Source organism: Triticum dicoccoides, chromosome 7B, assembly GCF_002162155.2.
Source record: "Triticum dicoccoides isolate Atlit2015 ecotype Zavitan chromosome 7B, WEW_v2.0, whole genome shotgun sequence".
Lineage (NCBI taxonomy): Eukaryota > Viridiplantae > Streptophyta > Magnoliopsida > Poales > Poaceae > Triticum > Triticum dicoccoides.
Window position 1 is genome coordinate 228,901,874 of NC_041393.1, and position 72,089 is coordinate 228,973,962.

Below are 72,089 nucleotides of genomic sequence, written 5' to 3' on the forward strand. Positions count from 1 at the left end.
TCTTTGCTGCTTCATCTCTTCCGAGGACCTTCGTCGACCCCGCAAGTGTCTAACGGACATGAGAAAGACAAAGGGATCCACGGGCAGCCATTTAGAACTAAAATAAGTCTAGATATATCCATTTCTAGGACAAGTATTTCCGGACGGAGGGAGTATTAATTATACAAGCGAGCCAGATTGGCACCCCTTAGTTCATGTGAATGTAATGAAATCCATCATGTTTATATGAAGATCCAGCTTTTTTATACGAAATCCTTCATGCTTATATGAAATCAGTCCGTGTTTGCACAAATTTCATCTGGTTGGTTAGAGTTGTAAAAATGTATGCCGCTGGCGTTTGATGTCGTCCTCCGCGGAAGGAAGCGGGAGGAAATTTGCCGGCTGCCGTTGGAGATGCTCTTTATGCTGGAAATAATAGAGTGACATCCAATCCATTTGAGTTAATTGCCTGTATGATTGTCCCTCTATAAAAAGTTAATTGCATGTACAGTGTACACGTGACTTGCAGGGTGGCTACAGCTTCATACAGAAAGTTAAAAAGAAACAAGTCCATCCTTAATATTCTAAGTACTCTGTGGGTTCCACTATCAGTACAGTAGCGAAAGAAGTATATATTAAATAAGTAGAGTAATATATAATATACAAATCTAAAGTTAAAAGACAGAATTCGAACTCATGTCATCGCGTTGCGAGCATCCGGCGCTAACCATCCCAACACATTTTTGTTGTAGACCTTGCTGGAGATATATCTCCATGTCTACTCTTATATATACTCCATTTGTTCCTAAATATTTTTCTTTTTCAGATTTCAAATGGACTACCACATACGGATGTGTATGTAGATATATTTTAGAGTGTAGATTCACTCATTTTGCTACGTATGTCTTTTCAGGAAGGGGTCAAATTTGTCCTTGATTTATTTATGAGGTATCCAGATGGCACTGCACCGCCAAGAAAAGAGGGTAACATCAAAATTATGGACTACTTTTTTGAGTATGTAGGTAAGGTCCGGTCATAGTCACTTGTTGAAATCTCTAAAAAGACAAATACTCCCTCCGCCCGGAAATACTTGTCATCAAAATGGATAAAAGGAAATGTATCTAGATGTATTTTAGTTCTAGATACATCTATTTTTATCCATTTTGATGACAAGTATTTTCGGACTGAGGGAGTAGAAAACAGAGTAGGTGATGATGGTGTGCGTGCCATCCTGCAATATAGGCCGTCGGATTTATATCTAACAAATAGGAAAGAAACTATGGCAATTTTGCAAAAATATACCCACACGTCTCTCCATGTTCGCAAATAAGGCCTTCCCTCGTTCAGCCTTTTCTCTCACAAGATAAACTACTCATACAAATGCATCTTGATGTTCCGTGCAACGCACAGGAAGCTAGCTAATTTCTTTTAAAGTAGGTGTTGCGATAATTGGGTTGAAGTGATATGTTTTATGTCTGCCCCAAATGATTTCAGATTCACTAGTAGTAACAAAGAAAAGGTTGCCTTGTTAATTAACAGAAAACAGGGTGAAAACTATCACATGAGGCCGGTAAAAACAAGGCACACTGGGTTCAGCGTCATCGTCACTACAGTTGTGCGCACGCGAGAAGTCTACATATTGAGGGGGCTACCGAGCGAGGCACCGAGACACAAACGTTTGAGAGAGAAACCAATTGACAGATTATGATCAGATCGAGTTGTCACCCTTCTGCTGTCATTGTTGGGGCGGGGGGAGAGAAAGACGTATCGAGAGTGTGCGCGGTAGGCACAGATGCACAACTAGCGAGTGTGTGTGTGTGTGTTTGAAAGAGGAGTCAGTAGATTATTATCAAGATCGATGTGCCACCCTACTCCTTCAGTGCCAGGTAGTGTGTATGTGTGTGTGTGTGTTGTATGTTTGAGAGAGAATCCAGTCGATAGATTAGTATCAAGATCGAGGTGTCACCCTACTCCTTTGGTGCCGAGTAGTGTGTGTGTGTGTATGTTTGAGAGAGAAGCCAGTCGATAGATTAGTATCAAGATCGAGGTGTCACCCTACTCCTTCGGTGTTGGGAAGTGTGTGTGTGTGGGGGGGGGAGGGGGCAGTGACACTCACATATCTCTACTCGTATAAAAAAATAGAGTTGGTGATGATGGTGTTCCTGCCATCTTGCAATATAGGCCATCCGATTTATATCCGACGGACATGAAGGAAAATATGGCAATTTTGCAAAAAGATACCCACACCCTTCTCCACATTTGGAAATAAGGCATCCCTCGTTCATCCTTTTCCCCCACAAGATAAACTTCTCATACAAATGCATCTTGATGTTCCGTGCAACGCACATGGGCATCTTGCTAGTAGGGAGAAGGAGTTTGTGTGAAACATATCTAGCTATATTAAGGGATAGGTAGATAGCATATGTGTGAGAGATATTATTATACTTTGAGACATTAGTGACTGTGGGTGGGCGGAATTAAAGGGGTGGGGGTGTTAGACATAGAGAGCGCGTGTGTTTCTGTGTGAGAGACTTGTAGGACGGGGTAGAAAGACGAATTTAACCCTGACGAAGGGAGAGAAATACACGAAGTGCGCGTGTGTGATTCCGATGCCCACAAGGAAATGAGATATGTATGCGTGTGAGAGAGATTGCACAATTCATTCACGTATCACTATCTAGCGACCGTGGACATGCATCGCTTGAACATAAGTCAATATCTACTTCATATCGTGGCCAAAGGTACAATATCGATTCAACGCTATAAAGATTGGACACTCACATATCACATTTTTCTATTTAAATAAACCTTTTTTAGTTGTGCATGCCAAAGTTACAGTGATGTTTCTTCAAACAACCAATGTAGCTATCATGCACATGCACCATTGTTACTCTTGCATTCAAATTCATTAGTTTGGATGATTTAAGTTTCTATTTTGAAGTAATATATATGTAATATTCATATATGAATTCAACGGTTACACAATTTATGAAATGGAGGCTATGTAATCATATGAGGTAACACTTTTAAGTAGCTAACTACAATATCCATTTCTTTTTGTGCGCCTGTACACTAACACGTCAATGCATTATGTTTAAAGTAAATAACCAATGGCATTAAATTATCTATTTACACGAGAAATACATAGGCTGAGTGTTTGATCCCTTTTTTTGTGAACGCGCCACTACACCCGTACGATTGGCCGCGCCCGTGTGAACGTCCAAGTTATCGGCGCATCATCCCGAGTTATTGTCTTTTTTTCTGGGGTGGACTTCAAACCAGTTATTAACTGCTGACGCGTGCCCCGTGTACATAGTCTAGCATGACCTTCCCACTAGCACAGTCCAAAATTAGTTGAAACTGGATACGAACGATCCCGCGGGCGGCAAAATCTCCCGCCTCCTTCTAAAATTTCCGCCACCTTAGTCTTTAGCATGCGAAATCCCCCTTTTGTCCTTGGTGCACGGAGACCAACAGTTACAATACCACCCTCATCTACATGATAGGTCGGGGCTGCTTTGGTAACTTCCGGTTCTCCCCACTACGCGCCACCCCCATTTCCTCTCCCCTCCTCCCACAAAAACGACTAACTCCACAGCACCAGAGCATCTTACATCACGCCGTCCGTACTTCATCGCCCTTTCTCCCCTCCCCTCTCGAAACTCTAGACTGCTCATCCACCGGCGTACCATAGCCCATTCACTGCCAGCGGCGTCCACCTCGCCGGATCTGCTTCTGCGGCCGCATCTACCCCTCCCACCTCCCCTAGAAACAAGTAGACTGCTCATCCACCACTGTACCATAGCCCATTCAGTGTCGGCCTTGTCCAAGGCGCCGGATCTGCTTCGCCGGTACTCTCGTCAACCGCCGCGCATCTGCAGCGGCTCATTCGTACTCCCCACCGGAGACGCTTCCTCCACACCCCCCGGAGCCGCCCCACCGACGCCCCCGTCGACGGCCTCTGATCCTCTTCGCTGACACCTTCCTCAACCCTACCGAAGGCGCTTTGCCGACACCTTCCTCAACCCTACCAGACCCGCTTCGCTGACACCAGCATCAACCCTACCGGAGTAGCTTCGCCTATACCATTCTCAACCCTATCGGGGCCGCTTTGCCAACTCACAAGTCCACGGCCTCAGATCCGCTTCCTCGCACCCTCATCCAACCTACCGGATCAGCTTCTGACGCCCCGTCCACAGTCGCAGATCCGCATCATTGACACCACCCTTAACCCAACCACCAGAGCAGCTTCTGACGCCCCATCCACGGCCGCAGATCCGCATCGTCGACACCAACCTTAACCCAACCACCGGAGCAGCTTCTAACACCCCATCCACGGCCGCAGATCCGAGTCATCGATACCATCCTTAACCCAAGCACCGGAGCAGCTTCACCTACGCCCTCGTCCACGACCACAGATCCGCTTCGCCCACACCGTAGTCCACCCTACCGGAGCCGCTCCATAAACACCCTACTCGACGGTTCTAGATCTCCTTATCGGACCCCGACAGCCAGCGCAGCGTCATCACCCTCGATGTTTCTAACCTGATTCCCACCGTCTGGAGAGATGCCAAACACCCGCCACGACCTAGGTACTTGTCACCTTTAAACCCGTCCAGCATCACCTGCCCGATGTACTTCAAATATACTAACTCGTCGCTGTTACCTGTTATGAAGCTGGCAAAAACTACAAGGACGATGTTTCTTCTGGATCTAAAAGCTTAGCCAACCAAGATCCTGGACTGAGGCATTGCTATGATCTTGTAAGTGTGTCTCTCTCTCTCTCTTGTATTGTTCTGTGCCTGCCAGCGTGCTTTGCTAGGATTTTCGACCAGTAATCCCTTTGTGCAGACAATCATTTCTACTGTTGGCTGCTAAATTAGATATGTAGATGTCATACACGATACTACCTCGTACCTCCGTTCCTAAATATAAGTCTTTCTAGAGATTCCACTATAGGCTACATACGGAGCAAAATGAGTGAATCTACACTCAAAAATGCATCTATATACATCTGTATGTGGTCCATACTGGAATCTCTACAAAGAAATTTATTTAGGAATAGGGGCAGTACATTACACAAAATCATAGGTGGCATGTAGGAATTCCAGTGCACTACATTAGGCTCCCTTAGAGTGCCTGCCAGTCCAGCATACAGAGTCATGGCTAGTTTATGGTACGCACACAATCGTTAATTGGTGGTTTAAATATGAGCAAGGGATATGCAATGTAGTATCATGTAGAGATGTCTGAAATTAGCCGTGTCAACTTGCAGATAGGGTTACACAATGAAAAAGTACAAGATGTATGTGGCAATTTCATGGAACATCGCAAAAAAAGGAGAGGCAGTGGTGAGCCTATATAGTGTGCTTGTTGGGGAATGTAGTAATTTCAAAAAAAAATCTACGCACACGCAAGATCATGGTGATAATATAGCAACGAGAGGGGAGAGTATTCGTCCACGTACCCTCATAGACCGTAAGCGGAAGCGTTAGCACAACGCGGTTGATGTAGTCGTACGTCTTCACGATCCGACCGATCCAAGCACCGAACGTACGGGGCCTCCGAGTTCAGCACACGTTCAGCTCGATGACGATCTCTGGCCTCCAATCCAGCCGAGCTTCGGAGATGAGTTCTGTCAGCACGACGGTGTGGTGACGATGATGATGTTCTACCGGCGCAGGGTTTCGCCTAAACTCCGCGATGATATGACCGAGGTGGAATATGGTGGAGGGGGCACCGCACACGTCTAAGGAACGATCCGTAGATCAACTTGTGTGTCTATGGGGTGCCCCCCCGCCCCCGTATATAAAGGAGCCAGGGGGGAGGAGGCCGCCGGCCAAGGAGGGCGCGCCAAGGGGGGAGTCCTACTCCCACCGGGAGTAGGACTCCCTCTTTCCAAGTAGGAGTAGGAGAAGGGGGGAAAGAGGAGGAAGAGGAGAAGGAAAGGGGGGGGGGGGCGCCGCCCCCATTCCCTTGTCCTATTCGGACTAGGAAGGGGAGGGGCATGCGGCCCCCTCCTGCCTCCTTCCCTCTTCTCCCTCGAGGCCCATGTAGCCCCAATAACCCCCCGGGGGGTTCCGGTAACCTCCCGGTACTCCGGTAAAATGCCGATTTCACCCGGAACCATTCCGATGTCCAAACATAGGCTTCCAATATATCAATATTTATGTCTCGACCATTTCGAGACTCCTCGTCATGTCCGTGATCACATCCGGGACTCCGAACAAACTTCGGTACATCAAAACTTATAAACTCATAATAAAACTGTCATCGAAACGTTAAGCGTGCGGACCCTACGGGTTCGAGAACTATGTAGACATGACCTAGAACCATTCTCGGTCAATAACCAATAGCAGGACCTGGATGCCCATATTGGTTCCTACATATTCTACGAAGATCTTTGTCGGTCAAACCGCATAACGACATACGTTGTTCCCTTTGTCATCGGTATGTTACTTGCCCGAGATTTGATCGTCGGTATCCAATACTTAGTTCAATCTAGTTACTGGCAAGTCTATTTACTCGTTACGTAATACATCATTCCGTAACTAACTCATTAGCTACATTGCTTGCAAGGCTTATAGTGATGTGCATTACCGAGAGGGCCCAGAGATACCTCTCCGACAATCGGAGTGACAAAACCTAATCTCGAAATACGCCAACTCAACATGTACCTTCAGAGACACCTGTATTACTCCTTTATAATCACCCAGTTATGTTGTGACCTTTGGTAGTACCCAAAGTGTTCCTCCGGTAAACGGGAGTTGCATAATTCACATAGTTATAGGAACATGTATAAGTCATGAAGAAAGCAATAGCAGAATACTAAACGATCAAGTGCTAGGCTAACGGGATGGGTCATGTCAATCACATCATTCTTCTAATGATGTGATCGCACTAATCAAATGACAACACATGTCTATGGTTAGGAAACATAACCATCTTTGATTAATGAGCTAGTCAAGTAGAGGCATACTAGTGACTATAGTTTTGTCCATGTATTCACACATGTATCATGTTTCCGGTTAATACAATTCTAGCATGAATAATAAACATTTATCATGATATGAGGAAATAAATAATAACTTTATTATTGCCTCTAGGGCATATTTCCTTTAGTCTCCCACTTGCACTACAGTCAATAATCTAGATTACATAGTAATGATTCTAACACCCGTGGAGTCTTGGTGCTGATCATGTTTTGCTCATGAGAGAGGCTTAGTCAACGGGTCTGCAACATTCAGATCCGTATGTATCTTGCAAATCTCTATGTCTCCCACTTGGACTTGGTCCCGAATGGAATTGAAGCGTCTCTTGATGTGCTTGGTCCTCTTGTGAAATCTGGATTCCTTTGCCAAGGCAATTGCTCCAGTATTGTCACAGAAGATTTTCATTGGTCCCGATGCACTAGGTATGACACCTAGATCGGAAATGAACTCCTTCATCCAGACTCCTTCATTTGCTGCTTCAGAAGCAGCTATGTACTCCGCTTCACATGTAGATCCCGCCACGACGCTTTGTTTAGAACTGCACCAACTTACAGCTCCACCGTTTAATATAAACACGTATCCGGTTTGCGATTTAGAATCGTCCCGATCGGTGTCAAAGCTTGCATCGACGTAACCATTTACGACTAGCTCTTTGTCACCTCCATATACGAGAAACATATCCTTAGTCCTTTTCAGGTATTTCAGGATGTTCTTGACCGCTGTCCAGTGATCCACTCCTAGATTACTTTGGTACCTTCCTGCCAAGCTTATTGCTAAGCATACATCAGTTCTGGTACACAGCATTGCATACATGATAGAGTCTATGGCTGAAGCATAGGGAACATCTTTCATTTTCTCTCTATCTTCTGCTGTGGTCGGGCATTGAGTTTGACTCAACTTCACACCTTGTAGCACAGGCAAGAATCCTTTCTTTGCCTGATCCATTTTGAACTTTTTCAAAATTTTGTTAAGGTATGTGCTTTGTGAAAGTCCTATTAAGCGTCTTGATCTATCTCTATAGATCTTGATGCCCAATATGTAAGCAGCTTCACCGAGGTCTTTCATTGAAAAACTTTTATTAAAGTATCCCTTTATGCTATCCAGAAATTCTATATCATTTCCAATTAATAATATGTCATCTACATATAAAACTAGAAATGCTACAGAGCTCCCACTCACCTTTTTGTAAATACAGGCTTCTCCAAAAGTCTGTATAAAACCATATGCTTTGATCACACTATCAAAACATTTATTCCAACTCCGAGATGCTTGCACCAGTCCATAAATGGATCGCTGGAGCTTGCATACTTTGTTAGCACTTTTTGGATCAACAAAACCTTCTGGCTGCATCATATACAACTCTTCTTCTAGAAATCCATTCAAGAATGCAGTTTTGACATCCATTTGCCAAATTTCATAATCATGAAATGCAGCAATAGCTAACATGATTCGGACAGACTTAAGCACCGCTAGGTGAGAAAGTCTCATCGTAGTCAACCCCTTGAACTTGTCGAAAACCTTTCGCAACAAGTCGAGCTTTATAGACAGTTACATTACCATCAGTGTCAGTCTTCTTCTTAAAGATCCATTTATTCTCAATGGCTTGCCGATCATCGGGCAAGTCAACCAAAGTCCATACTTTGTTTTCATACATGGATCCCATCTCAGATTTCATGGCCTCTAGCCATTTTGCGGAATCTGGGCTCATCATCGCTTCCTCATAGTTCGTAGGTTCATCATGGTCAAGTAACATGACTTCCAGAATAGGATTACCATACCACTCTGGTGCGGATCTTACTCTGGTAGACCTACGAGGTTCAGTAGAAACTTGATCTGAAGTTTCATGATCAATATCATTAGCTTCCTCACTAATTGGTGTAGGTGTCACAGGAACCGATTTCTGTGATGAACTACTTTCCAATACGGGAGCTGGTATAAATACCTCATCAACTTCTACTTTCCTCCCACTCACTTCTTTCGAGAGAAACTCCTTCTCTAGAAAGGATCCGAATTTAGCAACGAAAATTTTGCCCTCAGATCTGTGATAGAAGCTGTACCCAATAGTCTCCTTTGGGTATCCTATGAAGACACATTTCTCCAATTTGGGTTCGAGCTTATCTGGTTGAAGTTTCTTCACATAAGCACCGCAGCCCCAAACTTTAAGAAACGACAACTTTGTTTTCTTGCCAAACCACAGTTCATAAGGCGTCATCTCAACGGATTTTGATGGTGCCCTATTTAACGTGAATGCGGCCGTCTCTAAAGCATAACCCCAAAACGATAGCGGTAAATCGGTAAGAGACATCATAGATCGCACCATATCAAGTAAAGTACGATTACGACGTTCGGACACACCATTTCGTTCTGGTGTTCCAGGTGGCGTGAGTTGCGAGACTATCCCGCATTGTTTCAAGTGTAGACCAAACTCGTAACTCAAATATTCTCCTCCACGATCAGATCGTAGAAACTTTATTTTCTTGTTACGATGATTTTCCACTTCACTCTGAAATTCTTTGAACTTTTCAAATGTTTCAGACTTGTGTTTCATTAAGTAGATATACCCATATCTGCTCAAATCATCTGTGAAGGTGAGAAAATAACGATATCCGCCACGAGCTTCAACATTCATTGGACCACATACATCTGTATGTATGATTTCCAACAAATCTGTTGCTCTCTCCATAGTACCGAAGAACGGCGTTTTAGTCATCTTGCCCATAAGGCACGGTTCGCAAGTACCAAGTGATTCATAATCAAGTGATTCCAAAAGCCCATCAGTATGGAGTTTCTTCGTGCGCTTTACACCGATATGACCCAAACGGCAGTGCCACAAATAAGTTGCACTATCATTATCAACTCTGCATCTTTTGGTTTCAACATTATGAATATGTGTATCACTACTATCGAGATTCAATAAAAATAGACCACTCTTCAAGGGTGCATGACCATAAAAGATATTACTCATATAAATAGAACAACCATTATTCTCTGATTTAAATGAATAACCGTCTCGCATCAAACAAGATCCAGATATAATGTTCATGCTCAACGCTGGCACCAAATAACAATTATTTAGGTCTAAAACTAATCCCGATGGTAGATGTAGAGGTAGCGTGCCGACCGCGATCACATCGACTTTGGAACCATTTCCCACGCGCATCGTCACCTCGTCCTTAGCCAATCTTCGCTTAATCCGTAGTCCCTGTTTCGAGTTGCAAATATTAGCAATGGAACCAGTATCAAATACCCAGGTGCTACTGCGAGCATTAGTAAGGTACACATCAATAACATGTATATCACATATACCTTTGTTCACTTTGCCATCCTTCTTATCCGCCAAATACTTGGGGCAGTTCCGCTTCCAGTGTCCAGTCTGCTTGCCGTAGAAGCACTCAGTTTCAGGCTTAGGTCCAGACTTGGGTTTCTTCTCTTGAGCAGCAACTTGCTTGTCGTTCTTTTTGAAGTTCCCCTTCTTCTTCCCTTTGCCCTTCTTCTTGAAACTGGTGGTCTTGTTGACCATCAACACTTGATGCTCCTTCTTGATTTCTACCTCCGCAGCTTTTAGCATTGCGAAGAGCTCGGGAATAGTCTTGTTCATCCCTTGCATATTATAGTTCATCACGAAGCTCTTGTAGCTTGGTGGCAGTGATTGGAGAATTCTGTCAATGACACTATCATCAGGAAGATTAACTCCCAGTTGAATCAAGTGATTATTATACCCAGACATTTTGAGTATGTGTTCACTGACAGAACTATTCTCCTCCATCTTGCAGCTATATAACTTATTGGAGACTTCATATCTCTCAATCCGGGCATTTGCTTGAAATATTAACTTCAACTCCTGGAACATCTCATATGCTCCATGATGTTCAAAACATCGTTGAAGACCCGGTTCCAAGCCGTAAAGCATGGCACACTGAACTATCGAGTAGTCATCAGCTTTGCTCTGCCAGACGTTCTTAACATCGTCAGTTGCATCAGCAGCAGGCCTGGCACCCAGCGGTGCTTCCAGGACGTAACTTTTCTATGCAGCAATGAGGATAATCCTCAGGTTACGGACCCAGTCCGTGTAATTGCTACCATCATCTTATAACTTTGCTTTCTCGAGGAACGCATTAAAATTCAACGGAACAACAGTAGGAGCCATCTATCTACAAACAAACATAGACAAGCAAAATACTATCAGGTACTAAGTTCATGATAAATTTAAGTTCAATTAATCATATTACTTAAGAACTCCCACTTAGACAGACATCTCTCTAGTCATCTAAGTGATCATGTGATCCAAATCAACTAAACCATGTCTGATCATCACGTGAGATGGAGTAGTTTCAATGGTGAACATCGCTATGTTGATCATATCTACTATATGATTCACGCTCGACCTTTCGGTCTCCATGTTCCGAGGCCATATCTGTATATGCTAGGCTCGTCAAGTATAACCTGAGTATTCCACGTGTGCAACTATTTTGCACCCGTTGTATTTGAACGTAGAGCCTATCACACCCGATCATCACGTGGTGTCTCAGCACGAAGAACTTTCGCAATGGTGCATACTCAGGGAGAACACTTCTAGATAATTAGTGAGAGATCATCTTAAAATGCTACCGTCAATCAAAGCAAGATAAGATGCATAAAGGATAAACATCACATGCAATCAATATAAGTGATATGATATGGCCATCATCATCTTGTGCTTGTGATCTCCATCTTCGAAGCACCGTCATGATCACCATCGTCACCGGCGTGACACCTTGATATCCATCATAGTATTGTTGCCGTTACACCATCTATTGCTTCTACGACTATCGCTACCGCTTAGTGATAAAGTAAAGCAATTACAGGGCGTTTGCATTTCATAAAATAAAGCGACAACCATATGGCTCCTGCCAGTTGCCGATAACTTCGGTTACAAAACATGATCATCTCATACAATAAAATATAGCATCACGTCTTGACCATATCACATCACAACATGCCCTGCAAAAACAAGTTAGACGTCCTCTACTTTGTGTTTGCAAATTTTACGTGGCTTCTACGGGCTTAGCAAGAACCGATCTTACCTACGCATCAAAAACCACAACGATAGTTCGTCAACTTGGTGCTGTTTTAACCTTCGCAAGGGCCGGGCGTAGCCACACTCGATTCAGCTAAAGTGAGAGAGACAGACACCCGCCAACCACCTTTAAGCACGAGTGCTCGTAACGGTGAAACCAGTCTCGCGTAAGCGTACGCGTAATGTCGGTCCAGGCCGCTTCATCTCACATTACCGCCGAACCAAAGTATGACATGCTGGTAAGCAGTATGACTTGTATCGCCCACAACTCACTTGTGTTCTACTCATGCATATAACATCAACGCATAAAACCTAGGCTCGGATGCCACTGTTGGGGAACGTAGTAATTTCAAAAAATTTCCTACGCACACGCAAGATCATGGTGATAATATAGCAACGAGAGGGGAGAGTATTCGTCCACGTACCCTCATAGACCGTAAGCGGAAGCGTTAGCACAACGCGGTTGATGTAGTCGTACGTCTTCACGATCCGACCGATCCAAGCACCGAACGTACGGGGCCTCCGAGTTCAGCACACGTTCAGCTCGATGATGCTCTCCGGCCTCCGATCCAGCCGAGCTCCGGAGATGAGTTCCGTCAGCACGACGGCGTGGTGACGATGATGATGTTCTACCGGCGCAGGGTTTCGCCTAAACTCCGCGACGATATGACCGAGGTGGAATATGGTGGAGGGGGGCACCGCACACGGCTAAGGAACGATCCGTAGATCAACTTGTGTGTCTATGGGGTGCCCCCCCGCCCCCGTATATAAAGGAGCCAGGGGGGAGGAGGCTGCCGGCCAAGGAGGGCACGCCAAGGGGGGAGTTCTACTCCCACCGGGAGTAGGACTCCCTCTTTCCAAGTAGGAGTAGGAGAAGGAGGGAAAGAGGAGGAAGAGGAGAAGGAAAGGGGGGGCACCGCCCCCTTCCCTTGTCCTATTCGGACTAGGAAGGGGAGGGGCGCGCGGCCCCCTCCTGCCTCCTTCTCTCTTCTCCCTCGACGCCCATGTAGGCCCAATAACCCCCGGGGGGGGGGGCGTCCGGTAACCTCCCGGTACTCCGGTAAAATGCCGATTTCACCCGGAACCATTCCGATGTCCAAACATAGGCTTCCAATATATCAATCTTTATGTCTCGACCATTTTGAGACTCCTCGTCATGTCCGTGATCACATCCGGGACTCCGAACAAACTTCGGTACATCAAAAATTATAAACTCATAATAAAACTATCATCAAAACGTTAAGCGTGCGGACCCTACGGGTTCGAGAACTATGTAGACATGACCTAGAACCATTCTCGGTCAATAACCAATAGCGGGACCTGGATGCCCATATTGGTTCCTACATATTCTACGAAGATCTTTATCGGTCAAACCGCATAACGACATATGTTGTTCCCTTTGTCATCGGTATGTTACTTGCCCGAGGTTTGATCGTCGGTATCCAATACTTAGTTCAATTTCGTTACTGGCAAGTCTCCTTACTCGTTACGTAATACATCATTCCATAACTAACTCATTAGCTACATTGCTTGCAAGGCTTATAGTGATGTGCATTACCGAGAGGGCCCAGAGATACCTCTCTGACAATCGGAGTGACAAAACCTAATCTCGAAATACGCCAACTCAACATGTACCTTTGGAGACACCTGTAGTACTCCTTTATAATCACCCAGTTACGTTGTGACGTTTGGTAGTACCCAAAGTGTTCCTCCGGTAAACGGGAGTTGCATAATTCTCATAGTTACAGGAACATGTATAAGTCATGAAGAAAGCAATAGCAGAATACTAAACGATCAAGTGCTAGGCTAACAGGATGGGTCATGTCAATCACATCATTCTTCTAATGATGTGATCCCACTAATCAAATGACAACACATGTCTATGGTTAGGAAACATAACCATCTTTGATTAATGAGCTAGTCAAGTAGAGGCATACTGGTGACTATAGTTTTGTCTATGTATTCACACATGTATCATGTTTCCGGTTAATACAATTATAGCATGAATAATAAACATTTATCATGATACGAGGAAATAAATAATAACTTCATTATTGCCTCTAGGGCATATTTCCTTTAATGCTATGGTACGTCACTCCTCCATTGCAATCATCGTGACATGTTATTTGTATGCCAGTTCTATTAGCCAAGTTTCTTAGGGACAGTTATTACGAGTTATCCTAAGAAAATAAGCACCTGTGAATATGAGCTCCATGTAATACGCCAACCAGTTCTTTTCATTGCGTTTTCAGCTTATCTTTGGTATTATCAGTGGAAAGTCTAGATTGCATTATATATATTTTTCATTTTGCTGCACATATGGAAATTAATTTGACTTGCAAACATCACAAATTGAACCCAGTGCAGTAATTAATATGATAGGAAAACAGACCGTCACTATTTTCTCGAAATGCAAATACAAAGATACCATCTACTTGGCACAATCTACTTTGGTCAATGTTTTCCATAGATATCCCATTGCCTAATTTAAACGAAGGACGCATGACCCACATTTAAATGAAGAACAATTATTTGTTGAAATTCGATGGTCCAAGTGGCTGGTTATTATCATATAGCAGCACCACCTGAAAGCATCATATAGCAGCAGCAGCAGCTCATAGCAACTCATCATACAACAGCAGCAGTCTGCAATTCATCATATACCAGCAGCAGCTCATAGCAATTCATCATGTAGCAGCAGCAGGAGCAGCTCATAGCAATTCATCATATAGCGGCAGCAGGAGCAGCTTGTAGCAACTCATCATATAGCAGCAGCAGCAGCAGCTCATAGCAACTCATCATACAGCAGCAGCAGTCTGCAATTCATCATATACCAGCAGCAGCTCATAACAATTCATCATATAGCAGCAACATGAGTACCTCATAGCAATTCATCATATAGCAGCAGCAGGAGCAGCTTGTAGCAACTCATCATATAGCAGCAGCAGCAGCAGCTCATAGCAATTCATCATATAGCAGCAGCAGCTCATAGCAACTCATCGTGCAGCAGCAGGAGCTCATAGCAATTCATCATATAGCAGCAGCAGGAGCAGCTCACAGCAATGCATCATATAGCAGCAGCAGAAGCAGCTCATAGCAATTCATTGTATAGTGGATCAGAATGAAAATTTGGCAAAAAATTAGAGGAGATCCTCACCTTGTTGGATGAGCTCATCCTTCAATAGCACCTCAAGGCCATGGCCTGGGAGGAGGGGAGGGGGAACAAGGTGCCTTCTGCCGCAGAGTGGCATCAGCCGTAGTTGTGCAGCGCCCGCTGGAGTAGTGCGTTGGACGAACCACAGTGGAGCAGCTACTGGAGACCATGAGAATGAGGGGCGGCGCCAGAGGGAGGAGCAGCCAGGGAGATTTGGCCCTACCCACCGGCCATGTAGCCTAGCTGGGCATAGCATTGTCGAGGACCAGGCCAGATGGGACCAGTGGCGACGGCTTGCTGGAGGAACCCTAGTGCTACAGGCAGGGGATCGAGGTAGAGGGAAAGGGGAGAGGAGATGCAAGCGGGCATGGCAATGAATGCTTGCGTGTTTGTTTTTACTTGAGGGTTAGGTGTGACACAGGCGTCAGAAATTGCATTTTGAGTGTAATATAGGCAGACAACAGAGTCATTTCACTATTCCCCTTCCCTTCAATTTTTAGTGAGGTTCTACCCGAAACACCCCCCTCCAAAGCGAAATTAGTTAAGCCCAAGCCCATAACTCAAAAATGACTTCTTTACATCTTTTATGGCTTATTTTGACAATATACCCTGAAAAGGCGGAATCAAACTGGCCCTTAACCTGCAATTCAATTGTGCGTGCAATGATGAATCACTCCTGCCTGCTATCTGTACATTTAGGCATCATCATACATGGCATAACCTAATACATGTGCATTCCATTGTAGAATCTGGAATATGCAATGTTTATGTTAGTTCATACGTTGCACATGATGTTTAAATGCCCCTTAAATCTGGTCAGTCAAGTGATGGTCTTTAAGCCTCCTTCTTTGCTTCTTTTCTTGATATGTAAGATTTGCTCACACATCCGTTCAATTGCTTGTTTGCATCAGCCAGCCATACTAGGACTGTTTGCTTTGATTACTTGCTGTTCTTGACCTAACACTCTAACAGAGCTTGTCAACGATTTAAACACTAAGGGCTGCTGTAGTGGGGCCTTGTCTAACTCATAGGTGAATAAAGGTTTGGCTGTACACTACAGTAGGCTCTCCAAGAGTACCTGGAGATCCAGTTCGAAGGTATGCCTAGTTTTTACGTAGTGCAGACATAGTAAATGCTCATTTCATTGTGTGCAAGTGCAAGAGATGCGGCATGTTTCATTATGTGGTGTTGTTTTGTTATAATCTCATCCTTTTGTGTTCACAGACTGGAAAGTATGCATATTTATCTTCCAAGGAGACGAGTAACTAGTTTGTGTCACCTTGCAGAGGGGGTGCAATGAAGATAAGATTGAGGATTTCCAAGTACAAGATGTTAGGAAGGAGCCTTGCAAGAGAAGTAGGAGCTGCGCTGAGCCTCTTCAACCTGCTAAGGTAAGTCACTGTATGCAACTCAATAGTTCAATTCCTTGTTTGTTTCAGGCATAGTTAATTTTCTCTTTTGAATTGCTTTATTTGTCCTCACTTAATGAGATGCCCAAATAATTATGCCTGATGTTCGGTACTTGTATCACTATTAGTTGACATAATTAAAGGCCTTGCCATTTAATTACTCTGCCGAAGTGTGCCTGAAGCTTTGAAGTCTATTAACCAACTATTATTGCATGAGGCTCACAATCTAGTTTATACTATGCTAATGATTGCATAGTTTTGCCTGTTGTAGTATGTTTGTATGAAACCCTCTGTTGTTCATTATGCACCCTAAGACTTTAATTGAGGTACAGAATGGCCAACTGCTTGCCTACTTATACGCAACGTGTTGTCTAAATTTGTAACTTGTCTGTGTTTTCGATTGGGCCCCAACATCATGCTCCTCTGGTGAGCTAAGAGGGATTTCTGTATGCAGGCTTCACAGACTATCTTTTTTATAATTTTTAAAATATCACCTGCTAATGCTTCATGGCGTGTAACATTTTTTTGTGAAGGTGACGTGTAACATTATTGTTAGTCATGTTTTGCCATGTAGTACAAAATAGTGTCTTGTTCGCTTCACCGTTGTAACTATATTTTTGCCCTAGTCATGTGTACTTACAGAAACATTTCAGGACAAAGTGACATCAACACATAAATCTGCGAGCAGTGCGGCATGGCCGTTACCGAATGATTATGGATTGGAATTGGAATGTGCTGATGTTCTCGAGCATCAACTAGAGGTGGCAAGAGAACGTGTACATGATTGTCAACGTATAATCAACAAGTTGAGATTGGACATGTAGGTATTAGATGCAGGAGTCAAAAAAAATGAAACAAGACACCGAGGTAACCATGAAGGAATTGGAGATTTTGCAGACTGAAATTTGTGCTATTTGAATCCGGCCAATCCTATTTTCTGAAGAGATTATAGTTCAAATGGAGTTAAGTTGATGCGCGTCCATGATGTATGAGTCGTATTTGCCTAGTGTATGTAATTTGCTGTTTGTGTATGCTTTATTATCACCTGTGCCATACCATAATGCCCAGTGGGTATAATCGGCTGTAATTTCTTTATTGTATAGTGTAGGATTATTCTACCTTTGTATGCCTTGATCTCTTTGTTGTATAGTGTATGCTTTTTAGAGGTGATAGTATTGAGTAGGATAATTCTTTGAATATGCTATATCGTTCAAACGGGGGCCAACTCGCCCGACCATGGGCCTTCTACGTCTCGTAGGATCCATGGGCCTTCTACGTCTCACAGGATCCATGGGCCTTCTACGTCTCGCAGTCTCCATGGGCCTTCTATGTCTCGCAGGATCCATGGGCCTTCTACGTCACGTAGGATCCATGGGCCGCCGACTCATTTATGGGTCTTGTACTGGCCTTTAATGGGCCGTAGACGGGCCTATAATGGAAATCCTACGTTTTATTGGCTGACCATAATGGGCTGTTAATAGGCCGTATTTCGTGATGCTATGAAAATGGCCCAACAGACTAATGGACCACAAACGGGCCGACTGTAACGACGGGCTGAATTTGGCCCACAAGCAGAAAATGACAGTAATGGGTCGTAAGTAACCGAATGCTGCAAATAAGCCCAAGAATAAATGGGCTCTGAGAAGGCCAAAAGATAGCATGGGTTGTAAACGACCCAACTGAATAATAGGCCCTTAATGGGTATAAAGTGATACACTGTTCATTACGGACCAGTTTCACCACGGACCGTTAATGGTCTAAAGTAATACACTGTTCATCACGGGCCAGTTTCACCACAGGCCGTTAATAGGCCAAGAGTTACATAGGGCCTCATATGGGCCGAAAGACGTCATGGGCCATACATGGGCCAGAAGTGAAAATGGGCTGGAATCATATTGGATGGCCCAGATGACGCTACTGGGCCTAATTCGGATAGGGCGTCACGGGCCTTGGGTTAGCGGGATGTAAATGGGCTATATGCGAACAGGTCGTTAACAGGCTTTCCATGGGCCGGCCCGTCACCTTTTGACCAAGTCAAACGGGCTGACCTTTTCACAGGAATGGGCCTCTATTGGGCCGTGCCACATGTCGACGTATCATAGGCGCCTTCTGTCCAATGAGTGGATGACATCTGTCCCAACAATGAGCCGACACGTGTTTCCTCCAGCCAATGATGATTTTACACGTGGAAAATCCCCATTGGTTGGGGCTGTTAACGGGTTATCGGATCCAAAACCCGACCCGATAGCTTAACGGCATTCCATTACGGTGGATGCCACGTGTCGGTCACCCTTGACAAAAGCACTTCTGTGACGCGCGATTTATCGTCATGGAAGTGGACACTTCCGTGATGATAATTTTGGTAATGCCATCGAACACTTCTACGATAGCACAGGTATGACTATCTCGATTCTGTCATAAATTTGTCATGGATGTACATGCATGAAAAAAACGCGACCTACTGTGACAAACACGTATCATCATGGAGGTGTATTTTTTTGTAGTGAGACCATCTTCATCCTACGCCTCCCACAGATTGATAAACCTTAGGTCATCCACTTGAGGGAAATTTGCTATTGTCCTACAAACCTCTGCACTTGGAGGCCCAACAACATCTACAAGAAGAAGGTTGTGTAGTAGATATCACTTACTGTGCCGCGTCCCGACCCGAGCGCTTCCCCAAATTTCGAATCCCGTGAAATCTGGGCTCCGGAAAGCAGTCGATCACATCGAAGATTTGCAAATCCAATCTGCTCATGTGATATGTTCCTTACTTCACTCGGAAGATCAAGAAGCCAAAATCGATCGAGGCGACTAATAAAGGGATAAAATACCTGATATACTTCCTGGCCCCTAAGATGTCTCTGGGACATTGCATCAGGTCGGAATCAACTTCAGCCCTTCTTCACTCGGTCCTCAATCCAATTGGGGGCTAATGACGATGACATGTTCCTAGGGTAGGGTCTTAGGCTTGACCTAGACGCCCTACCCAAGGATGCTATAGAAGAGTCCAAGGCCTATAAAGTTCAACAGAAGATACCGACTGAAATCCCCATGAAGCGTAATCCACTCGACAGAATATCTGACTCGGTTATTCCAATTCCACTCGACCGTACAAGAATCCACTTGGAGTACAGAAGGACTAGAGTCACCCGTGGATGGCAACGGTCAGGCATTCACTCTGTCGACATAAAGATCATTTAATACGGGCTTTACCAGTAAGGTTCAGGACTTAACTCTCATTGAACCCCTATGTAACTAAGGGCAGCAAGGGGTCGGCGCACTCTATATAAGCCACCCCTCCCCTCAGGCACAAGGGTTCGCACCCTCTATAACTCATACTCCAATCAACAGAGCTCCCACAGCACCGAGACGTAGGGCTTTTACCTCCTCCGAGAGGGGCTTGAACTTCTAAAACTTAGTGTACAACTTCACCGTAGTTAGGATTCTCCCCTCTCCTACGTACGCCCCATCTCTACTGTCAAATCCGTTCCCATGATAGTACATTGTTTTTTATGGCCATATCACCACATTGTTTTCTATGGCCTATCGCCTACTGGTTCATTGGGCTGCCGTGTTTCGCACTCCTCCAATGTGAGTAGTAGTATATACTAGTACTACATACTATCTCCGTCCTGGTTTATAGGTCACCTTTGTAGTTTGTGCCAAATTTTGACCAAAGATTTAGCTAACAAAATGTTAATGCATGTCAACAAAAATTATGTCGGTGGATTCGTATTTGAACATAGTTTTGAATGATATAATTTTTGGTAACTGCTACTGTCACACCCTAGCTAGCTCATGCATTAGAGTGTTGCATCATGTTCATTTCTGTCATCAGAAACTTGAAATGGGGATGACAGAACCCCCAGCCCCCTCTGAAACCAACTAGGGTTTACTAAAAATAATTTCAATGAACCTGAAATGCCCTTCTAAAATGTCCATCATTTTTGTCTTGGCTCAGAACCTCTGCCAAAAGTGGTGCACAATTTTCTAGGTCATCCTAAGGTCACTGAATTAAATCATAAGTATTTGAATTTGGACATTTAAATTCTATAAATATTTTAAAGTGTCCAAATAATCCTAAACTGAAATGTTCCATGTTGGTTTTAAACTAAACAATGGGCATGAGCAGTTTGGAGATTTTAAGTGCCTAGGTATTTTTAGAAAAGCCACAAAGTTACAGAAGAAATAGAAAACAGAAATAAAAAGAGAGAGAGAGAGAGGGAAACTTACCTGGCAGCCCAACACCAGGCCCACCTAGCCGGCCCAGCCCAGCAACCGCTCCAGCGAGCTGCTTGACTTGGCCAGGCAGGCTGGCAGGTGCTCGACACCGGCACCAGCGCGTGCCATGCAGCTGCCCGCCGCCCTGCTTCCTCCCCTCGCCGCTCTGCTGGCCTGGACGACCTCCACATCGCGCCCCGACCCCTCTGGACATGCCTATTCTCCCCCTGTCTCTCTCCCTCGCTCTTCACCGCCATGGCCGACGCTGCCGCTGCCGTTCCGCCGCCGTAACCGCAGCCATCGTCGTCACCGTGTGTCTACGAGCTCCGCCAGCCTCCTCTCCGTCGAGCAGGCCGAACCCCGAGCGCTCGCACACTCTGCACCGTCTCCACCAAGCTCGTCTTCAACCTCCTGCCGACCAGATCGCCCTCCGCGGCCCCGCTCGCTCCGGTTCATCCCCGACCTCGCCGTTCGCCCCGTCGCAACCACCGTGAGCTGGGCTACCTCCCTATCCTCTCCGCTCTCCTTCTCGTGCACCACAGCAAGCACACCGAGCTCACCCGCACGCATCGCCGCGGAGCTCGTCGCCGACGAGGCTCCGGCCACCCAACGGCCGCGCCACCCTGCCCACTAACCTCACCACGCTCCCAGGAGCTCAACGCACTAACTCACGTGCCTCGACGTGCTTCCTAGCGACGGGTTCAAGCTCACCCGAGCTCCGACCGCCGCCAAACACGTCACCGGCGCCGTTTCCGGCGACCCCGAGCCCAACCACCTGCACCACCCGCCGCGGCTCGCTCCCAGCTATCCATAGAGCCCAACGGTGCCCCGAATGGTGCCGTGTAGGTGAAACCCGCACCTGCACCGCCGTGTTTGGCCTCGCCGACGGCTAAACGCCGACGAGTTGACTCTGCTGACCCCCGTTTGACCATAGGTGGGCCCAGTTTGACCCTCCCCTGGGTCAGTGACAGGTGGGGCCTAGCCCTGTTAACTAATTAGGATTAGTATTAACTAATATTCAGTTAAACTAATTACACTGACACGCGGGACCCACTATCAGGTTTGACCTGGACTGTCCCGTTGACCACTGACGTCAACCTGACGTAATGCTGATGCAGTAAATTGTTTACTGGAATTATTTTCACACAGGAAATTCCAGAAAATACCAAAAACTTCAAAAAATCATAGAAATTAATCTATAGCTCCAAATGCAAAGTGTTATATATGAAAAATGATTAGAAAAATCCAATCTATCCATCTATACTGTTTTCACGCATGTTTAAGCAAGCTAACCTGATGTTTAGTGCATAACAAGTTAAAGCACTATTAAGGGCCATTTATGAGTTTGAAACTTGAATCTTTGGTTCAAAATGGTTCAAACCCATCTGGTCTAAGTTGCATTAGCCCAATACACTCATTTAGCCATGTCTGATGCATGCATCATATTGTTGCATCTTGTTTGGTGATGATTGTGTATCGGTGCTCTCTGCGGCAGGTTCTGCCCCCGAGGAGTACCGCGAATACCCTAATGAAGAACAATATCAGTGCACTGACCCATTAGGCAAGCAACCAACCATTTTATCATATCGATACAATCCCATGTTCTCGCTTCTGCTCTCTTTTACTGCATTAAGACAACGCGATTCAAACTGCTATGTGATGCGGTAGTTGAACCCATTTCCTCTGCATGACCTGTCATTGCCACAGTAACTAGATGAAACCCACTAGCATGTGTAGGAGTTGATTGAGCCATATGTATGTTTTGTTCCTACCTTGCTATGCATGCTATGCTTAGAGTCGAGTCAGGTCTGGTTCATCTGGGTGATGGGCTAGAGTGAAATGCTTATGTCGGAAATGAGGGTGAAGTGTGGAACACGATTTGGTAAAGGTATCGATGAGAGGCCATGTAGGAGTACATGGTGGGTTGTTTCATTGGAACCATCCTTAAGCACTGAGATCTGTATGTGTGATTTAAGAATCAGCTACTACCATGCATTGGTCCCGAAACCAATGGACCCTCTCGGCTTCTTATTCACCCTAGTCCTCTGTCCAGGAGTTGCAAGTAGTTTCTGGTGTTTGTAGCTTACTGGAGGCCGTGGGCAGCGCTGACCCGCGGGGTGGCCTGTGATGCGGTAGGTACGTGGCCGGGTATACCGGGCACCCGTTAGGTGTCTCGAAACCCTGTACACATCGTTCGGGGTCGTATGTGGAATCCTCAGCCAGACTCCCTGCGGATGGAACCTGGATAGGCGATAAACCTGGATTAGAGACTTAGGTGTTTAGGTAGGTCGTGACCGACACCCACGTTGGGCTTCCGCTTGAAGGTTGCTGAGTACATGTTGTGTAAACGGCGGTAAGTGGTGAAAGCGTGTATGAAGAAGTACACCCCTGCAGGGTTAACATCATCTATTCGAATAGCCGCGACCGCGGTAAAGGACTACTTGGTTGCCTATACAGTTCATAGACAAGTAAATGGATACTGCTAAAAGCCTCAAGATAAGCGTGAGTGCCGAGGATGGCTCTTCCGTAGGATGGCGGAGGTGGATCCTCGGTAGTGTATTCAAGCGGTGAGTAGTGGACTCGAGTGCGCAAAACCATTTCAAGTTGGAGTCTCGTAAGATAGCTTAGCCAAGAGTCAAAGCTGGCTTGCTGCAATAACCCCACCAACCCTTCTTGATAATGTGCATGTATGTAGGATGTGATGTAAGTCTTGCTGAGTACCTTTGTACTCATGTTGCTTAATTTACATTTTATAGAAGACGCTGCAACCCCTTCTGATGGGTTCTTCATAGATGTCAATATCGATGAGTAGGCTGAAGCCCAGGTGGTGATCCTGAGCTCATGAAGGACCAAGCCTCTTTTATTTTACTAGTTGTCTGTACTCAGACAAGTTACTTCCGATGTTGGCTTGTATGCTTGTATGACTTGAATGCTGGGTCGTGTGACCCGTACTTGTGTGTATGATATGTATGGCTCTCTGAGCCTTCAAATAAAGTACTTGTGTTGTAGAGTCATGTTGTGATGCCTTGTTGTATTTGCACATATCGAGCATACTGTGTGTATGATTGAAATGTTTGGTATGTGTGGGATCTGACTATCTAGTTGTTTATCCTTAGTAGCCTCTCTTACCGGGAAATGTCTCCAAGTGCTCCCACTGAGCCATGGTAGCTTGCTACTGCTCCGGAACACTTAGGCTGGCTGGCATGTGTCCTTCTTCGTTCCTGTGTCTGTCCCTTCGGGGAAATGTCATGCGATGAATACCGGAGTCCTGTTAGCCTGCTACAACCCAGTTTATCGGAGTCCTGCTAGCCCAGTGCTACAACCCGGATTCACTCGCTAATGACCGAAACGTTCGATGCTGGGTCATGGATGCCTGTCCCTGTAAGTCTGTGCCACTTTGTGTTTGCGACTAGCCATGTCAGCCCGGGCTCCTTATCATATGGATGCTAGCGACACTATCATATACGTGTGCCAAAAGGCGCAAACGGTCCCAGGCAAAGGTAAGGCGACACCCGTGGGAATAACGTGCGTGAGGCCGCAAAGTGATATGAGGTGTTACATGCTAGATCGATGTGGCATTGAGTCAGGGTCCTGACAGCGTTGGCATCAGAGCCGGACTGCCTGTAGGTTCTCCAAGCCAAACTGGTCGATGTTGAGTCTAGAAATGCTTTAGTTATATGTAGGGGAATTGATTGTGGGATGGAACGTAAGGCTCTTTTTACTCCGTTACCTCATGGCATTCTGATCTGAGTCAGTCTATTCTTCCACCGGGGGTTAAGGATTAGGATCTCTTCTCTCTATTAGGTTCACGTGTTACTAATTAGTAGTACCTTATAGGTTTGATGGTTACAAGCCTAGTTCAGTTCTATTACCCCATTATGTTGCTAAGATGGACCCAGAACCTTGATATGATATTGTTGAGTGTCTATGCAATCCTTTGCAAAATGTCTCAAATCTTTTTTGAGCATTTACAGCCGTTATGCTGTCCAATTTCTGCTAGAAATTCTAATGCCTTTGTATTACATCGTGTTTCAGATGGCTTCCCGCACCCAGAATCAAGTGGTTCGTCTAACTGGATGCCTCGATGTACCTGGCCATACTACTATGTTGGTCCGGGTAATGACCGAGGCTGGATACTGTTGGTATCCTGAGTACACTGTTGAGGAGCAGTATAGAGACTTCAGTCAAAGCCAATACCTCTGCATCGTCAGGATATTTCCTTGCTATCCTGGATCCACTGAACCCCTCCATTGCTCATATGGACTTGGGGTTACCATCGAGATGTCTGTGCAAGACGCTGCATATTCGATGATGACTATTATATGGGCCAGAACCTCCTTGCTTCGAAACACTAACTTCCGCTATATGCCGATGTCACTTCCTGGGCCAGAAGGTTACTTCATAGCTATCTACACCGACTCTTCTCACGAGGATTCGCTGCTCCGCACTACCACACAGTTGCTTGAGGACAAGGACCGTGAAAACCTGCCTTGCGATTGGAGCTTTTCAACTCTCGATCTGATTACTGGGCCACCTTGACCAGGTTTGCACCTGCTGTGCAGGCAGGGTATATGGACATGTGGGATCTCTACCCCGTGTGGTCTACTCTGCCGAACCGTATGGATTGGCGTGATGTAGGGGGCATCACTCCTCCCCGTGGACCTCTTCCGCCGACGTTTGATGGTCCCAGGCCACACCCGAGTCCTTATGGACCGCAGGCTCCACAGGATCGGCTGTTTCCAGATGATCACATGCAGCTTCCAGGACATGGGGTAACTTCTATAAGGATTACTACGGAAATGCCTGAGCTGATAGTAGCACCACTAGTAATGTAACAGTTATATCGTCCACCATCCCGCATGACTTGTGGGATATGACTTAGTGTGTACCACTTTCCGGAGGTGTAGAAAAATAATGTATAGGAGCTTGGGATGCCTCCGGTGAGATGTAATCTTCCTTTCACCGTAGTAGTACTCCGTTTGGTCTTGTACTAAACCTTGTATGGTGTGTATGACGATGGAATAAATGTAGCAGTTTCTGTATTCACCATGTCATACGGATGATCATCTTGCATTCTAAGTTGTTCCTTACATTCTACATTTCTATGTCAGAATCTTATCATTCTGGACTAAACCATTGTCTTGTTTTTCCTAGGATGGTCAACACCCGCAACAACCCTGCTCCCCTGGAGCAGGCCGAAGGCAGTAGAGCTGGGGATGCAAACCTGCCTCATCCTCCTTCTCTGGCCGAGGTTATGCTGGAGGCTGAGAGAAACAAGCGGGAGACCAACCGTTTGTTGGAGCACGTCGAACAGAACACAACACATCATCAGAGGAATAACTTGGTGTCGCTCAGCGACTTCATCAAGTTACATCCACCCACCTTCCACCACTTCGTCGAGCCTCTCGACACTGATGACTGGCTTCACAGTATTACTCATAAGCTGCATTCTGCACTCGTAGCTGAGGCTGATAAGGTCACTTTTGCTGCCTATCATCTTGAAGGCCCCGCCAGTCTCTGATGGGAGAATTATGAAGCCATGCGCCCAGCTGGCCATGTCACTACTTGGGCAAAATTTAGTGAGGCTTTCCATGAACATCACATTCCGGAGGGTCTTATGGACCATAAGCATGAGGAATTCTGCAGTTTCACTCAAGGTAGACTCTCTGTGGACGCATACAACAGGGAGTTCGGTAACCTAGCATGCTATGCGACTGAGGAAGTCTCCACCGATGCCAAGAAGCAGGCAAGGTTCTGCAAGGGACTTAGCCCCGAGCTTCGTCGAAACCTCCGTCTACACGAGTGCACCTCCTTTTAGAAGCTTGTGTACAAAGCCATCAGTGCTGAGACGGGTCAGACTGATTTTGAAGCAACACACAAGCATGGCCGTGACATGGGTTCCTCATCCGGTGCTGGTCCACAGAAGCGCCGGGTGTGGGTGCCTAAAACTGCCCTGCCACCCAGGTTCACAACGAGGCCATCCTATCAGGCGCCTCGTCCAGCTCAGAAGTATGCACCAGCTAAGACCTATGGTGGGCCAACCAACAATGCTCCTCCACGCACCAGCTCTGTGACGTGCTTCAAGTGTGGGGAACCGGGCCACTACATGCGCGAGTGTCCCCAGATCAACCCCAACCAGTCTGGAAAGGCTCTTGGCCGTGGCAAGCCAACAGGGAAGGTGTACTACGCCAAGCCGGCCACCGCTGCACGTGGCCATGTGAATTGTGTCTCAGCTGAAGAGGCTCAAGAGGATCCCAATGTCATTCTCGGTATGCTCCTTGTTAATTGCCAGCCGGCATTTGTTCTTTTCGATACTGGAGCATCTCATTCATTCATATCCAAAAACTATGCTCATTTGCATAACATCGCATTCTGTGGCATGCCTTCCACCATGGAAATTTCTACTCCTGGTTCTAGATGGCAAACCTCTAGGGTGAGCCATGGGAATGAAATCCAAGTTAACAGACTTGTTTTCCTTGCATCATTGATAGCTCTCAAATCTTCGGATATTAATATCATCTTGGGTATGGATTGTATGTCAGCCCATCATGCCAAGATTGATTGCTTCTCTAGGACTTTTCAACTTACGCATCCTTCGGGAAAGATAGTCAATGTCTTGACCCGAGTAGCCAAGCGACAGCTATACTCTCTTAATGCCAATCCTTTGCCAGACCTCGAAGACATTCTGGTAGTCCGTGACTTTCCGGATGTCTTTCCAGAAGAATTGCCAGGTGTTCCACCTAACAGAGATGTCGAGTTCGTGATAGATCTCATTCCAGGAACTGCCCCAATTTCTAGGAGACCCTATAAGATGGCACCACTAGAACTAGCCGAGCTTAAGAAACAACTCGATGAGTCCTTGCAAAAGGGTTTCATCCGTCCTAGTTCATCTCCATGGGCTTGCCCCGTCCTCTTTGTCAAGAAGAAGGATGGTAAGAATCGGATGGTTGTAGATTATCTACCCGTCAACTTGGTCACAATAAAGAACAAGTATCCGCTCCCCAGGATCGATGATCTGTATGATCAGCTCGCTGGATCCTCAGTCTTCTATAAGATGGATTTGAGGTTGGGCTACCATCAAATCAAAATCAGGAACGAGGACATTCCCAAAACGGCCTTTGTTACTCGTTACGGCCAATACGAGTACACCGTCATGTCCTTCGGGTTAACCAACGCCCCAGCCACTTTCTCTCGGTTAATGAACTCAATCTTCATGGAGTATTTGGATAAATTCGTCATGGTTTACCTCGATGATATACTCATCTACTCCAAGAACGAGGAAGAACATGCTGAGCATCTAAGGCTAGTGTTGATGAAACTTCGAGAGCATCGCCTTTATGCAAAATTTTCTAAATGTGAATTTTGGTTGCCAGAAGTGACCTATCTAGGACATGTAATTTCTGGTAAGGGTATTGCTGTCAATCCCGAGCGAGTTCAAGCCGTTCTTAACTGGACTCCACCTGAATCGGTCAAGCAAGTTGGGAGTTTCCTTGGCTTAGCGAGCTATTGTCGCCACTTTGTCGAGAACTTCTCCAAAGTTGCTAAACCTCTAACTGAACTCCTCAAGAAAGATAAAAAGTTTGAGTGGACCCCACAATGCGAGCATAGTTTTCAGGAACTGAAAAGATGCCTGACTTCTGCTCCCGTACTGGTACCACCAGACTTCTCCAAGGACTTTGTTATCTATTGCGACACCTCGCGACAAGGACTAGGTTGCATTCTCATGCAAGATCATCACGTAATTGCTTATGCTTCACGACAATTGCACCCACATGAAGAAAATTATCCTACTCATGATCTAGAGCTTGCAGCTGTAGTCCATGCACTCAAAACCTGGCGACATTACCTCCTCAGTAATCGTTGCGAAATCTTCACCGATCACCAAAGTCTGAAGTATATATTCACCCAGCCGGATTTGAATCTCAGGCAAAGACATTGGGTCGAGTTGATCACAGATTTCAACTTAGGGATAACTTACACCCCAGGAAAAGCCAACGTCATGTCTGATGCGCTAAGTCGTAAATCTTATTGCAACAATCTGATGTTGCAACAAAGTCAACCACTTCTCCATGAGGAATTTCGGAAACTGAACCTTCACATCGTTCCTCAAGAATTCCTTTCCACCTTGTGGAGAAACCTACCCTTACGGATCAGATCATCAAAGCTCAGAAGGTAGATCCAGGGATTTCCCGTATCAAAAGAAACATCAAGAAAGGAGTTGCAGACTGTTTCTCCATTGATGATCAAGGAGTCGTATACTTCGGGAACCGTCTAGTGGTTCCCAAAGTGCGAAACCTGAGGCGATTGATCCTTAAGGAGGCTCATGAATCTCCTCTCACCATTCATCCCGGTAGCACTAAAATGTATCAGGACCTACGCAAGAGGTTCTGGTGGACTAGGATGAAGAGAGACATTGCTCAATTTGTTGCTAATTGCAACGTCTGCCGTCGTGTAAAAGCAGAGCATCAACGGCCTGCTGGCACCCTTCAACCATTAGCTATTCCTGAATGGAAATGGGATAAAATCGGTATGGACTTCATCACCGGTTTTCCCAGGACCAAGAGAGGGAATAACGCTATCTTCGTCGATATCGATCGTCTTTCCAAAGTGGCCCATTTCTTGCCTGTTTGCGAGAGTATAACCGCTAGTCAGCTAGTAGACTTCTATATCTCCCGAACAGTGCCTCTCCATGGTGTTCCATTAGAAATCAACTTGGATCGAGAAAGTCTCTTCACCTCTCGATTTTGGGAAAGTTTCCAAAATGCTATGGGAACCCACCTTTCCTTTAGCACCGCATTTCACCCTCAATCAAGTGGTCAAGTAGAACGCGTCAACCAGATTCTAGAATACATGCTCCGAGCTTCTGTTATCTCATTTGGAATGGATTGGGAGAAATGCCTTCCATTTGCCGAATTTGCCTATAACAATAGCTATCAATCTAGCTTGGGTAAAGCCCCTTTTGAAGTTCTCTATGGACGAAGGTGTCGAACGCCTCTTAACTGGTCAGAAACCGGGGAAAGACATTTCTTTGGCCCGGATATGATCCAGGAAGCAGAAGAGCAAGTTCGCATCATTCGTGAAAAGTTGAAAACAGCCCAATCTCGTTAAAGGAGTCAATATGACCGAAAACATAAGGCTATGACTTTTGAGGGTGACGAGAAGGCTTACCTTCGGGTTACTCCTCTGAAGGGAACCCATCATTTTGGTATCAAAGGCAAATTGGCTCCTCGTTACATTGGACCCTTTCGCATTCTCGCTAAACAAGGAGAAGTTGCCTACCAATTGGAACTACCTCCGCATCTCTCCAGAGTACATGATGTCTTCCACGTTTCTCAACTCAGGCGTTGCTTCTCGGATCCTATCCGTGGAGTGGACCACAAAAGGCTTGATCTTCAAGATAATCTCACGTATCGAGAGTACCCCATTCGTATCCTCGATCAAGCCAAGTGTACCACTCGACGTCATAATATCAAGTTTCCCAAGGATCAATGGTCGCACCATTCTGAGAAAGAAGCAACTTGGGAAAGGGAGGATCGTCTTCGACTCGAGTATCCCGCCTTCTTCCAGGAGGAACCTAAATCTCGGGACGAGATTTTTCTGAGTGGGGGTGTGTTGTCACACCCTAGCTAGCTCATGCATTAGAGTGTTGCATCATGTTCATTTCTTTCATCAGAAACTTGAAATGGGGATGACAGAACCCCCAACCCCTTCTAAAACCAACTAGGGTTTACTAAAAATAATTTCAATGAACCTGAAATGCCCTTATAAAATGTCCATCATTTTTGTCTTGGCTCAGAACCTCTGCCAAAAGTGGTGCACAATTTTCTGGGTCATCCTAAGGTCTCTGAATTAAATCATAAGCATTTGAATTTGGACATTTAAATTCTATAAATATTTTAAAGTATCCAAATAATCCTAAACTGAAATGTTCCATGTTGGTTTTAAACTAAACAGTGGGCATGAGCAGTTTGGAGATTTTTGAAAGTGCCTAGGTATTTTTAGAAAAGCCACAAAGTTACAGAAGAAATAGAAAACAGAAATAAAAAGAGAGAGAGGGAAACTTACCTGGCAGCCCAACACCAGGCCCATCTAGCCGGCCCAGCCCAGCAACCGCTCCAGCGAGCTGCTTGACTTGGCCAGGCAGGCAGGCAGGTGCTCGATGCCGGCACCAGCATGCTCCACGCAGCTGCCCGCCGCCCTGCTTCCTCCCCTCGCTGCTCTGCTGGCCTGGACAACCTCCACGTCACGCTCCGACCCCTCTAGACACGCCCATTCTCCCCCTGTCTCTCTCCCTCGCTCTCCACCGCCATGGCTGCCGCTGCCGCCGCCGTTCCTCCGCCGTAACCGTAGCCATCATCGTCACCGCGCCGCCCGATCATGTCTACGAGCTCCGCCGGCCTCCTCTCCGTCGAGCAGGCCGAGCCCCGAGCGCTCGCACGCTCTACACCGTCTCCACCAAGCTCGTCTTCAACCTCCTGCCGGCCAGATCGCCCTCCGCGGCCCCGCTTGCTCCGGTTCATCCCCGACCTCGCCGTCCGCCCTGTTGCAACCACCGTGAGCTGGGCTACGTCCCTATCCTCTCCGCTCTCCTTCTCGTGCACCACAGCAAGCACACCGAGCTCACCCGCACGCATCGCCGCGGAGCTCGTCGCCAACGAGGCTCCGGCCACCCAACGGCCGCGCCACCCTGCCCACTAACATGACCACGCTCCCAGGAGCTCAACGCACTAACTCACGTGCCTCGACGTGCTTCCTAGCGACGGGTTCGAGCTCACCCGAGCTCTGGCTGCCGCCAAACACATTGTCGGCGCCGTTTCCGGCGACCCCGAGCCCAGCCACCTGCACCACCCACCGCGGCTCGCTCCCAGCTATCCATAGAGCCCAACGGTGCCCCGAATGGTGCCGTGTAGGTGAAACCCACACCTGCACCACCGCGTTTGGCCTCGCCGACGGCTAAACGCCGGTGAGTTGACTCCGCTGACCCCCGTTTGACCACGGGTGGGCCCTGTTTGACCCTCCCCTGGGTCAGTGACAGGTGGGGCCCAGCCCTGTTAACTAATTAGGATTAGTATTAACTAATATTCAGTTAAACTAATTACACTGACATGCGGGACCCACTATCAAGTTTGACCTGGACTGTCCCGTTGACCACTGACGTCAACCTGACGTAATGCTGACGTAGTAAATTGTTTACTGGAATTATTTTCACACAGGAAATTCCAGAAAATACCACAAACTTCAAAAAATCATAGAAATTAATCTGTAGCTCCAAATGCAAAGTGTTATATATGAAAAATGATCAGAAAAATCCAATCTATCCATCTGTACTAGTTTCATGCATGTTTAAGCAAGCTAACCTGCTGTTTAGTGAAGAACAAGTTAGAGCACTATTAAGGGCCATTTATGAGTTTGAAACTTGAATCTTTGGTTCAAAATGGTTCAAACCCATCTGGTCTTAGTTGCATTAGCCCAATACACTCATTTTGCCATGTCTCATGCATGCATCATATTTTTGCATATTGTTTGGTGATGATTGTGTATCGGTGCTCTCTACGGCAGGTTCTGCCCCCGAGGAGTACCGCAAATACCCTAACGAAGAACAATATCAGTGCACGGACCCATCAGGCAAGCAACCAACCATTTGATCATATCGATACAATCCCATGTTCTCGCTTCTGCTCTCTTTTACTGCATTAAGACAACGCGATTCAAACTGCTCTGTGCTGCGGTAGTTGAACCCATTTCCTCTGCATGACGTGTCATTGCCACCGTAACTAGATGAAACCCACTAGATGAAACCCACTAGAGTCGTATGTATGTGTTGTTCCTACCTTGCTATGCCTGCTATGCTTAGAGTCGAGTCAGGTCTGGTTCGTGTGGGTGATGGGCTAGAGTGAAATGCTTATGTCGGAAATGAGGGTGAAGTGTGGAACACGATTTGGTAAAGGTATCGATGAGAGGCCATGTAGGAGTACATGGTGATTTGTTTCATTGGAACCGTCCTTAAGCACTAAGATCTGTATGTGTGATTTAAGAATCAGCTACTACCATGCATTGGGCCCGAAACCAATGGACCCTCTCGGCTTCTTATTCACCCTAGTCCTCTGTCCAGGAGTTGCAAGTAGTTTCTGGTGTTTGTAGCTTACTGGAGGCCGTGGGCAGCGCTGACCCACGGGGTGGGCTGTGATGCGGTAGGTACGTGGCCGGGTATACCGGGCACCCGTTAGGTGTCTCGGAACCCTGTACACATCGTTCGGGGCCGTATGTGGAAACCTCGGCCGGACACCCTGTGATGGAACCTGGATAGGCGATAAACCTAGACTAGAGACTTAGGTGTTTAGGTAGGTCGTGGCCGACACCCACGTTGGGCTTCCGCTTGAAGGTTGCCGAGTACATGTCGTGTAAACGGCGGTAAGTGGTGAAAGCGTGTATGAATAAGTACACCCCTGCAGGGTTAACATCATCTATCCGAATAGCCGCGTCCGCGGTAAAGGACTACTTGGTTGCCTATACAGTTCATAGACAAGTAAATGGATACTGCTAAAAGCCTCAAGATAATCATGAGTGCCGAGGATGGCTCTTCCGTAGGATGACGGAGGTGGATCCTCGGTAGTGTATTGAAGTGGTGAGTAGTGGACTCGAGTGCACAAAACCATTTCAAGTTGGAGTCTCGTAAGATAGCTTAGCCAAGAGTCAAAGCTGGCTTGCTGCAAAAACCCCACCAACCCTTCTTGATAATGTGCATGTATGTAGCATCTTATGTAAGTCTTGCTGAGTACCTTTGTACTCATGTTGCTTAATTTATGTTTTATAGAAGTCGCTGCAACCCCTTCTGATGGGTTCTTCGTAGATGTCGATATCGATGAGTAGGCTGAAGCCCAGGTGGTGATCCTGAGCTCATGAAGGACCATGTGGTATAGCCAGGCTTACCTAAGCCTGTTTTATTTTACTAGTTGTCTGTACTCAGAAAAGTTACTTCCGCTGTTGGCATGTATGCTTGTATGACTTGAATGCTGGGTCGTGTGACCCGTACTTGTGTGTATGATATGTATGGCTCTCTGAGCCTTTTAATAAAATACTTGTGTTGTAGAGTCATGTTGTGATGCCTTGTTGTATTTGCACATATCGAGCATATTGTGTGTATGATTGAAATGCTTGGTATGTGTGGGATCTGACTATCTAATTGTTTATCCTTAGTAGCCTCTCTTACCGGGTAATGTCTCCTAGTGCTTCCACTGTGCCATGGTAGCTTGCTACTGCTTCGGAACACTTAGGCTGGCCGACATGTGTCCTTCTTTGTTCTTGTGTCTGTCCCTTCAGGAAAATGTCACGCGATGAATGCCGGAGTCCTGTTAGCCTGCTATAGCCCGCTTTACCGGAGTCCTGCTAGCCCAGTGCTACAGCCCGGATTCACTTGCTGATGACCAACACGTTCGTTGCTGGGTCATGGATGCCTATCCCTGTAAGTTTGTGCCACGTTGGGTTTACGACTAGCCATGTCAAACCCGGGCTCCTTATCATATGGATGCTAACGACACTATCATATACGTGTGCCAAAAGGCGCAAACGGTCCCGGGCAAAGGTAAGGCAACACCCGTGGGAATACCGTGCGTGAGGCCGCAAAGTGATATGAGGTGTTACATGCTAGATCGATGTGGCATTGAGTCGGGGTCCTGACAGCTACGTCTTGAGCTTGCATTGGTTTTCCTCAAAGAGGAGAGGGAGATGCAACAATAGTAGCGTAAGTATTTCCCTCGGTTTTTGAGAACCAAGGTATCAATCCAGTAGGAGGCTCCTCAAAAGTCCCACGCACCTACACAAACAAACAAAGAACTCGCAACCAACGCAATAAAGGGGTTGTCAATCCCTTCACGGCCACTTGCGAAAGTGAGATCTAATAAAGACAGTAAGATAAGTGAAATATATTTTTGGTATTTTATAATATAGATGCAAAAGGTAAAGATGCAAATAAAAGTAGATTGAAAGAAAATATGATAAGAGATAGACCCAGGGCCATAGGTTTCACTAGTGGCTTCTCTCAAGATAGCATAAGTATTACGGTGGGTGAACAAATTACTGTCGAGCAATTGATAGAAAAGCGAATAATTATGAGATTATCTAGGCATGATCATGTATATAGGCATCACGTCCGCAACAAGTAGACCGACTCCTGCCTGCATCTACTACTATTACTCCACACATCGACCGACTCCTGCCTGCATCTAGAGTATTAAGTTCATAAGAACAGAGTAACGCATTAAGCAAGATGACATGATGTAGAGGGATAAACTCAAGCAATATGATAAAAACCCCATCTTCTTATCCTCGATGGCAACAATACAATACGTGCCTTGCAACCCTTTCTGTCACTGGGTAAGGACACCACAAGATTGAACCCAAAGCTAAGCACTTCTCCCATGGCAAGAAAGATCAATCTAGTAGGCCAAACCAAACTGATAATTCGAAGAGACTTGCAAAGATAACTCAACCATACATAAAAGAATTCAGAGAAGATTCAAATATTATTCATAGATAAACTTGATCATAAACCCACAATTCATCGGATCTCGACAAACACACCGCCAAAAGAGTTTACATCGAATAGATCTCCACAAGAGAGGGGGAGAACATCGTATTGAGATCCAAAAAGAGAGAAGAAGCTATCTAGCTAATAACTACGGACCCGTAGCTCTGTGGTAAACTACTCACAACTCATCGGAGGGGCAAGGATGTTTATGTAGAGGCCCTCCATGGTCGATTCCCCCTCCGGCAGAACACCGACGAAGGCTCCAAGATGGGATCTCACGGATACAGAAGGTTGCGGTGGTGGAAATTGTGTTTCGTCCTCCTCCTGGATGTTTTCGGGGTACGTAGGTATATATATGAGGAAGAAGTACGTCGGTGGCCGCCCGAGGGGCCCACGAGACAGGGGGGCGCGCCCTACAGGGGGGGCGCCCTCCTATCTCGTGGGAGCCTTGGCTGCTTCTTGACTTGCACTCCAAGTCCTCTGGATCACGTTCGTTCCGAAAATCACGCTCCCGAAGGTTTCATTCTGTTTGGACTCCGTTTGATATTCCTTTTTTTCGAAATACTGAAATAGGCAAAAAAAAATAGCAATACGGGTTGGGCCTCCGGTTAGTAGGTTAGTCCCAAAAATGATATAAATGTGTAAAATAAAGCCCATAAACATCCAAAAGGGGTAATATAATAGCATGGAACAATCAAAAATTATAGATACGTTGGAGACGTATCAAGCATCCCCAAGCTTAATTCCTGCTCGTCCTTGAGTAGGTAAATGATAAAAAAGAAATTTTTGATGTGGAATGCTACCTAGCATAATTCTCAGTGTAATTTTCTTTATTGTGGCATGAATTTTCAGATCCAAATGATACAAAAAAAAGTTCATATTGACATAGGAAATAGTAATACTTCAAGCATACTAATCAAAGTAATCACGTCTTCTCAAAATAACATGGCCAAAGAAAGTTATCACTACAAAATCATATAGTCTGGCTATTCCTCTATCTTCATCACACAAATTATTTAATCATGCACAACCCCGATGACAAGCCAAGCAATTGTTTCATACTTTAATAATCTCAAACTCTTTCAACTTTCACGCAATACATGAGCGTGAGCCATGGACATAGCACTAAATGTGGAATATAATGGTGGTTGTGGAGAAGACAAAAAAGGAGAAGATAGTCTCACATCAACTAGGCGTATCAACGGGCTATGGAGATGCCCACTAATAGATATCAATGTGAGTGAGTAGGGATTGCCATGCAACGGATGCACTAGAGCTATAAATATATGAAAGCACAACAAAAGAAACTAAGTGGGTGTGCATCCAACTCGCTTGCTCACGAAGACCTAGGGCATTTTTGAGGAAGCCCATCATTGGAATATACAAGCCAAGTTCTATAATGAAAAATTCCCACTAGTATATGAAAGTGACAACATATGAGACTCTCTATCATGAAAATCATGGTGCTACTTTGAAGCACATGTGTGGAAAAAGAGATAGTAGCATTGTCCCTTCTCTCTTTTTCTCTCTTTTTATTTTTTTCTTTTCTTTTTTTTCTTTGGCCTTTCTTTTTGGCCTTCCTCTTTTTTTTTCCTTTTTTTCTCTTTTTTTTAAAAGTCAGAAGTCTCATCCCGACTTGTGGGGGAATCATAGTCTTCATCATCCTTTCCTCACTAGGACAATGCTCTAATAATGAAGATCATCAAACTTTTATGGATTTACAACTCAAGAATTACAACTCAAAGCTCGAACAAGATATGACTCTATATGAATGTCTCCGGCGGTGTACCGGGATATGCAACGAATCAAGAGTGACATGTATGAAAATTATGAAGGTGGCCATGCCACAAATACAATGTCAAGTACATGATCATGCAAAGAGCAATATGAAAAAAGTAATGTGTGTCATATGAACGGAACGGTGGAAAGTTGCATGGCAATATATCTTGGAATGGCTATGGAAATGCCATAATAGGTAGGTATGGTGGCTGTTTTGAGGAAGGTATATGGTGGGTGTATGGTACCGCCGAAAGTTGCGCGGCACAAGAAAGGCTAGCAATGGTGGAAGGGTGAAAGGGTGTGTATAATCCATGGACTCAACATTAATCAAAAGAACTCATGCACTTATTGCAAAAATTTAGAAGTCATGAAAAACCAAAGCACTACGTGCATGCTCCTAGGGGATAGATTGGTAGGAAAAGACCATCGCTCGTCCCCAACCGCCACTCATAAGGAAGACACTCAATAAATAAAATTGTGCTCCAACTTCATCACAAAGCGGTTCACCAGACGTGCATGCTACGGGAATCACAAACTTCAACACAAGCATTCTTTAGATTCATAATCACCCAACTAGCATGAATTTAATATTACTACCTCCATATCTCAAAACAATTATCAAGCATCAAATTGATCATAGCATCCAATTCACTTTCTATGATAGTTTTTATTATACCCAACTTGGATGCTCATCATTCTAGGACCAACTTTAAAACCATAGCAAATACCATGTTGTTCTAAAAGACTCTCAAAATAATATAAGTGAAGCCTGAGAGACTAATAATTTCTTCAAAATTAAGACACCACTGTGCTCTAAAAGATATAAGTGAAGCACTAGAGCAAAAACTATCAAGCTCAAAAGATATAAGTGAAGTACATAAAGTATTCTAGCAAATTCTAATCAAATAGGCTTCTCCCAAAAGGTGTGTACAGCAAGGATGATTGTGGTAAACTAAAAAGCAAAGACTAATATAATACACGATGCTCCAAGCAAAACACATATCATGTAGCGAGTAAAAATATAGCTCCAAGTAAAGTTACCAATGAACGAAGACAAAAGAGGGGATGCCTTCCCGGGGCATCCCCAAGCTTAGGCTTTTGGCTATCCTTGAATATCTTGGGGTGCCATGGGCATCCCCAAGCTTAGGCTCTTGCCACCCTTTATTCCATAGTCCATAAAAGCTTTACCCAAAACTTGAAAACTTCACAACACAAAACTTAACAGGAAATCTTATAAGCTCTGTTAGTGAAAGAAAACAAAACCACCACGTAAGGTACTGTAATGAACTCATTCTTTATTTATTTTGGTGTTAAACCTACTGTATTCCAAATTCTCCATGGTTTATAAACTATTTTACTAGCCATAGATGCATCAAAATAAGCAAACAACACACGAAAAATAGAATCTGTCAAAAACAGAACAGTCTGTAGCAATGTGCAACTAACACAAACTTCTGGAACTCTAAAAATCCTACCAAAATAGGAAGTCATGTACAATTTGTTTATTGAAGCAGCAAAAAGAATCAACACAAAATAACGTTCTTGTGATTTAACAAAATTATATTCGTGCGCGCAAAGTTTCTATTTTTCAGCAGAATCAAATCAACTATCACCATAGGTTATACTATAGGTTCTACTTGGCACAAACACTAATTAAAAGATAAAAACACATCTAAACAGAAGGTAGATGCAAGATTTATTACTAAACAGGAGCAAAAACAAAAAAACATAAAGAAAATTGGGTTGCCTCCCAACTAGCGCTATCGTTTAACGCCCCTAGCTAGGCATAAAAGCAAAGATAGATCTAACGGGTGCCATCTTTGGCACTAAATTCATAAGTAGCCCGCATGATAGATTCATAAGGTAATTTGACTTTCTTTCTTGGAAAGTGCTCCATGCCTTTCTTTAATGGAAATTGGAATCTAATATTCCCTTCCTTCATATCAATAATCGCACCAATCATTCTAAGGAAAGGTCTACCAAGAATAATAGGGCAAGAAAGATTGCAATCTATATCAAGAACGATAAAATCCACGGGCACCAAATTTCTATTTGCAACAATGAGAACATCATTGATCCTTCCCATAGGCTTTTTAATGGTGGAATCCGCAGGGTGCAAATTTAAAGAGCAATCATCAAGATCATGGAAACCTAGAATATCACATAAAGTTTTCAGAATCGTGGAAACACTAGCACCCAAATCACACAAAGCAAAACACTCATGATCTTTAATTCTAATCTTTATAGTAGGTTCCCACTCATCATTAAGTTTTCTATGTATAGAAACTTCCAAATTAAGTTTTTCATCATAAGATTGCATCAAGACATCAACAATATGCTTGGTAAAAGCTTTGTTTTGACTATAAGCATGAGGAGAATTAACAACGGATTGCAACCAGGAAATACAACCTTTTAAAGAACAATTATCATAATCAAATTCCTTGAAATCCGAGATAGTAGGTTCAATGTTATTTGAAGTTGAGGACTCTCCAATCCTACTTTTACCAAATTTATCATCAAGATCTAAAGACTCCGAATTTTTGGGACGCCTTCTAGGCAAAGTTGATTCATCATCAGTCCCATAATCATCAAAATTCATATTGCAAAACATAGATCTAATAGGAGACGCATCAATAACTTTAAGATCCTCATCATTATTTTCATCTAACTTTTCTGGCTTAGCGGCCATCTTATTGACTAAGGTGGCTTGCTTATCAGAAAATTTGGCTATAACATTTTCAAGACGGGTAATTTGAGCATTAACACCATAAAATTCTTTATTCATATCATCAAGTTCTTTGTTCATAAAACCCAAAAAATCTTTTTGTTCCTTAAGCTCTTTTCTAAAGAAATTATTATGCTCAAATTGCAAATTCATAAAGCTTCTAATATTTGATTCAATCTCATCCATCCTTCTGAGAAGGTGGTCAGGACCCTTAGGTGAAGCCATAAGTCAAACAAGCACATAAGCAAACAGAAAAAGGCAAGCAAAAAGAGAGAGGAGGAGATTGGGAAAGAGAGGGCGAATAAAACGGCAAGGGTGAAGTGGGGGAGAGGAAAATGAGAGGCAAATGGAAAATAATGTAAATGCGAGGGAGATGGGTTTGTGATGGGTACTTGGTATGTCTTGACTTGAGCGAAGACCTCCCCGGCAATGGCGCCAGAAATCCTTCTTGCTACGTCTTGAGCTTGCGTTGGTTTTCCTCGAAGAGGAGAGGGTGATGTAGCGATAGTAGCGTAAGTATTTTCCTCAGTTTTTGAGAACCAAGGTATCAATCCAGTAGGAGGCTCCTCAAAAGTCCCACGCACCTACACAAACAAACAAAGAACTCGCAACCAACGCAATAAAGGGGTTGTCAATCCCTTCATGGCCACTTGCGAAAGTGAGATCTAATAAAGACACTAAGATAAGATAAATATATTTTTGGTATTTTATAATATAGATGCAAAAAGTAAAGATGCAAATAAAAGTAGATTGAAAGCAAATATGATAAGAGATAGACCCGGGGCCATAGGTTTCACTAGTGGCTTATCTCAAGATAGCATAAGTATTACGGTGGGTGAACAAATTACTGTCGAGCAATTGATAGAAAAGCGAATAATTATGAGATTATCTAGGCATGATCATGTATATAGGCATCACGTCCGCCACAAGTAGACCGACTCCTGCCTGCATCTACTACTATTACTCCACACATCGACCGACTCCTGCCTGCATCTAGAGTATTAAGTGCATAAGAACAGAGTAACACATTAAGCAAGATGACATGATGTAGAGGGATAAACTCAAGCAATATGATATAAACCCCATCTTGTTATCCTCAATGGCAAGAATACAATACGTGCCTTGCAACCCTTCCTGTCACTGGGTAAGGACACAGCAAGATTGAACCCAAAGCTAAGCACTTCTCCCATGGCAAGAAAGATCAATCTAGTAGGCCAAACCAAACTGATAATTCGAAGAGACTTGCAAAGATAACTCAATCATATATAAAAGAATTTAGAGAAGATTCAAATATTATTCATAGATAAACTTGATCATAAACCTACAATTCATCGGATCTCGGCAAACACACCGCAAAAAGAGTTTACATCGAATAGATCTCCACAAGAGAGGGGGAGAACATCGTATTGAGATCCAAAAAGAGAGAAGAAGCCATCTAGCTAATAACTATGGACTCGTAGGTCTGTGGTAAACTACTCACAACTCATCGGAGGGGCAAGGATATTGATGTAGAGGCCCTCCATGGTCGATTCCCCCTCCGACAGAACGCCGGTGAAGGCTCCAAGATGGGATCTCGCGGATACAAAAGGTTACGATGGTGGAAATTGTGTTTCGTCCTCCTCCTGGATGTTTTCTGGGTACGTAGGTATATATAGGAAGAGGAAGAAGTACATCAGTGGCCGCCCAAGGGGCCCACGAGACAGGGGGCGCGCCCTACAGGGGGGCGCCCTCCTATCTCGTGGGAGCCTCGGCTGCTTCTTGACTTGCACTCCAAGTCCTCTGGATCACGTTCGTTCCAAAAATCACGCTCCCGAAGGTTTCATTCTGTTTGGACTCCGTTTGATATTCCTTTTCTTCGAAATACTGAAATAGGAAAAAAAACAGCAATACAGGCTGGGCCTCCGGTTAGTAGGTTAGTCCCAAAAATGATATAAATGTGTAAAATAAAGCCCACAAACATCCAAAAGGGGTAATATAATAGCATGGAACAATCAAAAATTATAGATACGTTGGAGACGTATCAGTAACATGCATGCACATTTTGTTAGTTCAATCTATAGTCAAAATTTGACACAAAATACAATGGGGACCAATATACCGCATGATTCTTTGCTCCTTCTTACGTCGCTGGCATGTGGGAGAGCCAACACCAGGGTCGGCGTGTCATGCACAAGATTAGAGTGGGGAACGAAAGGGGGGCATCACCTCGGTTGTAGCGTCGTAGTAATAATGACTATAATGAGTAGTCATATCACAAGACCCCATCTTTCTAGCAGTAACAAGCCGTGAAATCACATAGCCCTGCCTTTCCAACATTAATTTGAATCCGCTAGTCCCTCATCCTCCTCGCCTCTCTGTCAAGCCGGCTACGCGAAAATCGCCGCGCGTACAGCCCGGGAAAAGCCCCTCCCTCAACTTTTAAGTACTCCTAGTATAATTTTGTATCGATGAATTGCGCCATGGAGCAGAAACCAAAAGAAAAAGGTGGTACATGTAAACAAATACAATTCAAGCTTTTGCTAGCGATTCGGAATGTAAACCGTGATTGTGTTTATATGTATACGTTACTTCAAAGTACTGAGTCCATTGATGCAATGTGGTCAAGCTGTACCATCGATATCTCAAAGCCAAAATAGTTCAAGGTTGTTCGTTCTATATAAATTGTACTAGTACTATATGTTTATTTACCCGTGGGGTTGCTCAATGATTGGAGGGCTAGGGAGCACAAGTGAACAATACTACTAGTAGTACTAGTAAGTAGGAGTAGTACTGTACAGTACAAAGTGCATCGTGTAGTTAGTCACGTTAAAATAGAGTTTCTTTTCTTTAATGCCACGTACACAAATTGAAACGCTTGTTGTGGAGAGAAAAGATAATCACTCCACTATATATAGCCAGGAGCCTGAGCGCTTGCTTTACTAGAGTTGCTCTCTTCATTCTCTCATCCTCTCCAAATCTAAACAAGATAGCGGTAGCGACTCTCTCTCTCTACTCACAGCTGGTCACAGATTCGGCCGAATCCCTTTGGCCGGGGTGTGTAAGGGACTAGGTACATTGTTCACGTGGTCATCGGCGGTGAGGGAGGAAACCCACAGCTACCGGCGGGTCCCTATCCTCCGCTTGTGATGTTCGTGATACGTCTCCAACGTATCTACTTTCCCTCACGCTTTTCCTCTTGTTTTGGACTCTAATTTTGCATGATTTGAATGAAACTAACCCCGGACTGACGCTGTTTTCAGCAAAACTGCCATGGTGCTGTTTTTGTGCAGAAATAAAAGTTCTCGGCATGGAATGAAACTTTGCGAGGAATTTTTATACAGGGGCACCTAGGTGGGCACAACCCACCACCAGGGTGCGCCCCCCTCACCAGGCGCACCCAGGTGGGTTGTCCCCACCTGGTGTCCCCACAGACCCTGAAACCGACTCTATAAAATCCTATTTTTCAGGAAAAAAAATCACGGAGAAAGAATTATCGCGACCCACAAGACGGAGCCGCCGTCATCTCCTGTTCTTCATCGGGAGGCCAGATTTGGAGTCTGTTTGGGGGCTCCGGAGAGGGGGATCTTCGTTCTTCATCATCACCAACCCTTCTCCATCCAAGGTTGTCAGAATCACGATTCTGTTATAAGATTGTATGACTTTACGATCCAAAGTAACCCCTCTGATTCTATGATTTTACTTCATAGAATCTACGTTTCTACGATTCATATAGTGAAGATTCTACGATTTGCGATCCTACCATCGGAGTTCCTATCCGATTCAAAATTGCGATTCTGACAACCTTGTCTCCATCGACAATTCCATGATGCTCCCCACCGGGAGTGAGTAATTCCTTCGTAGGCTCGCGGGTCGGTGAGGAGTTGGATTAGATTCATCATGTAATCGAGTTAGTTTTGTTAGGGCTTGATCCCTAGTATCCACTATGTTCTTAGATTGATGCTATGACTTTGCTATGCTTAATGCTTGTCACTTTGGGACCGGGTGCCATGAACTCAGATCTGAACCGTTTATGATTTCATCATTATATCCATGTTTTAGATCTGATCTTGCAAGTTATAGTCACCTACTACATGTTATGATCCGGCAATCCCGGAGTGACAATAGTCGGGCCCACTCCCGGTGATGACAGTAGTTTGAGGAGTACATGTATTCACTATGTGTTAATGCTTTGTTCCGGTTCTCTATTAAAAGGAGGCCTTAATATCCCTTAGTTTCCAATATGTACCCCGCTGCCACGGGAGGGTAGGACAAAAGATGTCATGCAAGTTCTCTCCATAAGCACATATGACTATTTACGGAATACATGCCTACATTATATTGACGAACTGGAGCTAGTGCCGTATCGCCCTAGGTTATAACTGTCTCATGATGAATATCATCCAACAAGTCATCGACCCAATGCCTACAAATTTATTTTATATTGTTTCTGCTAACTCACTACTACTATCATCACTGTTACACTTGCTACAAAATACTGCTATCACTGTTACTGTTATCATTGCTACTGTTACTACTACCAAAACTATCAAACTACTTTGCTACTGATCACTTTGCTGTGGATAATTAATCTCCAGGTGTGGCTGAATTGACAACTCAGCTGCTAATACTTACAAATATTATTTGGCTCGCCTTGTGTTGAATCTATAAATTTGGGTTGAATACTCTACCCTCGAAAACTGTTGCGATCCCGTATACTTGTGGGTTATCAAGACCTTTTTCTGGCGCCGTTGCCGGGGAGCATAGTAATATTTGTTGAGTCACTTGGGATTATTATCATATTATCACTATGAAGAATATGAAGGATGGTAAGACTAAGATTTTTCCCTCTAAGACGAGGGGAGGTAAGGAACTGCCATCCAGTTCTGCTTTAGATTCACCTTCTGTTATGAGTAAACTTGCAACTCCACCACATGCTATCAATTCTACTATGTCGCAAGTTATTGATGACGCTACTTCTGCTATGGATAATGCTTATGATGATGCTAGTACCATGCTTGATAATGATGTTGTCTCACTTGGTGAATTTCTTGATGAACAAATTGCTAGAGTAATACAACATGATGTTGTTGAATCTGATGATAAGCTTGAAACTGAAACTCCTGAAACTCCTACTAGAACTAGCCTTCCTAGATATGAATTGCCTAAGGTACCGGAAGGTTATGTTATGAATGAGGAGACATCTAGAGATATTCTTGCTTGTAAGGATAGAGATGATTTAGAGAAATTATTATGCAAGTATAAATAAAAATCTCTGAATGCTAGAATGAAATATGATCCTAAGTTTGCTACCTCACCTATCTTTATTGATGATAAGGATTATGAATTCTCTGTTGACCCAGAGTTAATTACTTTGGTTGAATATGATCCTTCCCATGGTTATGAAACTGAAACTGTTGTGGCACATCTTACTAAGTTGAATGACACAGCCACCCTTTTTACTCATGATGAGAAAACTCGCTATTACTTTGTTCTCAAATTATTTCATTTCTCATTAAAGGGTGATGCTAAAGCTTGGTACAATACTCTTACTCTTGGTTGTGTGCGTAGTCGCCAGGATATGATTTACTACTTCTCTAAAAAATATTTTCCTGCTCATAAGAAACAAGCTACTTTACAGGAAATATTTAACATTGTGCAAATTAAAGAAGAGAGTCTCCCACAAGCTTGGGGGAGGCTTTGCCAATTACTTAAAGCTTTGCCTTTTCATCCTCTTAAGAAAAATGAAATACTTGATATCTTCTATAATGGACTAATCGATGCTTCTAGGGACTTCCTAGATAGTTGTGTTGGTTGTGTTTTCAGGGAACAAACTGTTGGGCAAGCTGAAGAATTATTAAATAACATATTAAAAAATTATGATAATTGGACTCTTCCCGAACCACCGCCTAAACCCACTGCGAAGAAGAGGGGTATATTATATCTCAGTCCTGAAGATGCAAGAGGCAAAGAAATCTATGAAGGAAAAAGGTATTAAATCTGAGGATGTTAAAAACTTACCTCCTATTGAAGAAATACATGGGCTTAATACACCACCACTGCCTAAGGTGGTAGAGGTTAATTCTCTAATGAAGTTTATGATAATGACAATCCTCACAATATGCATCCTAGTCAGTGCCTTTATGCGTTTGAAAATTACATTATAAAACAAGATCACTTCAATGCAAATGTTATGAAACAATTGAAATATTATTCTGATATGATTGCTCGCTTGAGTGACTTGCTATTTAGAATTTTAAATGATGTTAGAGGTGTTGGAAAACATGCTTCTATAGTTCAAACTTAGTTAGAACAAGTTGCTAAATCTCAAAGAGAATTGCTTGATGAAATGAATAATAACATGCATGACTTTGTTGTTAGAGTTGCAACTAGAGGAGGTAAAATGACTCAAGAACCACTTTATCCTGAGGGACACCCAAAAAGAGTTGAACAAGACTCTCAAAGAGCTAATGCTAATGTACCTGGTCCTTCTAAAAAGAAAAAGAAGAAGAAAAATGATAGGACTTTGCATGCTTCTAGTGAACCTGAAATAGAAAAACCTCCTGATAATGAAAATGATTTTTCTATCTCAAATGCTGAAACTCGGTCTGGTAATGAACATCCACCTAGTGATAATGAAAAATATAATGCCAATGTTCATGAAGAGGTTGAACCCAATGAAAAGAACCAGATAATAATGTTGAGATAGAACCACCTGTTGATCTTGATAACCCACAACCTAAGAATAAAAGGTATGATAATAGAGACTTTGTTGCTAGGAAACACGGTAAAGAAAGAGAACCATGGGTTCAAAAAACCTATGCCTTTTCCACCCAAGTCAACTAAAAAGAAAGATGATGAAGAATTTGAACGCTTTGCTGACATGCTGAGGCCAGTCTTTTTGCGTACTCGCTTGACTGATATCCTGAAAATGCCTCCTTATGCAAAGTATATGAAAGAAATCATCACTAATAAGAGAAAAATTGCGGAAGCTGAAATCTCCACTATGCTTGCTAATTATACTTATAAAGATGGAGTACCTAAAAAATTTGGAGATCCGGGAATACTAACTATACCTTGCTCCATCAAAAAGAATTATGTGAAAACTGCTTTATGTGATTTAGGAGCTGGTGTTAGTGGTATGCCTTTCTCTTTATATAAAAGACTTGACTTGAATAAACTCACACCTACTGAAGTATCTTTGTAAATGGCTGACAAATCAACTGCCATACCTATCTGTATTTGTGAGGATGTGCCCGTTGTTGTTGCTAATTTTACTATTTTGACTGCCTTTGTTATACTTGAGATGCCCGAGGACGACAACATGTCGATTATCCTTGGTAGACCCTTCTTGAGTACTGCAGGGGCTGTTATTGATTGCAAGAAAAGCAAACTCACTTTTCATATCAATGGTAATGAGCATACGGTGCACTTTTCGAAGAAACAATTCCAAGTGAATGCTATTAATGTTACTGAAAAATCTTCGACAATCACTATTGGAAGTTTTCATTTACCTCTACCTACTGTCAAAAAGAAATATGAAATGCTTATTGTTGGGGACATTCATATCCCCATTGAGGTAACTTAGTGATTTACGAAAGTTCTTTGGTTTCATGCTAATCGAAAGTGGTTGTTAATAAGACCTGATCAACCTTATTAATGAACCATTTTTGAGCGGTATGAAGTTGATGAATTTAGTAAGAACTACCTTCCGTCCCTACCTTTTGTTTTTTGTTTTTATTAGTTAAATAAAATAAAATGCCATGTTATGTCTATTTTCCGAATTTCCCGTGCAATAAAAAAATGAACCAAAAACAAAAGTTCTCAGAATGCTCTGAAAATTTGATACGATTTTTTCCTGAATATTTCTGAATTTCTGGTGCAAATAATACCAGAGGGAAGTGCACCAGGTGGGCACAACCCACCTGGGCGCGCCAGGACTCCCAGGCGCGCCCTAGTGGGATGTGGTCCCCATGTGGCCCCCCTCACTTATCTCTTTAGCCCACATCATCACTTACCTCCAGAAAAAAAATCTCCATTGCTCTCTCTCCCGTGTTCTTGCTCTCAAACCGATCTCTTTGCTCGAAGCTCCATTTTTGAAACTGTTTCGGGGGATTGTTGCTTGGTATGTGACTCCACCGTTTGTCCAATTAATTTTTATTTTAGTGGTTTATCTTTTGAATAATTAGCTACTCTTGGTGCTGTTGTAGATGAGCTTGCATGTTAAATTCTTAGAGTTCTAAGTAGTTTGAATGCTTGCTATGGCCTCTACGTATCCCTATGAGTAGTTGCTATCAATTTTGTGAAGTTTCGTTGAAAAAAATTTGTGGACTAAAATTTCAGATTTTTGTTCATAGGAAAATCATGAATATCTTTAGGAAGTTTGCTTCTAAGAAGAACTCCAAGGGTGTTATTAGGGAGTCTTGTGACAGAGATCTCCACCCTCGGAGGTTGGCGGAGGTGCGGCCGTGCGAATGTCCACACACTCAGTTCATGGAAGAGGCTGGAATCCTTCAAGAGTTCACACAATATGCTGCTAATGTCGGCCTCACCGACTTCATAGCTGATGAGTGTGAATAGTATCAAATCCTCACAAACATCTTTGTTCAAAGTTTTACATTCCTGCCTAGGAATAATCCTCCTGAAGTGAGCTTTGATTTATATGCTGAAAACCATCAGATACCACTTACTGAATTTTGTGACATTTGCCTGATCCCTTTTGATAGGAGCTTAGCTGAGCCTAGACCAGCTGGATTTGAGGACTTTTATCGCACTTTGACAGTGGGGGATGAGAGAGGGGTATCAGCTACCACTGCTGCTAGCATACACTTTCCCGCCGTACATTAGTTTGCTTTATTTGTTGCTAAGTGTCTGCTTGCTAGAAAGAAAGTAGGTGTGCTCAGCGCACCAGACTTTGATGTTTTACGCCGGGCACTAGAGGGCGACAACACTCATAGATTGGGAGCTATGGCTCGTCACCTCCATCTTAATATATCCCAGGGTGAAATACATGGTGGGATTTTTGCTACTCGCTTGGCGGCTCACTTTAATGTTGAGATTCGCCCTCATGATTACCCTCTGACCAAGGTTTACTTAGGCCGTGCAGCCATGGAACACCATCATTTTATTGCACGTGATTATCCTAACACCCCCATTCCTTATAACCTGGTCTTTAGCGTTAAAACTCGTGATATTATTCCATTGCCTGCACCTACTTTGTTTGATTCTATTGCCAGGGACGGATATAGGATTATGCCTGCGGACATTCACCTACCGGAACGCTCAGGCTGCTGTAGAGGCCGAGGAGGAGCCTCAACAGTGGGATGAGTGGATTCCTGCTCCTCAGGGTCCCTACTACCCTCTGGGCTACTGATCGACTACCAAGTTAGGCCAAAAGCCTCAGCTTGGGGGAGTACGTGTTTCTCACCGACATTATATTCATGTTCGCATATATCATTCTAATTGTCGGTGTTCACACTTTTCCATTGTATCATCCATGCTTAGATTTATTTCCTTATTTTCTTCTTGTGTGTTTGAAAAACTTCAGAAAAACCAAAAAAAATTAGTTGTAGTAGTTCACTTTCTATGCATGCTTAGTAGTAGCATGAAAAATAAAACCCGAAAAGATTTCCATGTTCTTCTTTTCGCTTGTTGGGAGCTTTCCCGTGTAAATAGTTTTTCTCGTTTTTGATTTTCCCTTTTATTTGCTTGTTAAAGAAAACCAAAAAACGCCAAAAATATTTCAGTGTGTTTCTCTAAATATCTTTTCTTTTTTATTTGAGTCTTACCGGGGAGAAGACCACGATGAAAATGTTGAGTGGCTCTCACATGAATAAATATTGATCTAATAAAGAGCCCATTTTACCTTGTCTTCTCCTGTTGAATAAAATGTTTTGCAGATTCCATCTTAGTCCACAACACTCTTGCACTATTATTATTTTATATCATTCGGTCATGCAAGTGAAAGGCCATAATGACGATATTCGATGAACTGGCCATGGCAGAGAGAAACTGGTATGAACTCGACTTGTTTTGTTTGTGTAAATATGTTTAACCTAGTATCCATGATTCAGCCCATTATGATTAAACATGTTTGCAATGATAAGTAGATATTATAGTTTCTCATGCCATGCAAAAGTAGATGGGAGTGAATAATGATTTATCTTGGATATCAACATTTCGTTAACATGATTGTGATATAGTATGATGATATGGTATCCTCCTCTGAATGTTCGAGTGGCTTCACTTGGCACATGATCATGCATGTAGTTGAATCAAAACAAACATAGCCTCTATGATATTTATGTGCATGGTGTTCATATCCTACTCATGCTAGTGTCCAATGTTGCTTATGCATAATGCATGGTCATGACCGTTGTTGCTCTCTAGATGGCCGCTTCTCAATCTAATTGCTAACCTTCGCCTGTACTAAGTGGGAACTCTGCTTATACATCAAAAACCATGAACCCAAAGTTATTCCAGATGAATCCACCATACCTACCTATATGCGGTATTACCCTGCCGTCCTAAGTAAATTTGCATGTGCCATCTCTAAAACTTCTAAAAAATTATCCTTTTTGTGTGCCTGGATCGTTCATGGAACGACAGGAGGTGGTCGGTATCTTCCATGCTAAGCGGGTTATTCTCAGGTCGAGTGTTTATTCACTCACCATCGCACGAGAAAAGGGCGGTAATAGGGATGCCCAGTCCCAAACTGCAAACATGAAAAAGAGTCAATCTCTTAAATAATTAAACAAAAACTCCCAATGGAGTCAAAACCTATGCTTTTATTGCTTGGGAACCGCCACTAGCGTGTTTAGCATGGAAGATATTGATAACTAATGGTCGTGAAGTAAATGAGAAGGGTGCATGTCTTAAAATATCATTTATCTTTGTTTAAAAACTTGAGCTCTGGCACCTCTGCAAATCACTGCTTCCCTCTGTGAAGGGACTATATATTTAGTTTTATGTTGTGTCATCACCTTCTAAAATAAGCACTAGAACTTGAGAGCGCAACTTTCATGATTTATCCATTGTGTGTAGTTAATGTTGGGTGCATCATGACTGGATCTTTTCTACCATGAATTACAATGTCTAGTTGCTGCTTGAACTTTGGAGGTGCTCTGCATTTATGTTTTGCAGCCTCAGAAAGGGCTAGTGAGATACCACTGTTGTCATATTATATCATGGTTGTTTTGACAACGTGTTGCTGTTTGAGATCTCTTATTATTGCTCGTTAGCTGATTATGTCATTGATATGAGTTAATATAATCTTTAAGAGTTATTGTCAACATGGTTAGTTATAATGATTGGCTGAAAACCTGGGTGCTGTTTAAGCTTATTTATGCAAACAAGAGAAAAGGAGTTCGTAAAAGTTTTTCTTTTTCTCTTGCAGTTTATCAACTAGATTGCTTGAAGACAAGCAAAGGCTTAAGCTTGGGGGAGTTGATACGTCTCCAACGTATCTACTTTCCCTCACGCTTTTCCTCTTGTTTTGGACTCTAATTTGCATGATTTGAATGAAACTAACCCCGGTCTGACGCTGTTTTCAGCAGAACTACCATGGTGTTGTCTTTGTGCAGAAAAAAAGTTCTCGGAATGGAACGAAACTTTGCGAGGAATTTTTATAAAATAAAAGAGAATTTTTGGAGCCAAGACCTGCCAGAGAGGGGCACGTGGGTGGGAACAACCCACCAGGGCGTGCCCCCCTCACCAGGCACGCCTAGGTGGGTTGTCCCCACCTGGTGGCCCCGCAGACCCTGAAACCGACGCTATAAAATCCTTTTTTTCCAGAAAAAATCAGGGAGAAAGAATTATCGTGATCCACGAGACAGAGCTACCGTCACCTCCTGTTCTTCTTCAGGAGGCCAGATCTGGAGTCCGTTTGGGGCTCTGGAGAGGGGGATCTTCGTTCTTCATCATCACCAACCCTTCTCCATCGCCCATTCCATGATGCCCCCCACCGGGAGTGAGTAATTCCTTCGTAGGCTCGCTCATCGGTGAGTTGGATGAGATTCATCATGTAATCAAGTTAGTTTTGTTAGGGCTTGATCCCTAGTATCCACTATGTTCTTAGATTGATGTTGCTATGACTTTGCTATGCTTAATGCTTGTCACTTTGGGTCCGAGTGCCATGAACTCAGATCTGAACCGTTTATGATTTCATCATTATATCCATGTTTTAGATCTGATCTTGCAAGTTATAGTCACCTACTACGTGTTATGATCAGGCAACCCCGGAGTGACAATAGTCGTGCCCACTCCCGGTGATGACCGTAGTTTGAGGAGTACATGTATTCACTATGTGATAATGCTTTGTTCCGGTTCTCTATTAAAAGGAGGCCTTAATATCCCTTAGTTTCCAATATGGACCCGCTGCCATGGGAGGGTAGGACAAAAGATGTCATGCAAGTTCTTTCCATAAGAACGTATGACTACTTACAGAATACATGCCTACATTATATTGACGAACTGGAGCTAGTGCCATATCGCCCTAGGTTATAACTGTCTCATGATGAATATCATCCAACAAGTCACTAATCCAATGCCTAAAAATTTATTTTATATTGTTTCTGCTAAGTTACTACTACTATCATCATTGTTACACTTGCTACAAAATACTGCTATCACTGTTACTATTACCGTTGCTACTATTACTACTACCAAAACTATCAAACTACTTTGCTACTGATCACTTTGCTGCAGATAATTAATCTCAAGGTGTGGCTGAATTGACAACTCAGCTGCTAATACATGCAAATATTCTTTGGCTCCCCTTGTGTCGAATCTATAAATTTGGGTTGAATACTCTACCCTCGAAAACTATTGAGATCCCATATACTTATGGGTTATTAGTTCTCTCCGACATAGCCGGCTCGGGTGGTCCTCGGACCCCTTCTTCCTCACTGCCGTATTGTGGGCAGATCTGACCTCCCAACGCCCTCCTAGCCACATCCTGACGACCCTTAGGTATAAGTTCCTTCGAAAGCAGCCTTGCTCTACTACCCCAGCACCCCACGAGGCTGCATGTGGATCTTTTTCTACTTCCATCAGCTCTTCCAGAGCCACCTATTTTTTTATTAGAGGTACAGCTACTTCATGCAGTCGAATCTAGGACTTGGTTCAAACAGCGAAGGGGGGAAGTTGTAGAATGAATCTAGGACTTGATTCAAAGAGGAAATAACAGGGGGAAGGTAGTAGAGACTAGATACCCAATCGGGCTCTTGGTTGAAAAGGGAAATAAAGGGAAAAGGCAGTACAAACTAGATAAGGAATAGATATATTACTGGTTGAAAAAAGGATTGAAAGTGGTGGCTGGTGGACAAGTCAACAGAGTATGTCTAGGATTAGATTTGCTGCCCTCACATAGTAAAAGGTATCCAGGATTAGATTTGCTGCCCTTACAGAGTATGAGCAAACTCGGCATCCTAACTTTATGCCTCCTTGTAGGTACATTGTGCTGATGCGTCCACTATCGCATGTCCTTATACCAACTTTTTGTTGTTGTGAATGTAAGGGCGCATGTAAAATGAAGCAATCAAACTGTTACCGTAAGGACATGTCTAACCAATGTTATTGTTAATCTAATGCCTCCAGTAATATGATGCAATTAAACTGTGTTACAAATGGTACTCCTGCTATTTTTCCTAGTATGATAAGTAAGTTGCTTCTTTACACTGCTGAGTGTCCTGGTGTCCCCACTGTCCCATTCCCTTAAACCAGCTCTTTAGCTATTGTTGATCTACTTTATCTGGTAAACAAGCAATGCCACCAATAAAGTAATCCCATATTTGACGAATGCCATTGTTGATCGTAATGCTTCCGGTAACATGAAGCAATGCTGCCATTTTAAAATTTCTACTGTCCTTGCGTGATTGCCATGAACATAATGAAGACATTTCTTTTTGTTTCGTGTATATTTTGTATCTTGTTATTGACCAGTATCTGTTTTCTTTCTATCTTTTTGTGTGGATAGAGATATCCATTTCACCTCATTGCTATTGTGACCTCTTGGTGAACTACAAAAGACACTTTTTTTGGAATGAGTGTCTTGTGCAGTTCAACTAAAATGTCACATGGGCAATATATCTCAATTTTGGTGGAACTGCACAAAATGGTGACCGGAGTCTCCAACATCTCCGTCAAGCTCTGCCGATAATCTCATGTAACATTTTATTAGCCTTTGCAAGATGAGCCGTCACTATCACCACAATGGCACCTTAGTTTAGTGGAACTGCACAAAAGGTTAAGCAAATTAAAGTTGCACCTTGCATGAGCAGGACAACCAACCTTAAGTTGCTCAATTTTAGATTTTTAGTGCAACTACTAAAGAAGAACTTTCCAGCTCATGAGAGCAAGTACTTCTTTTTTTTGAGGAAACTGTCATATATATTAATAATTATAGCAAATTACAAGGAGTAATTACATCTTGCTAGTTGCATGATGCAATCTTTGCTTCATTTCACGTGAACTGCAGAAAAAGTCGCATGAATTGAATCATCCAAGTGGATCTGCAGGTTCACCACATCGATTCGTTGCGGCAAGGGCCCCTTCTCAGTTATGGTTCCCATGACCAGGTATGTTCATTTTTGGTTGATTTTGACTCTGCATCCAACTAGTGATCTTGTGCTACTGTTTTGCACTGCTATGAGAAAGCAATAATGATATTTTTTGCATCTTAATTTAATGCCACTAATAATTTGATGCAATCTTTTGGCACCGCTACTGACACTGATAAAATGAAGTACTAATACATTTAAAATAGAGCTAATGTCTTAGCTACCATTTCATTTTCAGTGTACACATCTTGCAGAAGACCTATCTGACAGAATCAAGTCCATGTGCACTGCATCAATCACATAGCTGCACTGAACTAGTTGAGTTCATCACGCCTACCATTGAGGTGGCGCGGGCCCCCTCTCTAACTCGCGGGCACCATAATTTTAGTTGAACTACACAAAAAAATGATTGAAATGAGTCGACGCTCCTCCTTCTACTGCCACGCTGAGGTGTTAATGAATGTCAACGAATCGCCTTCATGGCAAGATACGGGGACATGAAGAATAACTTGATCTCCCAAAGTCATCTCACACAGGCCAATACTGTCCTTTTTCAACATGATTGTGCTTTGTCATACTATGCTGACATTTTTATTTTTTAAATAAAGCTATTTTTTGTCGTTTGGAAATAAAGTTTGCTTCAACTAGGGCCATTATTATAGTAATCATGATCTTTCTTATATGTGCAAACAGGAATACTCAACTATAGATGTTGTGATGGTCAAGAGCATTTGCCAAGTTATTGGGTTGTATGACACGGCTAGCCAAGATGGATTTAATCCCGAGATTCACTTTATCCAAAGGCTCTAATGTGTTGGTTCTGAATCTTGCAAGATGGAAATCATTGAGATGTGTAGGCATCTTTGTTGTACTTATTATTTGAATCTTTTGGTTGGTTCTGAATCTTGCAAGCTGGGAAACACGGCATGATGATGCAGAGGACAACAACCATAACAAGATGTTCAAACTTGGTAGTATTGTCTATGTGAAAGTGCGGCAAATGAGTTGATCGTGTGCGTCCTGAGAATAATAGTTCTAATTGTTGTGCATGTTGATCTCGTGGCACTGATAAAATGAACCAATGTTTTTCTTATTTTAAGAATAAAATTTAATTAAAGACAATAAAATTTAAGTAAAGTGACGACTAACACTTGCTATTATAGTACCAATACAGACCTGCTCGTTAACCGACATGTGGCCGGAATAGGTTTCTCGGCTTCCACGCGGGTTTAATGGAGGTGTTTGAGTGCATCGAGGGTGCATGTTCTACGGGGCGTGCAGCGGGCGAGGGAGGGGTAGTAACTGTTGTCTCCTGTACACACTCAGTTTACTGTTGAGTGCAGTTCCCCAAGAGCTGAAAAACGAACTGCTGCAGCCGCCTACCCACTCGTTCACTTGAAGAGACTCCAATGGCGATCTGAGGGGTGAGCCTGCTATATATGGACTACAGCAAGGAGTTCACCTTTGAGTTTGTTGTTCAGACCATGATAATACCAAGTTGAATGTGATGTACACCAACGGTCCGGACTCGGTGAAGCTCTGCCTCGCCAAGTTCAAGTAGTACCTACAGGAGGAGAAAGCACAAGGTTGCGGGACTATTACAGTACCAATACAGACCCGCTTGTTAACTGACAGGGACCAGCGGATCACCGTTGCCCAGGTATGCGTGCGGGGTGAGGTGCTCGTCTACCACTGTTGTAGGGCCATCAGAGGTTCTGGAGCATTCGCCCGTTTCATCAGCATCGTCGTCTGCACCGTTGCTATAGTGGAGAGCAGGAAGAACGTGACTGTGCTTTACGATTCGACCATCTGGTGCAACAAGCTTGTCGACATTGAGAAGCAATACAAGATCATCGGCAATGACAAGGAGAAGGACTCCGTGGTTGACATTGCCGCGACCATCATCGACCCCTGCTACGCCAACATGAAAGAATACATCGATACCAAGAACCTGAACACATGGGAGGTACCTCTAAATCTAGCCTACATAACCTATGCGGCCAAGGACGCATACGCATGCTACGACATGTACAGGTGGATCTTGGACATGAGGGCGTGTCTGCTTCCAGTAACCGACGAGTACACGGACAGTCGCAGCATCATGATCAAGCGTGCCAGGAAGGTCTAGATGATGTACTTTATCTGTTTAAGAACCTTTATCATCTGTGTGTTTCATGCATTAGCCTATGTGCCGTAATTATCTGTTTTGTTCGAAATATTTCGTCTCAGAACCCATTAACCTGTTTGCTTTTTTGAGTGACTATTTGCTTATGTATGTAACTAGTTCATGTTGGGAAACGTAGTAATTTCAAAAATTTCCTACGCACACATAAGATCATGGTGATGCATAGCAACGAGAGGGGATAGTGTTGTCCACGTACCCTTGTAGACCGAAAGCGGAAGCATTAGAACAATGCGGTTGATGTAGTCGTACGTCTTCACGGCCCTCGAACTCTGATCCAGCCGAGTGCCGAGGGAGAGTTCCGTCAGCATGATGATGTGGTAACGATCTTGATGTTCTACCGTCGCAGGGCTTCGCCTAAGCACCGCTACAATATTATCGAGGGGAACTATGGTGGAGGGGGGCACCGCACATGACTAAGAGATCAAGAGATCAATTGTTGTGTCTACGGGGTGCCCCCCTACCCCCGTATATAAAGGAGTGGAGGAGGGGGAGAGGGCCGGCCCCTATGGCGCGCCCTGTAGGAGTCCTACTCCCACCAGGAGTAGGATTCCTCCCCTTCCATGTAGTAGGAGCAGGAGACAAGGAAGGGGGAGAGGGAAGAGAAGGAAGGAGCGGGCGCCGCCCCTCCCCATAGTTCAATTCGGACTAGTCATTGGGGGGCGCGCGGCTTGCCTCTCTCTCTCCCCTAAAGCCCAATAAGGCCCGTATACTTCTTCCCCCGTATTCTCGTAACTCCCCGGTACTCCAAAAAATACCCGAACCACTCGGAACCTTTCCGATGTCCAAATATAGTCGTCCAATATATCGATCTTTACGTCTCGACCATTTCTAAACTCCTCGTCATGTCCCCGATCTCATCCGGGACTCCGAACTCCTTCGGTACATCAAAACTCATAAACTCATAATAAAACTGTCATCGAAACCTTAAGCATGCGGACCCTACGAGTTCGAGAACAATGTAGACATGACCGAGACACGTCTCCGGTCAATAACCAATAGCGGAACCTGGATGCTCATATTGGCTCCCACATATTCTACAAAGATCTTTATCGGTCAAACCGCATAACAACATACGTTGTTCCCTTTGTCATCGATATGTTACTTGCCCGTGATTCGATCGTCGTTATCTCAATACCTAGTTCAATATCGTTACCGGAAAGTCTCTTTACTCGTTATGTAATGCATCATCCTGCAACTAACTCATTAGTCATATTGCTTGCAAGGCTTATAGTGATGTGCATTACCGAGAGGGCCCAGAGATACCTCTCCGGCAATCGGAGTGACAAATCCTAATCTCGAAATATGCCAACTCAACATGTACCTTCGGAGACACCTATAGAGCTCCTTTATAATCACCCAGTTATGTTGTGATGTTTGGTAGCACACAAAGTGTTCCTCCGGTAAACGGGAGTTGCATAATCTCATAGTCATAGGAACATGTATAAGCCATGAAGAAAGCAATAGCAACATACTAAACGATCAAGTGCTAAGCTAACGGAATGGGTCAAGTCAATCACATCATTCTCCTAATGATGCGATCCCGTTAATCAAATGACAACTCATGTCTATGGCTAGGAAACACAACCATCTTTGATCAACGAGCTAGTGAAGTAGAGGCATACTAGTGACACCATGTTTGTCTGTGTATTCACACATGTATTATGTTTCCGGTTAATACAATTCTAGCATGAATAATAAACGTTTATCATGAAATAAGGAAATAAATAATAACTTTATTATTGCCTCTAGGGCATATTTCCTTCAGTTCACTGGGCTGTCGTGCTTTGAATCTCCTTCCTCCCAACATATTCCCCTTCTCAGGTGGACCTAGCAGGTCTCGTACACAGATATCTGGGACCAACCACCTATCCATTTGTAATTCTTTATTTTGTTCAATCTTTCGTCCTGTTCCTACAGCGGTTGGCGGTGCTGCCACACACGCCTCGGTGACCCATCCTAGCCTATCGCGCTGGCCAGGCCATCCCTCTACTTCCACACATTCTTCGGCGGCGGCAGCTCCACCGTCCCACCCTGAACCCTAACAAGTCAACCCTCGTACTCCCCTCCGCCTGCGTCTTCCCCAGCTCCGGTGCATTCCGTTCCGAGGTCTCGACGTCGTCCTTCGTCTTGGTGCTCTCGCCATGGCACCGCCATCTGTCATTCCCAACATGGTCAACAAAATGAGAGGAATCGGGAGACAACTGTTCGTCGAGAGGATGACAGTCCAGGCCCACCAGGTCCATGGCCTAGGTTTTGTTGTTTAACACGCACAACCCACAACATGCAAACACAGTTGATCCAGTAGGTTTCAACTTTTTTGGGGGTCCAGCAGGTATCAAGCGGCCTCTGGGCCTCCCAGCCTAGCTTGTATATAACATCAGCAGCCCAAGTTATGTTTGGTTTTTCAAGACAACGCACGGTTCTATTTTTCTATAAGAATGCAAAACTGAACCTATATTTTCCCTTCTATAATAGTATATATATACTTATATTTATATTCATATCTTATTTTATTACATATATATAATAGAAACAACATAAGGTTCCGTTAAACCTGTCGTTCATCCAACCATTGTATAGACCTTCCCACTTCCTTTATTTTTCATTTTTATTAATCCTATATCTGAATTTTCTTCCACTTTCTTTTTGATGCAATCTGAGTTTTCTCCCAGTGCTTTTCCCTAAAACCAACTCAAATGTCCCACGTCCAGCCTAAAAAATAATAATACCCCACGTCCTATTAACTCATCAAATTAAAATGATATTTTATTTCATAAATCGAAGTTCTTAGAAAATAATAATAATTGTTTATATATAACTTGGCAAGTTAACTCCTGGTGATTGCGTACATACGCTTGCAAAGATTTTACTGACCATTCAGTAATAGATGTGCAATCATGTGTTTATGTTTTTATAACATTTCTCCATCCATCCCAACATGATATTTTCATCCATCCCAGCAAGTCTATGGATTTCGAAAAAAATGCAAATGGGCTTTAAATTCTAAAATGATATATAAAGGGGTTGCATAGACTCTACATCATTGTTTCACCCAGCCCACAAAATGGACTAAAAAAAGAAATCGACTGGCTGACATGTGGGCCAGTAGGTCGAAGCCTAAGCACTTTCACCAAAAAAATACAAAGGTCGAAGCCTAGGCAAGGCGTTGGATTTACATCCAACAGCCGACAATCTTCTTCAAGCTCTCGTCTTCTTCCGCTAGCCCTGCGGGGACCACCTGCTCCAGCCTCCGGCGTCCAGCGGCGCTGTTTTGCGCGCCTCGCAGCGAAACGCTACCCCCATCGATGGACAGGCCATCCCTCCACTCCTCCGCACCTCTTGTTATTCTCTGCCGAGTGTAGACCCACCCCGCATCTGAACTAGTCAAGTTTCCCAATCCTCTCCGTCGGTGACTCCACTGCCACGTCATCCCCATCTCCGGGTCGTTCCAGTCTGGGGCCTCGCCGATGTCCACCGGCCTTGGTGCGCTCGGCACGGTGTGGTCAACATGGTCAACAAACGAGAGTCATCGGAAGATGACTGTACGTGGAGAGGCTGACAATGGTGATGCACCACACCCATGGAGGCATGCATGCAACTGCATCCTTTTTACCCTGACAAATAATGTTTTCTCTCCCTGACAGCTGGGCCCACCAGCTACATCTTTGCACGCAAGAAAGTGCGTCATTATTACGGGAAAAAATGATTCCTCCCCCTAACAGCTGGGACCCATCAGCTATATCTTCGCATGCAAGGAAGTGCCTCCTTATCCTCCCTAACAGCTGGGACGCACCCGGTCGAACCATACGTAGGGTTGTCTCTTTGGTCGCGAACGTGTACGTACATACTGGTCCATCGGTCTCTCTGCAAGGATGAACCGTGGCCGAGCAAGGAGCGGCATGTGTGACGTAGCAGTTGAGGCAGTCCTGTATAAATCGTGTACACGTACGTACAACCACGCTGCAAGAAACTAAGTATGGCTATGTACGTGCATACGGGAGGGGTCTCAAACGCATACAACGATGGTGTCCTGTTCATCGGCAACAAACCGGCTGGGTCGGAACGGAGGAAACCACATCGTGTTCATTGGGAGGCAAGCGACTGGGTCGGAATGTGTCATGTTCATCGGGAGCCAACTGACTTTGACGGAACAACCCAAACCGGGTCCTGTTCATCGACTCGGGGTCTCGTGTCCTGCAAAACGGAGGAAACCGAGTTCTTCGACCACCTACGGTCGAAACGAGGTCATGTTCATCGGGAGGGGTCTGGAGTACCGCAAAACGGAGGAAACGGACTTCTCTCAACCACCTACGGTCGAAACGGGGTCTTGTTCGTCGGAGGGATGTGTGCCGTATCGCAAAACGGGACTCCACGGGCTACTGTTCATCCAGCCTCCATGGGGTCCTGTTCATCCACCCCACCCGGTTGGGTGTGCGGAGGCCTCCTCGGGGTCCTGTTCATCCATCGACAACGACATACTACCACGGGGTCATGTTCATCCAGCAGCAACCGCATACTACCACGGGGTCTTGTTCATCCAGCGGCAATTGCCTACACACGACCGGGGTCCTGTTCATCCAACCCCCACCGGGGACTGTTCATCCACAGCCAACCCAACCGGCTCGACTCACCACATCTCGACTCGTTCTACGTATCACATGCGCGGAAACAATGGGTAATGTTCATCTAGAGGCAACCCAAACCGGCTAGCTACATCTCGCACGGGGGTTCGATCAGCTTCAGTAAGCAACAGTAGTGATCCATCGGGTTCAGTTAGCAGCGAAGGAGTCGGTCGGGTTCAGTTAGCAGCGAAGGGATAAATCGATCGGCTTCAATACGTGGCAGCACGCGATCGCTCGGGTCTAATAAGTTAATGCCTCTCACTCGGGTTCAGTTATAGCAACACGGCTCGCACCATGTGCACGTACGAGAGAAAAGTGCAAACCACAGTGCATCGCTCGGCCCCGGCCAATCCACCGCAACCGGGAACTCTGCGAAAATTTCCTCGCCCGCACTTCTACCATGATTTTTTATGTCATGGACGGCCCAAAGAATGTCATGCAGGTGCGTCCCCGGCCCGCCCAGGACGAAAAGCCCATTTTCTATCATTATTTTTTGTCATAGAAATCGGAGCCGACCACATCGATGATGATACGTGGTTTTGTCACAATTATCGTCATAGAACTGTCATAAGCATGACATAATTTTTTTGTTCATGCCAAAATGTCACGGATGTGTCTTTTTTTGTAGTGAGCTTCTATAACACCCCAAAATTTTAACCATGATTTTATTAAATAAAATTTTGACAGAAATAAAATTTGAATTATATTAGATCTTTTATTAATTTCGGAGTCTTTTTCTATTTCCTACTTTCCAAAAATCCTTCCCTCCATATAGAAAACTTAGGAAAAATATTGTGGGAAATTTTTAATTCTTGCACTTATCTCTTCAATTCAATAGGAAATATTTTCATAATAAAATTTGCCCCCATATAACTTTTTTAATGGTATTTTCAAACTCTGAAATGCTTCTGTTGCATTAAAAATAATCCAAATAATTCTTTTAAAACTCAAAGTTTAATTCCACAAGTTTCCTCAAGTACCCCCTTGCCTTATGGCAGTATCTAACACAATTTCTTTCACAATATTTCCCTCTACCAAATTCAAACCTTTTCAAAACCAACTAGCATTCATTTTGAGCCTATGTTGGAATTGCAAAGGAACTACATTCTCCTTAGCATTTTTGACCCTACAAAAATTATCTCTGCTTAGGTTAGTACCTACACTCCATTTATCCAAAAACACTCTATCCTCAAGTTCAGAAATTTCAATATTCATTCAAATGAATTTTTGGATCAGATTCATGTCCTATGATGAAACCTCAATTTCCACAGATCCAAAAATTCTAAAATTTTGACAACAACTTCACTTTGCATCAGAGCATCACCACAAAAAGTTTCAAAATTAGATAAAATCCCTAGCTCACACTGGCATTTCATCGAACAGCTCTCGGGTAGGAATCTAGATGAACCAAATTTTGGGCAAAAGTTGCAGTGGCTTGCACTGCACAGGCCTAGCCTTCAATGCTTCTTCCGGGGGGGCTACCGCCAGCCTCTCATCGCCATCTGGCCGATGGAAAGCTAGTGAAATGGCCGCCGTCCAAGCCATGGCGCACCGTAGGATAGCCACGGCCACCGATGCACCATCGATTTCCCCGCACCGTCCAAGGCCTCCTCTGCTTTCACGGATCTCCTCTACCCGACACCAGAGCACCGTCCCCACCGCCCATACCCACCTGCCATCACTGGGGCTGCCACCGTCTGCCATGGACGTACCCGTGTTCCTTTGTGCGGGAAGTGGATAGAGATCAATTCATCAGCGCTGGCAATTCGAGAGGCTCCCTCCCGTCCCTCTAACACCCACCGTTCACGTGCACCGACCTCAACTACCTCCGCCGGCCAAATTCACTCCAGCGTGATCTGATCATCTCCAGTCATCGCCGCTCGGTCTATAAAAGGGCACCCTGAGTCACGTTCAGCACTCACACCACCCCACTGCATCCCTAATCGACACACTACATTGACCTCGGGGAGGCCATCTTCCCCAACCCTGGCCGCCCGATCCACCGGCTTCTGAGAAGAACCCGACGCTATTCGTCCACCTCAACCTCCCAAAATCCTCCAAAGAGCTCCTCGTGCACCACCTCATATTACCCGTGCGTCAATTACACATTCGTAGCTCCCTCCGGTGAGGTCCACCGCCACCCGAAGACACCATCCGCCAGAGTTGATGCTTTTGTCGCTGCGATGAACGCCAGTGACCAAATCCACACCCATCAACGTGGAAGGATCCCACTAGCACGCATGCACCCTCTCCACAACCTAGTTCGCCGTTGATCGCCGCCGATAACCACCGTCTTCCCCGTGTACAAGCCCGCCCAATTTCGAACCTGGCGGGTGGGGCCCATCCGTCAGGGTTTTAACCTTTTCCGTCTATTAAAGATATCATATTCACCAGAATACGTTTTCTCAAATAGAAGGCGTATTCATTCTCGAACCGTTTTCTTTTATAAACTTTAATAAAAATCAGATATTTGACCATACTTTGACTGCCTCTAGTTTTTAAACCACAACTCCAAATAATTTCACTCTTTCTCAGGCACTCCTCATTTTTCATCTAGTTTATTTTAGTATTTATTTCAAAAATTCCCAAACAACTTTTTTGTACTGTTTTGAAATTATGTGGTAATTGCAATATTTTGAAAATAGGGAAATGGAGGGAAGATGATTTTTTACAAAATTGTGGAGTGAACCAACACCACCACATACGCAAGGCAAGCATCTTGAACACTTGATATGGTGAAAGTTCAGTTATTTGCTTGCTAGAATAATTTGATCATGTGTATGAAAATTCAAATAAAATTTGCATAATGATATTTAGGCATGTGTGGATTCTTTAGTAGAATTGTTTCACTTAAATATGAACACATGTGGATGTGGTTATTGCCTCGTGCCACACATAGATATATTTGTTCTGACTAACATGCAGGAAAGAATTTGTCACGAGAAAGAGTGACCGTGAAATAGAAATCTCGTTGTGACGAGAATGGTTAGTGAGGGCATGTTAGGGCATGCCAGATGGTGATCATGTTGGGTGCCACCAAGTATATATATTGTGCTAATCACTATAGGGAAACTTAAACCTCCTTAATCAACCGTAGATAGAGTCTTGTTCCAGTAACCCCCATACTTGTTTCGTGATGCCACTCATCCCTGCCTCGGGTAGGGTAGGGTTTAGTAAGTTGTTAACCCCTTTCCTGCACACATCGTACAGAGGGGCCACGATGAGGGTTCCACGGCCATGGATTAAAGCCTGTCATCGGGTCAGGGGGCATGGGTGTCTTCGGTTGACGTGAAAGAGGGATAGCACCCCTTAGTTTGCGTGCGGTATAAATATTGCGATCCCATGCTATTCGAGGTTGTAGCTTCCCATCTTAGAGTTTTACTTGAATGATGTTTTGGGTGATTCCTGGCATCAGGAAAGTTAAGCTCGTCTGTGCTGGTTAGGTGTGTTTTCAACCCAAAGACTGTAATCGGAATTAGTCAATGTCTCGGGGTTGACTAAAGTAATCCTTTACTTGTGGGTAAAGAGCACAACCTCTGCAGAGTATAAAAACCCATTCGAATAGCCATGTCCGCAGTGAAGGACTACAGTGTGGGATGGGTCAAGTGTCGGTCTTAGTGTCGGTCTTCGGAGGAAAAGCACTAAATCAGAAATTGATCATGATTTATGATGGATAATCATTATCACTAATGTTATTATGGACTAGCCCCTAACTCTCATAGGAAATTATGAGTATCTTTGGGAAGGTTCTACCTCGTAGATACACGTGCTCTTATTTCCTAATAAGCCCATTATGAGGCGTCTCTTCAGACACCCGACCGTGGCATTTATTTTCACGACCTTTTGAGGCATCGCTCTAGACACCAGACTGGCTCGTATATTATTTTCTTTTGGAATTCACCGGGCGGTTCTACCGCCTAGAATTTCCTTTGCCTTTGATCTCATTTGAAGTAAAGACCTTTGCGTGGCATCGTGGAGACACCCAAAGGTGGAATTTCTTTATAAAAAATTTTCTTGGGTTCTTTCGGAACGATCCTACCTTCTAAACCCCAACTTTAAATTTTGGTAACAACATGATTACTTATACTTTGCTAACATCATATGGCTAACCTGTATTTTTGATAACCCACAAGTATAGGGGATCGCAACAGTTTTCGAGGGTAGAGTATTCAACCCAAATTTATTGATTCGACACAAGGGGAGCGAAAGAATATTCATGAGTATTAGCAGTTGAGTTGTCAATTCAATCACACCTGAAAGACTTAGTATCTGCAGCAAAGTTTTCAGTAGCAAAGTAGTATGGAAGTAACGGTAATGGTGGCAAAAGTAACAGTAGTAGTTTCGTAGCAATTGTAACAGTGGCAACAGCAAAGTAACTTAGCAAAGATCAATATGTGAAAAGCTCGTAGGCATTGGAACAGTGATGGATAATTATGTTGGGTGGCATTCATCATGCAACCATTATAACCTAGGGTGACACAGAACTAGCTCCAATTCATCAAAATAATGTAGGCATGTATTCCGTATATAGTCATACATGCTTATGGAAAAGAACTTGCATGACATCTTTTGTCCTACCTCCCATGGCAGCGGGGTCCTAATGGAAACTAAGGGATATTAAGGCCTCCTTTTAATAGAGAACCCGAACAAAGCATTAGCACTTAGTGAATACATGAAGTCCTCAAACTATGGTAATCATCGAAAAGAATCCTAATTATTGTCACCTTGGGGTATGCGGATCATAGACCGTAATAGGTGTCTACAACTTGCAAGATAGGATCGAGAACTCACATATATTCATGAAAACATAATAGGTTTAGATCTGAAATCATGGCACTCGGGCCCTAGTGACAAGCATTAAGCATAGCAAAGTCACAGCAACATCAATCTCAAAACATAGTGGATAATAGGGATCAAACCCTAACAAAACTAACCCGGTTACATGATAAATCTCATCCAACCCATCATCGTCCAGCAAGCCTACGAAGGAGTTACTCACTCCCGGTGGTGAGCATCATGAAATTGGCGAGGGAGGAAGGTAGGTGATGATGATGGCGATGAATCCCCCTCTTCGGAGCCCCGAACGGACTCCAGATCAGCCCTCCCGATGAAGAACAGGAGGCGGCAGCGGCTCTGCATCGTAAAACATGATGAACTCTTCTCATTCATTTTTTCTCTCTGAATAGGGTTATATGGAGTTGGAGTTGAGGTCGGAGGGGCTCCAGGGGGCCCACAAGCCTGCAGGGCGCGCCCCAGGGGGTGGGTGCGCCCCCAGGGTTTGTGGCCTCTGGGTGGCCCCCCTCTGAATAATTCTGGTGCTAGTAATTTTTATTAATTCCAAGAATATTCTCCATAATTTTTCAGGTCAATCCAAGAACTTCTATTTCTGCTCAAAAATAACACCATTTCAATTCTACTGAAAATAGCTTCATTCTGGGTTAGTTTCATTCAAATCATGCAAGTTAGAGCCCAAAACAGGGGCAAAAGAGTTTGGAAAAGTAGATACAATGGTGATGTATCAACTCCCCCAATCTTAACTCATAGCTTGTCTTCAAGCAATTCAGTTGACAAACTGAAAGTGGCAAAGAAAAACGTTTACAAACTCTATTTGATCTTGTTGTTGCAAATATGTCCAACTGATGTTCAAGTTTTCAGCAAAGATTATGAACTAACCATATTCACAATAACATTTAGGTCTCTCCTTTACTCATATAAATGGCATATTCAACTAGCGAGCAATAATAATAAATCTTGGATGACAACACTTTTTTCAAAGCAATCATGATATAATATGACAAAATGGTATCTTTCTACTCTTTCTGAGACCACAAAACATAAATGCAGAGCACCTCTTAAGACCAAGCATTGAATATACATTATAATTCATGGCAAAAGAGATCCAGCCACAGTCAAACTCAATATCAATTAATAACTATGCATATGAATGACAGTGGTGCTCTCTAACTGGTGCTTTTTATAAGAGGATGATGACTCAACAATAAAAGTAAATAGATAGGCCCTTCGCAGAGGGAAGCAGGGATTTGCAGAGGTGCCAGAGCTCGGAGCTTTTGAAACAGAGATGAATATAATTTTGAGCGATATCCTTTCATTGTCAACATAACAACCAAGAGATCTCACTATCTTCCATGCTAGATATATTATAGGTGGTTCCCAAACAGAATGATAAAGGTTTTACTCCCCCTCCACCAATCAATCACACTCCACGGCTAGCCAAATCCATGGGTACCATCCATACCAACAACAGTGTAGGGGGAGTTTTGTTTTATGATTATATGTTGATTTGATTTTGAGCGTGGAACTGGGCATCCCGATTACCAGCCACTTTCTCGTGAATGACAAGTGAATAAACACTCAACGTGAGAATAACCCACCTAGCATGGAAGATACTGACAACCCCCAGTCACTACATGAGCGATTCGGGCATACAAAACAGATTATCACTTGAAGGTTTTTAGAGTTAGGCACATGCAAATTTACTTTGAATGGCAGGTAAATACCGCATACAGGTAGGTATGGTGGACTCATATGGAACAACTTTGGGTTTAAGGAAGTGGATGCACAAGCAGTATTCCCGCTTAGTACAAGTGAAGGCTAGCAAAATATTGAGGAGCGACCAACTAGAGAGCAACAATGGTCATAAACATGCATTGAGATTAACCAACATTGAATGCAAGCATGAGTAGGGTATAAATCACCATGAACACAAATATCGTGGATGCTATGTTGATTTGGTTTCAACTACATGTGTGAACATGCGCCAAGTCAGGCCACTTGAATAATTCAAAGGAGGATACCATCCTATCATACTACATCATAACTATTTTAAAATGCATGTTGACACTCAAGACAAACTATTATACACTCCTAGCTAATTAAGCATGGCATGAGTAACTATAATCTCTAATTTTCTTTGCAAACATGTTTCATTCATAATAGGCTGAATAAAGAACGATGAGCTAATCATATTTACAAAAACAAAATAGGTCGAGTCCGTACCAGCTTTTCTCCATCTCAATCAATTCATCAAATATCATCATTATTGCCTTTCAATGCATGACCGAACGATGTGAATAATAATAAGAGTGCACATGCATTGGACTAAGATGGAATCTGCAAACATTTATTTAGAGGAGAAGACAAGGTAATACGGCTCTCTGTTAAATCAACAATAATGCATACTAGAGCCAGTCAACATGTTCATCGTGGTCTTCTCCTTACGACCCAAAGAAAAGAAAAAGAATTTCAAAGAAACACACTGAAATCTTTTTGGTGTTTTTATTTTTCTGAAGAAAGCAAATTAACGAAAAGAAAACAAAAAAAGAAAAACTATTTACATGGGAAAGCTCCCAACAAGCAAAAGAAGAACAAGAAATCTTTCTGGGTTTTCTTTTAATACTACAACTAATTGAACTAGAAAGAAACTAGAACTATTTTTTTGAATTTTCTCAAAGTTTTTCAAAACACACAAGAAGAAAGCGAAAAAAAGAAATAGACTAGCAAGGATGATACAATGAAAAGGTATGAACACCGACAACAGGAATAAGTGTGTGGACATGGATGTAATGTCGGTGGGAGATACGTACTCCCCCCAGCTTAGGCTTTCGGCCTAAGTTGGTCTAGGGCCACGGCTGGCCTGGCGGATATCCAAAGTGGTACTCGGGATTGTACTGGGTGCGACAGCTACCGCCTGGAGGTCTGCCTCGTGAAGGCGAGTAGTCTCCCTCTCTCTCTCATACTCAGCTGCCTCCTCCCTGGTTAAAAAGTATATTCGTTTTACCTGTGAGTCAAAGAAAGTAGGAGCAGGAGGGGTAATATGGACAACACGCTGCCTGTCAAAGATTAGTCGGTATAGGAGGGAGTGTTCATTTCTCTCAGGAAACTATTAGCATACCATAGCATTTTCTCTTATGGGGACTGTCGTGGATTTGTCACAGCAGATGTCCTACTGTGAGGACTTAGTCATGAGGCCGACGCATCTATGTGGTAGCTTGAGAGGGGTTGATCGGGATGAGAGATGCGAGGCAGATTAACACACAAGACAAGGGTTTAGACAGCTTCGGGCCTCGGGAAACATCATCCGGTAATAGCCCTACATATTGTTTGTGGCTAGGTCTCATTATGATCATGAGGGAGTTGCTGTATAAGCCGGCTCTCCTCTAATTGTATCTAGCCGTAGAGATTATCTCCCCTTCTTGGGGTGCCCTTCCCCTCCTTATATAAGTTGGAGGGGCGGGTTACATGTTTGATTTTGATCTCCAAAACATACACGGGCTGGGACCTCCATTAGGACTCTGTCAGGATTGATTTTCTTTTGCTCTGGGCGGCTGAGGCGCAAGTCTTGAGCCCTCCTCTAGATCGATGTTGACAACGACGGGAAAACCTTCCTCCTCGGGGACTTGCAGGATAGTGACCGAGCGGAGTTGATCACAACCTTAATTCTTACCGAACCTAAAATCTCACCAATTGTAAATTTGAACTTGATGAACTTCGAAGCTGATGTAAATCCTCTCTGACCAGCTCTTCCTCGTCTGAAACATTGCAAACTTCTCGACCCCTGGAAAAGATCCCTCCAAGAACTCAACACCACCATGCGTAGGCCCCACAGTGGGCGCCAACTGTCGTGGATTTGTCACGGCAGATGTCCTACTGTGAGTACTTAGTCATGAGGCCAACGCATCTATGTGGTAGCTTGAGAGGGGTTGATCAGGATGAGAGACGCGAGGCGGATTAACACACAAGACAAGGATTTATATAGCTTCAGGCCCCGAGAAACATCATCCGGTAATAGCCCTACATGCTGTTTGTGGCTAGGTCTCATTATGCTCATGAGCGAGTTACTGTATAAGCCGACTCTCCTCTAATTGTATCTAGCCTTAGAGGTTATCACCCGTTCTTGGGGTGCCCTGCCCCTCCTTATATAAGTTGGAGGGGCGGGTTACATGTGGAGTCCCAGTAGGATTAGGATTACTCTATTGCAAGTAGAGTCCTAGTATTGCTTCCTTTGTAAGGCAAATATTCCTTATGCCTTTCCTCTTACGCCGGCCCACCAGAACATAAGCCGGCCTTCCCACGAGTCGTCTTCTGGGTTGTTGGGTCTTCTCGATCATCTAACCTGCCCTCTGGGTCACTAATGGGTCCCCGATGTTCGGGCGGGTCTCCAGTGAGTCGCCAAGTATCAGCCGGGTCTCTGGTTAGTCGCCAAGTCCGGCCGAGTCATATTTCTGGCCGGGTCATACCGCGGGGTATATCCCCGACATTAGTCCCAAGTTTAATTTGGATTTATCCATATTAAATTGATCTGCAACATAAACATAAGAACAAATTTGATAGGTTGTGCTCCGAGTTAAATATTCTTGTAAGCCGGTACCTGATCATCCTTAAGTCCTTGTCATTCCCTTCTTCTAGAAAATCTGGGTCAATAGGCCAGCTTCATAATCAATTTGCTGACATTGGTTTCTCCTAGAAAAATATTGTGAAGAATAATTCATTTGATTCAGCTCCCAATGCTTAATAAAAATATTGGTCTTGAAATACTCATCTAATTTTCAGCTGGCTTAAAGATGTAGAACTTGCCGGTTTGTAATTGCCAAAATATCTGGTTTATAAATATTGATAGCACTGGGTCATAATTGTTGCTAACATCAAGCTTGAAAATGTACCTCCCTTATATGCATATCACTTGTAGCCCCCAAGTCTTAAGAAGGGAGCATAGTAACAGATTAAGATTTGCTTCAATAAAAATGCTGCAACTTGGAGAAATCCGGGTTGTTCATGTAAGCCGTCAATCATAAACTGCACATTTTGAACTTCCCATGTGTAGCCCCCAAGTGCCGAGTCATTATGTAATAATGAGCAGGGAATTTGTAGATATGATCATGTAGACTTGAGCAGCAATGTATAGCCCCCAAGGGCCGGCTCAGTAAGATAATACTGAGTTGGGACTTTATACACTGAACATAACATCATATCATGTAACCCCCACCATGGGGCTCTAACCCACGACCATAAGGTTAAGATCCTTGTGCTCTACCAATAGAGCGATGGACCCTTCAATATAATGGATTAAGGCTTGTGTACTTTGAATTTTTCATAGGAGCAATTGGTAGCCCCCAAGGTCCGGCAAATTACGATGTGATGAGTCGGGTATTCAATAAGACGAGTAAAAAATGACTTTGCATTAGCCCCCAAGTGTCATGGTGCATGCTTGCATCAACATGGGACTTCCATATTTGATATAGTCATGATTTGAATAATGTAGCCCCCAAGTGCCGGGTCGTAAGCCTGCAGCGGCTCGGGACTATTCCTTCTATTGTAGAATAAATCATATCCATTGATAAAGAAATAATAGTCATTGCGCTAAGGAGACTTTGAAAACCTCAATCATTCAATATCATAATAAAAATCCAGCCAAGTTGGCTATTAAAGATTGGAATAATATAATCTGGCGGCTCTTGGTCAATAGTGACTTAATGCGCATCAATTGTCCTCCGGCATACAACCCGGCGGCTTATAGCCTTTGTAAAAATCAAAAACTGATAGGCCATCCATGGCGGCCCATAGTCATGTCCAATTTTTGAAAAGATCACTTCGGCGGCTCATAGCCTCAATAAACCCAATATTGAGCAATATAACCTGGAGTTGGATAACCCGACAATATCTTCAGATGGCCAGATAATGGGTTTAAACTTAATGATTCATAGCAACATTCTTACTTATGTGTAAAACTCTACATGTACTACACAAAGTTTAAACAACATATGCCCTGGGTACTTGACGTTAAAAACCAGGGCGGGTAACAACCCAAACATAATAGTCTTATGCAATTATGGAAAATACTAAAATCAAGGCCATTCAAGCCAAAATATACAGGCGACTTAAATTC